This window comes from Rhodamnia argentea, chromosome 1 (assembly GCF_020921035.1).
Source record: "Rhodamnia argentea isolate NSW1041297 chromosome 1, ASM2092103v1, whole genome shotgun sequence".
Taxonomy (NCBI): Eukaryota; Viridiplantae; Streptophyta; class Magnoliopsida; order Myrtales; family Myrtaceae; genus Rhodamnia; species Rhodamnia argentea.
Genome location: NC_063150.1, coordinates 9,055,913 through 9,110,014, shown reverse-complemented (window position 1 = coordinate 9,110,014; position 54,102 = coordinate 9,055,913). Strand labels below are relative to the sequence as shown.

The 54,102-nt window shown below is 40.6% G+C and overlaps 6 protein-coding genes and 1 pseudogene across 12 annotated transcripts; 5 read left to right on the top strand and 2 right to left on the bottom strand.

The window, feature by feature from the left end:
* The first annotated feature begins 5,476 nt into the window (after positions 1–5,476).
* Positions 5,477–7,770, top strand: LOC115729166 (monoacylglycerol lipase ABHD6-like). Its single transcript, XM_030659631.2, has 5 exons — positions 5,477–5,899; positions 6,285–6,596; positions 7,057–7,146; positions 7,262–7,329; positions 7,487–7,770. Exons 1-5 carry the CDS (start codon positions 5,543–5,545, stop codon positions 7,620–7,622), a joined length of 963 nt encoding a protein of 320 aa, XP_030515491.1. The 5' UTR covers positions 5,477–5,542; the 3' UTR covers positions 7,623–7,770.
* LOC115729165 (sugar transporter ERD6-like 6) lies at positions 7,747–13,616 on the bottom strand. Its single transcript, XM_030659630.2, has 18 exons — positions 13,163–13,616; positions 12,843–12,905; positions 12,641–12,730; positions 12,276–12,335; positions 12,131–12,196; positions 11,986–12,051; positions 11,581–11,656; positions 11,162–11,226; positions 10,943–11,035; positions 10,692–10,772; positions 10,515–10,599; positions 9,272–9,318; positions 9,077–9,139; positions 8,942–9,001; positions 8,763–8,828; positions 8,617–8,676; positions 8,151–8,265; positions 7,747–8,007 (listed from the first exon to the last, which is right to left on the bottom strand). Exons 1-18 carry the CDS (start codon positions 13,370–13,372, stop codon positions 7,895–7,897), a joined length of 1,479 nt encoding a protein of 492 aa, XP_030515490.1. The 5' UTR covers positions 13,373–13,616; the 3' UTR covers positions 7,747–7,894.
* Positions 13,399–37,497, top strand: LOC115729169. Of its 2 annotated transcripts, XM_048275234.1 has the most exons (7): positions 13,399–13,403; positions 21,345–21,351; positions 27,042–27,050; positions 34,224–34,230; positions 35,758–36,075; positions 36,362–36,366; positions 37,147–37,497. In XM_048275234.1, the coding sequence occupies exons 3-5, from the start codon at positions 27,042–27,044 to the stop codon at positions 36,072–36,074; spliced, it is 333 nt and encodes a 110-aa protein (XP_048131191.1). In that variant the 5' UTR covers positions 13,399–13,403; positions 21,345–21,351; the 3' UTR covers position 36,075; positions 36,362–36,366; positions 37,147–37,497. The 2 variants fall into 2 exon arrangements, with proteins under 2 accessions (XP_048131191.1, XP_030515495.1); XM_030659635.2 differs by lacking the exon at positions 37,147–37,497 and having other exon boundaries at positions 35,758–36,767.
* Positions 21,248–22,404, top strand: LOC115729168 (DNA-3-methyladenine glycosylase 1). Its single transcript, XM_030659634.2, has one exon. It carries the CDS (start codon positions 21,292–21,294, stop codon positions 22,150–22,152), a length of 861 nt encoding a protein of 286 aa, XP_030515494.1. The 5' UTR covers positions 21,248–21,291; the 3' UTR covers positions 22,153–22,404.
* Positions 37,498–41,436: 3,939 nt separating the features above from the next.
* Positions 41,437–43,628, top strand: LOC115740085 (zinc-finger homeodomain protein 5-like). Of its 2 annotated transcripts, XM_048273009.1 has the most exons (2): positions 41,441–43,200; positions 43,234–43,628. In XM_048273009.1, exons 1-2 carry the CDS (start codon positions 42,511–42,513, stop codon positions 43,453–43,455), a joined length of 912 nt encoding a protein of 303 aa, XP_048128966.1. In that variant the 5' UTR covers positions 41,441–42,510; the 3' UTR covers positions 43,456–43,628. The 2 variants fall into 2 exon arrangements, with proteins under 2 accessions (XP_048128961.1, XP_048128966.1); XM_048273004.1 differs by having other exon boundaries at positions 41,437–43,628.
* Positions 43,629–48,471: 4,843 nt separating this feature from the next.
* Positions 48,472–50,692, bottom strand: LOC115740295 (annotated as a pseudogene).
* A 735-nt stretch (positions 50,693–51,427) lies between these two features.
* LOC115740272 (psbP domain-containing protein 1, chloroplastic) lies at positions 51,428–53,691 on the top strand. Of its 5 annotated transcripts, none has more exons than XR_007196879.1 (5): positions 51,428–51,652; positions 52,057–52,191; positions 52,303–52,389; positions 52,698–53,238; positions 53,270–53,389. XR_007196879.1 is itself a non-coding variant. In XM_030673759.2 (5 exons), the coding sequence occupies exons 1-5, from the start codon at positions 51,548–51,550 to the stop codon at positions 53,522–53,524; spliced, it is 930 nt and encodes a 309-aa protein (XP_030529619.1). In that variant the 5' UTR covers positions 51,435–51,547; the 3' UTR covers positions 53,525–53,691. The 5 variants fall into 5 exon arrangements, 4 of the variants coding, with proteins under 4 accessions (XP_030529619.1, XP_030529618.1, XP_030529617.1 ...); XM_030673759.2 differs by having other exon boundaries at positions 51,435–51,652; positions 52,303–52,351; positions 52,714–53,132; positions 53,303–53,691; XM_030673758.2 differs by having other exon boundaries at positions 51,435–51,652; positions 52,303–52,351; positions 52,705–53,132; positions 53,303–53,691.
* The last annotated feature ends 411 nt before the right edge of the window (positions 53,692–54,102 follow it).

Here is a 54,102-nt window from a genome sequence, read left to right as displayed (position 1 = left end):
GGATCGGGTCGGATCGAAGCTCAAAGTCGAGCCTTACTTGATTTACAGGCTTGCCCATCGTAACTAATGAAAAAAATTATCCAAAAAATCATGAACCTATTGTACTTTTCTCAATTCAGTCCTTAACATTTTTAATTTTTGTCAATTGAGTCTCAACTCTTTTGACATTTTAGCAATTTAGTTCATCTAGTCAATTTTGACTGGAAATTGCCAATGTAGAAACCGCGCAAATAACTTCTTGTTTTATTTTGATTTTTTCCTTTGTTTATTCTTAACGTGGCCAGCAAGGATCGCCGGGCTTCGCCTAGGCTGGCTGCCTATATATATATATATATATATATATGATACTATGCATGTGTGTGAGCATGTCACGATCTCTCTCAAACCCTCGATATTGGGTTGTATTACTTGTTGCTTGCTCTCTCGCTGGAGTCTTCGCAGGTTACCGTGGCATAAGCAACATCAATCCATGGTCACCTAGCTCCCACAATAAGCCATCGATAAACTCACATTGGTCGCGCATAACTCCTATAAATGGCTCGTCGCCACGCTACTTTCTTATTCATGTTCACGTCATATTCTCGACAAATCTTAACAATTCATCACAAGCAAAACAAATTTCCAAGTGAACACAATACGATAACTCCGTATACATTCTTGTAACTTTCGTTGTCATACCAAATTGAGTTTATCACCAAAAAAATGTAAAACTTGCACATAGCTCCTAACCTTGTGTGACCGCATTGAAAACTATTGAATTCCATGCGCAGTTGCTGACCAAACAAAAAAAAAAACATTCATTGGGTAGAAATACGTTCGGATGTTGAGGCGCCCAAACCTAACTCCGCGAAATCGATTTGAATGTGGACGTGTACGGTTTGAGAAGGTGAACAGAAAAATAGCCACCCCAGTCAACACAACAGCTTGCGTTGACCTTCCTTGGCAAAACGAAAGCAACTTCTCGACAGAAACGCGCCACGTGTCGAGAACTCGGCCATAGCAATGCCCTCCGTGTTCCAATCTCGAAATCCGAATTACGTTCATCTGATTGCTAATTAGCGCCTCTACCTAATTCCAAAACCCGCGTCAGTCTCTCTAGGCTAACTAGTTGATCAAACTATGGACAAAGATTTACTCAGATTTCAAGATTGACTGATCGATCTCGATTCGATTTGATTTTGTCTCGATTGCTCAAGAAAAATTTGTTCAGCAATGCCGGATTTACTAAGATTTCAAGATTGATTTGTTAAGTGATGCGTTGGATGGTAAGTCGGCAGACCACCGACCACGGTCTACAACTTCACCGAGTAAATCGATAGTAGTAACTCGAGCTATTTCCGAGAATTCTTTTGGTAACATTTTGAATTTTAAGCAAAGTGGGCTTGGCTGTATGAGCCACCAGCTAACCAGGCCTGCCCCCACAATGAGGATTGAGCCCCATAGTCAAATGACTTGTCTGCTTTCAGACCCCAAAAAAAAAAAAGTGGCTTGTCTGCTGACGTGGTTTTATTTTTTGGCAGGTATTTTTTTTTTTAACATCATGTGACATAGAGTTTGCCGAGCAATTGTTACAATATTTGACCCCGCAAGACATTTATCCAATAACTTAGATATTTAGATCTGTTGATAGTGATTTCGTGACGACTTATGGGTAATTGAAAATAGAGTAGGAGGTCCGTTGGAATCTCTCGAGACTCCTCATTTGCTTCCATAAGAGCGTGCTTCCTCATTGTAGTTAGCATTGATACTTGAATTTTAGGCCAAATCTGAAAATTATGCACGAGAAGAGTGTTATAATGTTTATATATTAAACTAGACCTCTTCGTCTAACGGTTTTGTAAATGTCTGGACAATTGGAAAAAAAGTCCCAAAATAAATTATATTTGTGCCAATTCAAGAACGATCCATTATTCCGACAACATTTAGGGTTCTTCGAACAATGTGATATCTCACAATAGGTAAATCTTGGAATCGCACTCTGTAGGATTTGAACCTACGACATCGGGTCGGATGACTCGAAAAGGGTTTTTAACAAATGAAAAAGAACCAGAATGAGGAAAGGAACTACCAACAAAAAATTAAGATAATGAGATATTACAAACCTTTCAATTTAATCAATTTAATCTTAAACATTTTCACAATTCACCAATTTAGTCTTTCCGATATATTTTGGTGGGATATCGCTGATAGGGGTGTGCAACCAAACCGGGTTTATTTGGAACCTGGATCGAACCACCCGAAAAATAGGTCCGGTAACCGGTTCTTGATTCTAAGTACCTAGGAAACGGACTAGTTTTGGAACCGGTTTTTAGCAACAATTAAAAAAAAAATCCTAGTCTCGCTTCCTTCACCGCCTCTGTTTTTAGTGGGTTGTAATTTCTATTGCTCATATTAGGTATTGTTACTTTTTGTGAATAGTGAGTTTTTAGTATTTGTCTTTTACTTTAAATCGTTTCATTGCTACTCATATTATTTTGTTGGAAAAAATGAAATAAAAAAATAAAAAACAAGTTCTCACGCTTGGAATAGGACAAAAAAAGAGGATAAGTTCTAAAACAGGTTCCGGGTTCCAAAAATTTAGAACCGGTTATAACATGGTCAATTTCGGGGTCTAGATCCGGAACCTATCCACCACACTCATGGTCACTCCTAATTGCCGACGTGGATGTCAATAGTGCCACATAGAACGGTTGGCGTTGACGTGCACAATTTTTATAAACTTCTTTTAAATTTTTTTTTTCTTTCTTTCTTTTCCTTCTTTAGTTCATACTCTCACAATACGCGAGGGCGTGAGTATGACGATTTGTTCAATGTTATCCACCAAAATTGCATCAATTCCGTCTCTTAACACAACAAGGTCTGTTTGAATTTTACTTTAACTTGTGATCGAAATAGGTTAGACTATTGATCAATCAAGATTATTTTACCTTAACTTTGAATGTCAAGACAAAAATTGATCCACAATGTTACTTAATAATTCGGAAAATTAAGTTTGCAATCGATTTTCGACATGACCAGCGGATAATCGAGTCTTGACTACTTAATATTATACGCATCATCGCTCGAGATGACATGGACAAGATGTATGAACACTAGATGTGCCAAAATAGGTCTAGAACCCATATTTTATGGTGGTGAGTCGTAAATGGGTTCCTTAAGTTTTAAAAGTGGGTCATAAATAGGTTACTTGAAAACTTAATAGGTCATAAATGGATTTTAAATATGTCATAAATGAGTTAACTAAGAAAATTATAATAAAATTTAGCAATATATATATAAATGTATAAGGAACAATTTTTTCTAAACTAAATTTTAATATTAAAGTACTTTAACAATATAGGCCGGATCGGGTATGGGTCATTAGATTTTTATAGTAAGAAAATGGACCAAAATAAATTAAATAGGCTAATGTGGGCCGAATCATTTTCGACCCCGATCGAAACACGATCCGGCCCAATCCACCTATTCGATATCATAACAACGAGCTCTCACGTTGTGGGAGAGAGCGAAGAAAAGGAGAACCCTGCAAATTAATCTCGTACAACCACCGAAATCAATAGCGGGGAATTAGATTTAGGAAAGTGGCCTCAGACAGCAGCTAACAACGTAGGACGCATGTGTATCCTCCCAACCACTCACTTTATAATCAGACGTGACCGGAAACTTTAGTTATACGACATAATCAAAGGGCGTCGGCATCATCAGAAACCCTAAGAGATCCACCTCCAGATTTTCTTGTCTCTGCATTTACGTTCTCTTGTTGCAGGACTTTATTGGCCGACGGTTAAAAATTGGCCACTGCTGTCCAACCAGCGTCCTGTTTCAGAATCGATGCTATAAAGGGTCGTCAAAGCCTTCAGTTCTCTGCTTCTCCTCTACCATTTTACCATCCAAGCTTAGGTCAATTTTCACACCAAACACATGGTGGTGAATTAAAATCTTTTGAATTGGGTGTTACTTGTATTCTAAAAAAAAAAAAAATCCATTTAATGAAATGCAAAATGAGCCTATTGATCTCTGAATTTTACTTTGATGATTCAATGTATTTTACAAACTATCTTTTGTCCAATATGATCCTCGAACTTTAAAAAATTCGCACGATATAGTCCTTCTATTAAGCGTATTATCACATTACGTGCACTTATCTGACATGGACTGCCACAACGGTGTTTATTGGGCTACAATAATGATGGGGATCGCTGCATTTTTTCCCAAGTTAGCAAATATCTTTCCCCTTTTCTTTCTCTTTTTTCTCTCTTTATTTCGGGGCCGAGATACTGAGATATATACATTCTAAAAGTTACGTGTAAGTCACGTGGGCATCAGCATGGCAAATCTAACGTCAAGTTAACAAAAGTTATGGTGAGGATACTTCTTAACCGTATATCAAGCTCAAGATCAAAATGAACGGACTCTTAAACACTGTATTGAACATCGAAGAAAAATTTAAGGACCGCCCATGTCGTTATCCTCCGCGTACATGAACCATCACGACCTTTACCTATCGAGAATTTCTTGTGCGGACCCAGGTCCAGCGATCTTAATCAATCATAACCATCGATATTATGTGTCTCACATGGGTTCTATGCATCAGTCTCGCAAGATCATAAACTGTGATCCGAATATCGAGGCAAGTATTTCTTAATGAATCGCAGCCGTTGATGTCATGGGTCCCACATGGGTTCTACGTATGATGGGTCTGTCATAAGCATCGGGCTGTGATCCGAAGTACGAGGCAAAGTATTTCTCCCATCTATCTATCTATCACTTTAGACGTCATCAATGATCTGACAAAGCCATGTGGCGGTTAGGGAGGGCGGGTGGGAAATGGTCCTGACCGTCGACACTTTCCCGCTGTCGCGAGTCCCTTTGGGGTCCAACGGACATTCGTCCGATTAAGAGTAGGCCGGGGCAGTTGATCCAAAACCAAACAACCTGTGGGCTTGTCCGTTCAAGCAGCAAACTTCTCTTTTGTCTTTAATATAACGTAGGAACCCACCCCACAAAAACCCCAAAAAAAAAACACTTTCTGGTAAACCATTTCTATTTCTTGTTTTTGTTCACAATCCCGACCCACCCGCACGATCTGGGACGAATCGATCCCGTGCAAGAAATCAACTCCCCGCTGTCAAATTATATCCTCGTGCGTATCCTCTCTTATTTATTTTAAAAAACTGCTATATAAAATACGCAATAATGATATGTAGATTTAAAATTGATATTGTACTGTCCAGTACTATCAAGGAAATATTTTCTTTTATTTTATTAGTTTTAATGGTTTCTGAAAAAAAAAAAAAAAGCTTCCAAAATTGTAATTTTCGCACGCAACTTCTGGATCCTGTTTCAAGTTCGACCGCCCAACAACCGAGTAAAACATTCGACGGCAACCCAACACCAAACCCCACCTTCTTCTCGGTTTAAAAATCCCTCTCTCCTCCAGCCCCCTCTCGTTACTTTAGTACTCTCCTTCTTTCTCTGGGTGTCTGTGTGTGGCAAGAACAAGGGGAGACGCGCACATCCGCGTTCGGAGAGAGGGAGAGAGATGGTGAACTTCGTAGAGATGCAGAAACCGCTCATGCATGGCCTCATGAAGAGGGCCGGGATCCTCCCCCACACGGTGGAAATCGAGCCCGGCACCGCCATGAACTTCTGGGTGCCGCGCGAGACCATCAAGAAGCCCGACAAGAAGGCTAAGGGCAAGGGCGAAACAAGAGAAACAGTCCTTGTTGGCCCCACGAAGCCCGCGGTCGTCCTCATCCACGGCTTCGCCGCCGAGGGCATCGTGACATGGCAGTTCCAGGTCGGCGCGTTGACGAAGAAGTACGCCGTTTACATCCCCGACCTCATATTCTTCGGCGAGTCGGTCACCGACAAGAGCGACCGGTCGCCGGCATTCCAGGTAGGGTTGAGCTAGCTCAGAGAAGGACCAAGATTATGCATGGTCATCATTCGGTTCAATTAAGTGCGTGGAATTCGTATTACATCCAAGATTATAGTCTATGTTAGAAGATTAGCATTTTCCTACATTTATTGTAATAAATTTCGTAGTTTACTTAGACTTCAGAGGAATCGGTCAACTTAAATGATTTCAACCTACAACAGACACTTATCTTAATGATAAAAAAGAAAGTTTTTCCTTGCACAATGTTTGTGATACAGATATCATTTGTATTACATCATTAGCCTAGCAACTCTAGTGGTTCAGTTTAGTTTGGTTTCGACACACAAAATCTGACTTTAGGTTTCCAAATAATCATTTTTTTTTTCCTCCGACCAAATTTCAGGCTGAGTGTGTGGTGAAGGGGCTGAGGAAGCTCGGCGTCAAGACATGCACAGTGGCGGGGTTTAGCTACGGCGGGATGGTCACGTTCAAGATGGCGGAGATGTTCCCGGAGATGGTCCGAGCCTTGGTGATATCGGGGTCGATACTGGCCATGACGGATTCGATCAGCGGCGAGACGCTGCAAAGGCTCGGGTTCTCTTCTTCGTCTGAGCTCCTGTTGCCAACGTCCGTTAAGGGCCTGAGGGCGCTTCAGTCGGTCGCCATGCACCGGAAGATTTGGTTCCCTGACCGGTTTCACAAGGACTACCTCGAGGTAACATTGTGGTCATTACCCTTAGCCATTATAAAGGAAACCTACATCTGAATTTCCCGATATGCCTCTGAATATAATACCTCAATAAGTCACCGGCGTAGCCACGATTTCCTTGGTCTTGACGAGACACTCTCTTTTGCCTTAGCCCCTCAGGCGAAAAATTACTGATAATGACGACAATAATAAGAGGAATTCCAATTTGGGTAATCCGTAATCATAATTTTGCATCACGGGCTTCGCATTTTCTAGGTCACGACAAACTGCGCTGTCGAACCGGGTTGGTGTAACCGGGTTACACCAACGCGATGATCCCAAAACTTCAAAAAGCATAGGAGGTTCACTTGACCCTCTTCAGAAAAAGACTTTGAAACGATACTTCTTCATCTCTACACAAAAACTGAAAACCACTGTTCTTGACCCAACTGTTTTTTTTTTTTTTTTACCAATGTGCAAACAACAGGTGATGTTTACAAACAGGAAAGAGAGAGCCGAGCTGTTGGAAGCTCTTGTCATCAGCAACAAGGACGCTTCCATTCCTAACTTCTCCCAGGTTATTTACCATTTCATCAATCATAACTCTCTGTTTCATTTGATGAATCCATGGATCTCATTCATCCATGGAACTGAAACACTGACCATCTCCAATTTGATTGTAAATTTTGCAGAGGATACATCTCCTCTGGGGTGAAAAAGATCAGATCTTTAAGCTGGAGCTGGCTCAGAACATGAAAGAGTATGTGCCCTTAAACCATACTTCTACCGAGGGAAAAAACGAACTGAAAAATTGGTGAAAAACATCATATGATCACTCCAAATCATCATACATACGCTGTCCCTGTTGGGTCAGTTAAATATTTCTCGCTGACAGTTTATCTTCAACAAAATTGCAGACAGCTAGGAGAGAATGCAACCGCGGAGGGCATCAAGAAGGCGGGACACTTGGCTCACCTTGAGAGGCCCTGCGTGTACAACCGGTGCTTGAAGCGGTTCCTTGCCTCAGTCCATCAAAGCGAAGCCGACAAATGAGATCGACTCTGCTTTTGTGCTTTCATTGTTTTTCTTGCTCTCTAGCCTCAGTCCAATGTTTGTGATGATTTGAGTGAGCGAACATTTCCTCTGAACAAAATAATGAAATGGAAGTAGAAGAGGAGTGCAAATTTGTTTCCTTTTCTCCAATTTTGATTTTGTTCATCACTAGTTTTCTTCCTCAATGACTCTGTAAGGGAAAACCGTAAAACTAAATGTACTACGACAAAGCACAGATGCCATGTGAAAGTGAAAAGCTTTTGCAAAACCGATCATCTAAACGAGGACTGAATCTCTTCCAGCGTTCTTCCCTTAGTCTCGGGGACGAAAAACGTCACGAAAGCAACCGTCAGAGCAGTCGTCACGGTAAAGATAGTGAAAGTCCCTGTTAAGAACGTGGGAAAACAACTCAGAACTAAATACACATGAATACCATCCTTTTTTTTTTTTTTTTGTCATAAAATATACATGAATACCATTCATGTACGTACGATATTGAACTACTGAATTATACCAGTTGAGACATACCTCCAGTGCTCCAATTCAACAGCAAATTTTCACTCATCGTGATTGCCCAGGAAAAGAACCAATTTGCTAATGTTGCTATGCTCCCGGCGAGACCCTTAATGTTCGGGGGAAGTATCTACAATATGCAATTTGGCCCAAGAAATCAAAAGTCTGATTAGATTGGATTACATTGATACTAAGAATTAATATATCCGCTTTTGACATCCCCCAAGAGCACCAAGAAGTTTGGTCATTTCCCCCTTCATCAACTTTTCTTTCTTCATTTCCATTCTTAATTTGCCTTTTTGTCCCCACTCCCTGGCATATTTGCTACCAATTATCACGTAAAACTATGGGGATAGATCGACAAATTAGTGAAACAATGAGAAGAGGGTGGCACGACATATTTTAGTGAAGTATCCACTTAAACCGGCAAACCATAGCTTCTACCCCTGACACAGAAAGGAAAAACCTTCGCTCAACATACCTCAGACATTATAAGCCAAGGAATTGCTCCCACCCCTAGGGAGTATGAAATTATAAGAACCTGAAAAAATCATAAGTGGATATTTTAAGACGAGCAAATTAAACAAATAGAGCTGCAAAAAAAGGGCAAAAAGAGCAAAGTCTTACCACAAGCCCAACCACTGACATTATTCCCAACATGCTATACACACGGGAATCTTCCGACACAGTATCCTGTAGATAGCAAAGAACAGTGAGTTTGTAGTGCTTTTAGTTTTCCCAGAACATAACACCACACGAGAACTCGATTAGAAAGCGCGACAAGAGAGGACTGCAATTTTACAAACCTCTAGATAGAAGGCAACTGAAACGATAAGAAGGCTAATAGCCATCCCAGAAGACGAAATCTGTAAGAAATATACTTCAGATTAGGCAGCTTTGTAGCTAGACAATGCTCGACAGGAAAGCATTATTGAACTTACAATAAGCAGCAGCCTGCGACCGGCCCTGTCCATCAGCCACACAGCTACTCCAGTGGCAACAACCTAAGTTATTAAAGAGAGACGGTCAGAGAACAATACATCATCTTTGGCATGCCATGTGAAGTTTCGAATCACATTGGTTCACATGATAGATAATCTGCATGGAAAGACTGAGATATGCACTTCATCTAATACCTGGATTGCCCCGAGGCCAACTGTTGCAGCATTGCTTGATGAAATTCCTACCAAATTCACCAAGAGTCTTAGACCAGCAAGATTTGCGTCGCAAAATAAGAAGGGAATTTAAACATTGATAATTGTTACATCATCAAGGCCCTGTCTGGCTTAAATCCTGCTCCAGGATTTAAAGCTCATGACTACTAACTACTACTCATAGCATCAGTCAGTTTCTAGATTCAGCGTACTTGTTAGCCTCTGCTTCCATATCATCTATAATGACCAGACCCTTCCCATGTATGTCAAGACCAGAAAAGGAGTACCCAGATGTGCCGACTAAAGTAGTAATCATTTGGGAATAGGTCTTAATTATAACTCACTTTCCATAGACTTTTCCCAACCAATAGTTTGCTATGAACTCTCCTACAAACCATTGATGTCATGATCTGTAATGATACGGTCTTGTGGGCCAAAACCTCAAAATGAATATTTGTATGTACCCTCAAGGTGGTGGTCGTTTGGGGGGGATCTCCCGATATAAGACTTGGGTTTTTGCATCACCTATGCAAAAACAACTCAACCTGTTTTTCGTTAGATGCTTGGAAGAATGATTTTGGATCTATGCCTACATAAAGAAACAACTCAACCATTAGCCTTCTTGCTCTCTCTGTGCTTCATTACTGAGCGTTCACTCCAGATGAAATATTTTTTGGTGCGTGGATCAAATTATATAGCAAACATCTATTTTATATCTGTGACTGGCAAATCGAGATATCTAGAGTATAAGTTCCATACATTTCAACAAAATATCCGTTCTTCTAGGTCAACAAAACGTTATTTATTGCAAGTGCTCATACTGATTGGGCAGCATACCACTTATGCCACATACTTATTCCACATGACCTAAACTATGTGAAGCTCGCTATCAATAATCGATACTTTTTTTATTTTATAGTTGTTCGTGATTTATACACATTAACCACTCGATTAACTGCATCAGAGGGCACTTAGCTGGGGTCAAAGCTTTTAAGTTCTACAACGGCATTCTGTTGTATGTTTTCTCCTTTTTGAAAAGAAAGGGCCAAAGTAGGGATATCAAAGAGTATAATATATCAATTATTTACAGGAATGGACATATTACACCATTATTTTGTCCAAAAGGTCCAATAAGATCTCTGTTTACTTAAAGGCAGTAGATTCAAATCTTTAAGCCTAGACAGGAGTGGTGAAATTTTAGAAGTCAAAGAGTCAATGTCCTAACCAGCACTCTCAAAAATCTTGGTGGAATAGAATAAGACACCATTGATGCCTGTGAGTTGCTGAAGCACAAGCAATCCAATTCCAACCTGGAGCACAATGATTTCGATATCTTATGAATAAAGCCTCAGAGATAATACACAAAATCAATGCACTTTATCAAAATCAGAGTGTAATCTACCATTAGAGGAAACCAATATCTCTTCCTCTTAAGATCAGCAAACGTGATTGTGCTTCTTTTGCTTGGCGATGCAACAGATTTCTGAAGAAAGTAGTCATCAGAAGTCCTAATGCTATAAGTGGAAATTACAAATTAATAAATGATGCTTCTGTCAAGAACATCTAATCCAATAGCAGATGAGTAGAATACTGGAATCACCAACAACTAGTTTAGGCAGCAGGAATTGGCTATATTGATGTATTATGCAGTACCTTAATTTCGTTCACTTCAAAGGAAATATCAGCATCGAAACCCCGTAAAACTTGTAAAGAGGCTTCAAATTCATCTGTCAACCCCATTTTGGCCTACAAATTTTTCCACCATCAGCAAAGGCAGTGATTTAGAAAACTCCCAAGATATGATAGGGAACTTTATGTCAGCTGAAAGACAACTCTGAACTTTGAGGACATAAACAGATGCACTATTTGTACCAGCCACCTAGGAGACTCTGGTATGAAAAATAAGCCAGGGATCAAAATCAAGCAAGGCAAAGCTCCTGCAAGAAGAAAAGGAAAAAACAAACACTATTGCTCAGTTTCACATTGCTTGGAGTTGTAATAAATTGTTAATTAACTTCTCAGGGTAAAAAAGGTTGTTCAGTTATTTGAGAAGTGACAGACTGAGAGGATTCATATGTCTTGGAAGCAGTCAAATAGAGAGCTCGTCAGTTATGGTAACCATTCAGAAGGTACTCTTAGCAAACTTAATCAATGGGAGTGTCTTCAACTATATTTGAGTATATTGAGATTTTCCTTCTAACGTTATTCAAGTTGATCAGCATACGGCCTTGCTACTCCTTAAACGAGTTAGTTATCGATTCTCAGTCTTTCCTTCCCTTATGTATGCTTACCTAAAATTGCCAGCACTCTCCAGTTGAAAAACATTCCCAACACATAAGCCAGCATAATTCCAATAGTGACCGAGAGCTGCACAACTCAAAAACTTAGAAACATTAACATACTTGGCATATTACCATTGTGATAATTTATGGATAACTGACTGGATAAGGAATAGAGACAAGAGGAAAGGTCTGTCTAGTCTCCTACATCCACAGACTGATCTGTGGCACTTGTACTGATATCCACTTTAGATCTAAAGTACCAATACATGAATATGTGAAAAAAAAAAGTGGACACTGGAGAAAGAAGCATTTGGCCAAGATAACTGAAAGCACTGCCTCGCTAAAATCATAGAATTTATAGCATCACTTCTAACGAAGACATTCAAGAAACAGTGAGAAAAGCTGACTATTAACCTGATTCACAGATCCAAGACTTCCTCTCATGTCTTGAGGTGATATCTCGGCAATATATACAGGCACCTAAAAGTGACAAATCTTGGTTCAGGCATAAAGTTCACAGGAAATCCATTGGAATCATTAAGAGCCTTATCAAGGTTACCGTATAGGATATGACGCCCACGCCAAATCCCTCCAACAACCTTCCCAGGTATAAAAATGAAGCATCCTACTAAGAGAAAACCTTAGAATGTGACAAATGTAGTACTAAAGCACAACTCCATGGGTTGGAGGGGGAAAAAGCTCACTTTCGAAAAAGAGATGATGAGCCATCCAATCACATTGGGGATTGCAGCAATCATCAGCGACTGCACTTCAACACACGAAGCAGTCTTCAGGAACTAACATATTTAGCTACAAGCAGCCAACGGAGAATGAAACAAAACTAACATAACTATCAGTTTGCATTTTTACGATTCGCTGTTATGGCATTTTCCTTGTAGATAAGATAAGAGAATCTTCTAACGAAAATGCTCAAATCTCTATCAACTTGGTGATATAGGAAAGCACTAACTCAAAGTGAATGATCACATCTACAGCAGCTCCGATAATTAAACTCTTAACTGAACTCTGCTCGCCAATGTATTTAACCATATCGAACATCCTTATTTACCCCTTTTCGGCCGATATACTCTGCAATCTGGCCGCTTGCAATCGCCCCAATCATAGCACCAACATTAGCCAAGGAACCAAACACAGAGAACTGTTACAACGAAACATACCCAATCAGTACAGTCGAAGACCAACAGTTACAGCAATTGCCAACGCAGCATGGTTCAAGAATTCAAAAGCACTAGATGAAGAACAAGTGACACCTCTGAAAGCGAGAGACTTAGGTCGCTGATGATGTCTTCCTCTGTCGGGGACGAGTACCCACACTGAGAATAAACAGAGAAACGAATATCACTCACAGCCGTTCTCAGTTATAACATTGTCACCTAGATAATTATGCAAGTGAAACGCACGCAGGCGCACACACTTCGCCAACTTTCGAAAAGTTGCGAACTTTTTTTTCCTGCGATCTCATCGTGTACACTTCCAAGAGATGGCAGAGTTAATAAACCACTTACTATCGTAATGAATGAGATTGATTCAGGCATTAACACTCGCGATTTCACCAAGAGAACGCACTCACCGTGAACCCAAACTGAATAGGGCCCAACGCGACGATGAGGACGCAGAGAATGACGGAAACGGAGCCGTCGCGAATGATCTGCGCCGACGAGCCCAAGTTCGCCGTCGTGGACTGCCGCGAGCTCATCCTGTACCAGTTCCCAGTGTTGAGCAACGGCTTCCGAATGTCTCTCCCGCTCCCGCTATCCTCGCTATCTTCCCTGTAACTCATTTTCTCTCTCCTCTCCTCCCCTCCCCTCGTCCTTCGACGACGACCGAAACTGAAGCTCCCACGAAAAGAAGACAACTTTTTGTATGGATTCTAAGCGAGGTTCCAACCTTGAGAAGTAGGTAAAAATTCAAGAGGGAAGGATTCACTTCACTGGCGATTTGAGGGTGGTGGCACCAAATCTTCTGGGGGGACAGGGATTTGAAGAGAAGGTAAAGGAGAAAGCAGTAGGAGAGTCAACGAGTGTGCTTCCTTGGCTTGGACAGGTGAACGCCATTTAAAAGAAAAAAAAACAAAAGTTGGTCCGGACGGACGACAGGTGGACTATGAAAAAGTCACGTGTCACTTACAATTTTTTTTTTTTTTTTTGGCTTTTCCTGCGGTTTACAGATTTTCATTGGTATTCATGGGAAGATGTTGCGGTTTTTGGCTGAAAGGTCGGTCGGAAAAGGTAATCTTATCCTGTTCACCGTGATTAAAACGTTTCACTAAACTAACCTTTTCGTAGTGGATTTGATGATGTGTATGCAAAGGCTGTGTTTTGGTAGTGGATTTAATGGTGGGTATACATGGCAAGAGATCTGATATAAATTGAAGACAAAAACACAGAAGTAAGTCAATCTTTAAAATACAGGACTGGAATGAACCTTATTTAAAATAAGTAAGGGTGAGCATGATTAGAGTAGACAGCTCCGGAGTTGGTTCCATGGATCCACTCTAAAACCGGATAGCCGGTCCGATCCGGTTCTCCGATGGGTCCATAAAACCGATCCCACCAAGCAAATGGAGACAATCAAGTGCGAGAGAGGGAGGCGATAAACGGCTGGAGGTACGATCATGAATCGATAGAAGTTGGGAGTCGAGGCCGTGAGTCAAGAGACGGAGACGGAGAAATCGAGATGAGAGTGAGACATTGAGAGTCCGAAACGAGAGAGAGTAGAGATCGAGATGAGAGAGAAGTTTGAAACAAGATGAACTAGTTTCAAATTAGAGATTTAAGATTTTTTAAATTTTAAAAATTATAAATAAAATAACATGAGATATATTACCGATCCGGTCCGGATGGACGGTTCCACACTTGAAATTGGGAACCGGATCAATTCTCTTAGGAACCACATGTTCCGAGCCTGTCTAGTCCTATTTCGGGCAATCCAGGTGATTCCCCGTTCTTTGTCACACCCCTACGAATAAAAACTTGAAGTATCATCATTGTTTCAAAGAATGACCTAATCAATGGCATTTTCATCATTTTACTTTTTTATTTTTATTTTTATTTTTTCCCTTCCCCTTCCTTCTAGCCAATGGCGGCTACCGACGACCTCGGGCGGTCCTCATCTGTGGTCGGCCATCACTTGAGATCGACCATTAATGATAAGGAAGGGGAAAAAAAGTAAAAAGAAATTAAGAAAAAAATAAAAGGAAAAAAGGAAAAAAAATAAAAACAGAAAATGACAAAAATGCCCTCAATCAGGCCATTCTTTGAAATAATAGAAGCACTTTAGTTCATTATTTGAGAAAATAAAAGCATTTTAAATAATTATTTGAAATTTTTCCAATTAAATTTACTTGGAAAATTAAAGTGCAAGTACCGTAAATTACATGAAATTAAAGGCGCGACGCGAGGAACGAGGGAAACTAAAGGGAGGAACATGAAACCAAAGGAAAAAAAAATTAGAAATGAGCAAGAAGAATTGATCGGATCGGGAATCGGCCGGATCTGATCAAATCGACCGATTCGAAGGAACCGCCCGCCCGGAGCGCTCGAATCGATTCTTAATTTTATTTCTCAGCTTTTTTTAAAGAAACTGTTTAAATTCTTAATTATTATGGGTACTCTTACACATTTAAAATGTGAATATGTGTCTCAATCACATATAACCAATTTCACTGGACTACCATCCAATCCGGTTGCTGGTTTCGAAAATTGGGATGAGAGGACCGGACTGGATCGAAAATCGATCACAATCGACCCCCAAAAAAAAAAAAAAAACTCGAGCGCAGTTTGAAAACACTACACGCTCAAATGGAAGCTTTAACACGAACGTCACTGTCACATAGCACGTTAGGGATCCGCCAGCTGGGACTCCAAAACTGAAAATGACATTTGAAGAGAAGTTTAGGCAGAATCGAAGCGTGGTGTTTCCTGCCTCCGTATTCTCTCCATTAATGGATTTCGAATCTTCTTTGGACGATTACTGGATTTCCATCTACAAACATTTCCAGTCCCCCCTCTCTCAAGCCTCCGTGATTTCCCCCCCGTTCCCGACATCCCAATGACCTGTTATCAAATTTTTTGAGTTGGACATTTCGACGTGATATCAAAGTCGAGTTCCATCCCAAGATTATTTTGCGCGTGTAGCCCCTATATGTCGATACAATCAGCAAAAGTGTAAAAAAAAAAATTCTAAATCTATTACATCGGTGTCAATTTATTAATAAACCTTTTGTACTAGTGACAATTGAATCTTAAACCTTTTTTGCATTAAAAAATATCCACGCTAGCGCCGGTCATGCCACGTAGGACAATCAACGTCCATGTTAGCGAAACTTCCGACTAGAATTGGCCGGACCGACTCAATAGATAAAAATGCAAAAAATTTAAAACTTAATTGACACAAATACAAAAGGTTTAGAAGTGAATTGATATCAATGTAAAAAGTTTGAGACCGAATTGACAGTAATGCAATAGGGTTAATACTTCTTTCGACACTTTTCCCTAGTATCACATGTAGTGCTCATCCCGTTCGCACATAAGAGAGGAGCTCACATTACTCTTTTTTATTTTTTTATGGCATCTCATCATGTCTTATGCAAGTGTGATGTTTCTTCGCCTAAGTGCTTGAGATTTTAGAATATGCAATTTTTTTTTTCTCACGTGACGTCATATTACAAGCCAATGCTTCTTCAGGTCGAGGCACTTCGTCTAATTTTCTCTTTGCCTCTCTCCCTCTCCCTTTTGTTGAACCGCACTTGCATCCTTGCGGATCATCTTTAGCTCCGACCATCATCTCGATCGCCAAGGATGCAAATTAGGTACGGTTCGCCAGAGCTGATCACGGGTTTGGTTGGATTCCCGCGAGGTAAGTAAAGCCCGGCCCAAAGACTTTTTGGATGGGCTTGGATCACGGCATTTAGTGAGAAAACCTGCCGGGGAGGCATGGCTAGGGCCGAGCCGAGATCAAGGATTTGTACATATGAAGATTACGGTGTGCGAGCTTGGGCAAAGATTTAAGTTCGACCTTAAGGGCCGACCTAAATATGGCTTGAGCTACCCAATGAATAAGTAACACTAACACCGACAGGTAATACGCGACATTATACGACACGTCAACATATCGTTTTTAAAAAGATAGAGCATTTCAACGTGTTGGACACGTTATATCTTAAATGTATATTTTTATATACACATGATAAATAATCATGGATATATAAAAAAATCAGCCATGAATTTCTTATTATCTATTAGGGATTCGCGATTAGATTTTTTTTTTTAGGCTGGTTGGGTATATTAATTTTGGAATGTTTGGGTATATGATTTAAGTATATATATTTTTGACAAATTTACATTTTAACCCATGATTTATTGAAAATGCTTAAAATTAACCATGTCTGTGTTGAAATAGCAGATTGAGATGCTTGACTCGTGTGTCGCTGGAGTGTCCGAAGTGTTGATTACATGTCATTCACATGTCGGAGAGTGTCGAACACGACATGAAAGCCCCCGAAAAGTATCAGTGCTTCTTAGCCCAATGATCTCCTCTACTGTTCATTCGTCCATGCCCACCATCCCCGTTGGATCGAATCTTCTCCCACTCCGATAGGCATTGGCCTTTAAGCTGGACTTGTTTTGCTCTGTATTTCCGTGGATTGTTACGCCTCTTACTTTGGTCTACAAGCTTTGGAGGATATTTGCGAAACACTCAAGTTAGAAAAAAAAAAAGGCTTTATTACTCATACGTTTTGCTTGTGATTTGTGAGAACATAGGTAAATTATACTATATCACCTTCTTTGTGTCAGTAACTTCATTTAAGAAAGGGTTAAGGATAAGAGATTAGCATGTACATGCTAAGAGGAAACAATTGAAAAAAATACATATTTGTAACAGAGGGCCCAATTAGTATTGAATGTGGGAAATTAAATAGGAAAAATTTTAAAAAAGGGTCTGAAGTGCATTCATATTCTCAAATAAGGGTTTGAAGTGGTCAAATCATCTAAAATAAAAGCACGAATGATCAAATAGTCTCACATAAGGGCCTAAAGTGGCCAAATCATCTTGGATAAGGGCTTTTGCTTAGCAAGAGAGCATGTAACTATTCCGGCCGTTGGAGAAGATGTATTTTAGTAAAATAAAATCTACGAATATTTTATTTTAATTTTTTTTAGTTTACTTATTATTTTTTCCTTTTTTTAATGGCGATGGTGGGGGGAGGAAAGAGGAAAAAAATAAAAAATAAAAAGGGAAAAGAACTAAAAAAAAGTAAATGACGAAAATGCCTCCGACTAAAGAGGTCAGAACCTTCCTCGAGATTGATACGATGACTTCATGTTTTTATTTAAAATAAGATTCATTTCGAGCTTTTATTTAAGAAAAGGGTTAATATCACGAAAAACTCCAAACTGGTACACCCGTGACAAATTTATCCCAAATTATTTTTTTGACCACAAAAAATCCCAAACCAATACACCTATAATAAATTTACCCCAAACTATTTTTTTACCCCCAAAAATTCCAAATTGGCATATCTGTGATAAATTTACCTTAAACTAAATTTTTTGACCACAAAAAACCTCAAACTGATATATTCGTGACAAATTTACTCTCCGTTAAATTAGATTAATACAACGAAAAACTCAAAATTGATACATTTGTAACAAATAGAGGATAAAAATCCCAAAATAGTACACCTATGAACTGCTACATACCATCCGACTCAACAATTTGACTCTTAAATTTGAGAAAATCTAACGGAGGATAAATATGAACTGCTACATACCATCCAACTCAACAATTTGACTCTTAAATTTGAGGAAAACTAACGGAGGGTAAATCTATCGCATGTGTACCAGTTTGGGGTAGATTTGTTACAAATGCACCGGTTTGTGTTTTTTATGATAAAAAAAATAATTTGGGGTAAATTTATTACGGATGTATCGGTTTATGATTTTTCGTGATATTAACTCTTAAGAAAATAAGGAAATTTTATGTTTTTATTTGAAATTGTTGCAAATAAATATGGTCGGAGCAAATGGAGAAAGGTGTTCATTCAAATCACATCTGACTTTTTTTGGGGTTTGGACCTTGGTAAAAAAAAAGGAAATTGTAGAGAGGAAGAGAGAGAGCTCATCGATCACATCCATGGCTGGAGCTGGAGGGGGCCAAAGAAGAAGAGGGTTTTCCATTGGATTTGCCAAAATCCCTCTTTGGAAATCCACGACGGCCTCTAAGGGTCCGCATGAAAACACTTCTCCAACCGAGAATGGCTTCTAGTAATAAGTTGGTTTTTCGGTTTTGCTTTTGAGCAGAAGTTGATTTTTCAATTTCTACTTCGGAAGTTGATTTCTAATTGAGAAATGCGTTTGATAACTGAAATAAATTTCAGCTTCTGAAATAGAAGAGGAGTTCATGACAGAAGCCATTCTGGACCAAGAGAAGTGAAAATTTTTTACTTCTCGTATGAGGCTCAAAATCCGATCGGGTAAGATTTTTCACTGCAGAATTAAAAAACACAACCAGAAGTCAAATTTTTTATCAAATGGCTTTCTACTTCGATAAGGTTTTTATCAAACGCATTTTTTTTTTGAATGAGCTTCTGGCAGAGAAATGAAAATTTTGAAGTATTTTCATGCCGGCCCTAACCTAACCCGCGTTCGCATCCGTCAGCATCAACGACTTCTCCCCCACGCTTTGACTCAAGAATCATCCCCAACCCCACCAAAGCCAACAAGACTTCTCCCACCATCCCATCTTTCCTGTTTTTCAGCACCAGATACAAATCCACACTTGTCACCGTTTTTCACAAACCAACGTGAAGAACTCGTTAAGACAGGGATCCATCGCTCGATAGATCATACTGACCGCTCGGATAAGCTAACAAATGCAAGGAAACTAGGGGTGTGATACCCCGAGCATGGTCGAGACAGAAGAGTGCTTGACCCGACCTGAACATATATCCCAAGTCATCGGGTCGGATTTCGGGTTCCGGTTCTTTCGTTTTGAATCGCAAAAGAACAAGTGAAGTGAAACGTGTTTTTTCACAAATTGCTCCCGTCGAAATTTCACGGAACTAATCCAAAGGTAGTTTAAAGAAGACAAAACAGTTGTAGTTACAATAGAGTGGATCACATACATCCGCACTACTTTTTTGGCTTTTGCACCTTAACCTGTAAAGCAGATCATTAACAAAGATGAGAAAACACAAGCTGGAAAGAGAAGGTGGAAAGGAGATGGAAAAGTTGATGAAGTGAACATAGACCAGTTCTAACTAGGAAACAACAGAGAAAATATAAAAAAAGAGAGTGAACAATAGTAAAATTAAGCATATTGCGATTAATTTATTACGTATTTGACGACACTGTATACCGAATGGATAATTAAATAAGATTGACACTCAGTAAAAGATCGGAAATATGATTCAAATTTTGTAGGATTCAATACCCAAACAAACTCCAACTTTAGCATTTGTGACAATTATATCAAGAACTTTTTTTTTGTCTCATAAAAAATCTCCAACTTTTATTTTTGTCTCAATTCTACCTCGAAATTTTATTTTTCTCCCAATTCTACCGACCTAGAACCTTAACTTTAGCATATGTCCCATATTATATCCAAAAAAAAAAAAAAATTGTCTCATAAAAAACCTTCGACTTATACTTTTATCCCAATTCTAACACTGCTAGCTTTCTGTCTATAATCATCATTAGTTCATCTTTTGTGGCATATGTCATTAATGAATTACGCTTCACCAAAGCCGACATGAAAAAATCTCAAACTTCTTTTATGTTGTTTGCTTCCCTTACATATTGCTGGAAGATACATAGTCATTCAAGACGACGCGTTTCGTATTTTCTTTTGTACTCAACAGCCCAAATAATGGCTAGACATCGAGTTATTAGGACAAATTATCTAAAATATCGTCGTCCCCGAAATTTACTATTTCTAAATTTCGACATTTCATTTGTAAGTTTGGCGAGAAAATTCGAGTCACGTAGGATTAACTAACGGTAATTAGAAATGGAAGGCTAATGGAGATAGAATTGAGATTAAAGTAAAACTTGTGATTTTTTATGAGATTAAAAAAAATGGATATAATTGAGACATATGCTAAGTTGATGATTTTTTTTTTGGTATTAGACTTGTAGAATTGTGAGAAAAGTAAAATTTGAAGATTTTTTATGAGACAAAAAAAGTTTTGGATATAATTGTCACAAATGCTAAAATTGAAGTTTTTTTTTTTTTTTTTGGTATTAGGCTAAATTTTGTATACTAACGTTAATAAAAACCAAAAAAAAAAAAAGAAAATACTATGTTGTACACTTTGATAGGAGCGCCACCATTGTCGGACCACAGTCCAATCTAGACTAAGAGATGACAAACTCATCGGGGCGATGGTCTCGCCTGCTCGGACTCATCGATGAGCTATAATTTGTTGGTCAAACGTTTCATAAAAAATTACTATTTTGTAGTGTATTTATTATATCGAAAGTTTAAATATTTTTTTCATTAAATATGGATAATTTTTCCCAACACCCTTGTTATTTTATTGCACTACTTTAGCATTTTTTTTTTTTTTTAAGAACCTTCCCTCCCTCCATTTCCTTGGACATCAAGATTGGCCATTCCTATTAGTTTGACCGAAAGACCTCTCTCCATTGATCCCATGGAGCTCACAGCAGGCTTCTCTTAAGAGTTAAGACCCAAATCATGAGAAAATCCATCAAAATCCCACCTCAATCCCAATCTGCCCCTCCGCCCACCGCCGCCGTCGCCCCCTCCAAGATCCAATTCCGACCCCGCAAGATCCGGAAGCTCATCAACCCCCCGCTCGACCCCCTAAAACCATCACCGCCTTCCCCTCTCACCATTGCTCCCCGAATCCTCAAACCCCTGTCTTCCGACGGCGAGATCGAGCTCGCCCTCTGCCACCTCCGCCGCTCCGACCCTTTGCTCTCCGCCCTCATCGACTCCCTCCAGCCTCCCACCTTCGCCTCCTCCGCCCGCCCTTTCCTCGCCCTCGCCAGAAGCATCATCTACCAGCAGCTAGCTACCAAGGCCGCCCAGACCATTTACGCGCGCTTCCTCGCGCTCTTCGCCGGCGGTGATGACGGCGTCTCGCCCGACTCGCTCCTCGCGCTCTCGCCCGAGCAGTTGCGGCAGGCTGGGGTCTCCGGCCGCAAGGCCGGGTATCTCCACGACCTCGCCGAGAATTACAGGAGCGGCGCGCTGTCCGACGAATCGATTCTCGAAATGGAAGAAGAGGCGCTCTTGAGCGCGTTGACCAGGGTCAAGGGAATCGGGGTCTGGTCTGTTCACATGTTCATGATGTTTTCGCTCCACAGGCCTGACGTTCTGCCCGTGGGTGATCTCGGAGTGAGGAAGGGCGTGCAGGCGATGCACAAGCTCAAGGCGCTGCCTAAGCCGTTGCAGATGGAGGGGCTCTGCGAGAAGTGGAGGCCGTACAGGTCCGTCGGGTCTTGGTACATGTGGAGGCTCATGGAGTCTAAGGCCGCAGCCGCAAAGGCAATGCCGGCTTCGGCACGCCGGCCTGCTTCGGCGCAGAGTTGATGAAGATTGCTTGTTAACGTTGGCCAGCATCGGTACTACTCAGCATTCTCTGCAGTTTTCTGGTTCTTGCTGTCCTATGTCGTGCCTCTGTTTCGATTGAAGATGCAGAGGTTTGACCTTTTAAAGAAAGTTGATACCTTTGTCTTGTGGGTTCCTGGTTTTGAGAAATTTGGACATTTCCTGGTCCAGGAATGTGTATCACTTTGCAGTTTGCATAAAGATAATTGAATGAGACAATTGCAGCACCAATTTGATCTTCTGTTGCGGATGTTTTTCAGACACTCTGTGATGGCAAAAGGGATTTATTTCCAAATTAATCTAGTCTTATGTAACAGTTGTGGTTTCTCAAGCCATCCCCGAGCTAAATGGACCACTAATCATGTGAGTTAATGCCCGAAAACCACATTTTATGTCTTCATTGAGAAGCTTACCGTTCAATGAATGAACTAGTACATGCTCACACATGTCGAACAGCTGTAGCAAAGCCGATTCACATTAATTTTGACTCGAGAGAGATCACCGCGGGCCCACTAGTTCTCATGAGATAAATGATTCTTATGATCAGCCTATCTAAGCTCAAGTGCAATGAGGATGCAAGCATGGAAATGGCAGGAGGAAAAAAAAAAGAGAGCAGATTTTGGGGGTCTCTCCTCGTTTTTGCCAAAAATGGAAAAAGAGCGAGTAATGAAGTTAAGACATATCAAGTAATGTAACATATTATTGTTGAGAGGGCGATATGATCGACTGAGGATATGACAACGCATTACTATGATCAACTTGGTTGGAGGCCCGATTACCATTGTTCACACAACTTAGTATATCGAATTTTCACGTTACCGAGCCTTAACATAGCGGAGAAGAACTATGCCTCTCTGTTGCATTTACATCTTCTCTCTCCCTATCTCTGCAATCTGTTCAAAGAAGAAATGAGAAACTCAGAAGTTAAAAAAGAAAATGGCAAATGTAGATTTATTTGCGCTCTTGCCTCTCTCTCTCCCTAGTTTTTTTTTTTTTTAGTTTGTGTTGAAAGAAAATTTTCATTCAATAAGCAGAATAATGCTCGAGAGGTACATAGAAGGCTTTCAAGCCTAACAAATTCTACACAACTCTAAAACGAAGCAAGTACGATAAAACATATAACAAAGCGTACTCTACGGACACATCATCGTTCCTTAAAAAACAGACCAGTAGCCGTAGATGTTCAGCAGCCAATCCCCAAATTTAATGATGAGCATACACCGAGATCTCCTGCTCCCTTTTTGAACCGCCTCACATCCTCGCGGGTCATCTTTAGCTCCGACCATCATCACAATCGCCAAGGATGTAAATGGGATTTGCTAGGTATGGTTCACTAGAGCTGATCATGGGTTTGGTTGGATGCCACGCGGCCACTAAAGCCCGGCCCAACCCGTAAGGGCCCAAATACATTTTGGATGGGCTTGGATCATGGCATTAAGGCCTGACCTGATGTGGCTTGGGCCACCCAATGATCGCCTCTACTGTTCAGCCGTCCATAGCCACCATCCCTGTAGGATTTAATCTTCTTCCACCTCGATAGGCATTAGCCCTTGAGTTGGACTTGTTTTCCTCTGCATTTCCGTAGATTGTTACGCCTCTTACTTTGGTCCACAAGCGTTTGGAGGAAATGAAAAATCAAAGCTTTTTCACTATTGAGTATGACTGACGAGCAGGGACGGTCCATATCCGAATTAGAGACGAATTTCGGGTTCAATGAAATGCGTTGTGCCAAAAACTGAAAAGATGAGATTATTTGTTGAATTAATAATCGTATAGACTTGTCAAGATCCTCAATGTAAATCTTTGATACAAAAAAAAAAAAAAATGCCGTATACCCAAGAACAGTCATTCTGTAAATTGATGCGTCAAAATCACAGTTTAATAGCTCCTGCTTGTGATTTGACAGAATGTAGATATATTTATAACATATCACCTTCTTTGTGTCCGTAACATCATTTCGTAAATAAGTGTCTTCCTAATCGTTTAATTTCTCCGAAGGGATCAGTGGTAAAATGTGGAGATTAGCACGATTATTTTTTCGACTACAAAAAACTCTAAACCGATACACCTATGACAATTTTATTCTAAAATATATTTTTATAATAAAAAATCCCAAACTGGTATATCCATGATAAAGTTACTTAAAACTAATTTTTTTTACTATAAAAAATTCTAAAATGGTACATACGTGACAAATTTACCTTTCGTTAATTTTCGTTAAGTCGGATTAATACCACAAAAAATTTCAAACCGATACATCCGTGACATGCAGATGATAAAAATCTCAAATTGATACACTCATAAATTGTCACGTGTCATCCAACTCAACAATTTGATGGTAAAATTTAACGAAAAACTAACGGATGGTAAATTTATAACAGACGCCTCGGGTAAATTTATCACATGTGTATCCGTTTGGGAGTTTTTGGAGGTAAAAAAAAAGTAGTTGGGAATAAATTTATCATATGCATATCAATTTGGTATTTTTTTATGATATTTAAAAGAAAAAAAGGTGTAGAGAGAGAGCGCACGCTCTCATATATCACATCTCTGGCTGGAGTGGCCAAAGAAGAAAAATTTCCATCGGATTGTCAGAAAATCCTTTTGAAAGGCCAGGGCCTCTACCAAAACCTCCTTTGTATCCGTCAACATCAACGTCTGCTCGCCCAATCACCCCCTCCATTTCCGCACTAGTTCAGTAGCTTGATCCCAACCAGCATTGTCCCCTGACCAAAAATCTCACCAAAAACTCTTCCTGTTTATCAGCAACAAACACAAGTCCACATTTGTCACCGTTCACTAACCAAAGTGAAGAAGAGCATGGAAAATCCCCGCGCGACAGTCGTCGTTCCATCCCAGGGGCGCATGAGATTTTGCTTACAACTCGAGAGAAAGCGTAAAAGAAGAAGAAGAAGAAGAGGAGAGAAATGCTTTGAATCCGTTGTCGATTCATTTCTTAAAGTAAAAACTGTTTGAAGGATTCGTTAAGATAGTGATCGATCCCCGAATAGGCCATATAGGCTGCTCAGGCAAGCTAGGCGATGACTTTATATTACAAATACAAGGAAACAATAAAGAAAATTTCACAGAAGAAAAATTGAGTGAATAATAGTGATACTGAGTAGACCTGCCAAAACGAGTCATAAATCCATTTGTTAACTCATATATGGTGAGTTGAGTTATTATATGGGTTAGTTATAGACCTTTCAAATGGGTGGGTGGATCGGGTCCGGTCGAAAATGGCCTAACCCATATTGATCCATTTAATACGCTTTGACTCATTTTCATGCAATACAAATTTAGCAACCCATGCCCGACCTTATCCATATTACTAAAATACTTCAATATTAAATTCGCCGGTCGGCCGATAGCAACTAGCGGACGAGGACCGGCGACCGGATTTTTAATTTGTTATGTAAAAGAAAGAAAGAAAAATAAAAAAGTACAAATTTAAAAACAAAAAAAATTGGAAAAATATAAATTATAAAAACTATTCAAGAGGCACATGAATGGGTTCACCCAACTAATTATCGAAACATATCCCTATGGTATTTTGATGATCACCAAACTATCTCTAGTTTAATGTTTACCATGACAAGTGCAAATGGTGAAATTGGTTATCATCATCAATGATCCTACATGTCAAGGACGAGAAACTATGCCTTGACGTTTAGGAGAACAAGTACCAATGATGGCATATTATGGTAGCTTGGAAGGACCAGTAGAGAGGTTATTCTTGGAAATCCTTGGTACCGACGAAGATAGAAAGATCATTGATCCTAATATCGCGTGTCAAACAGTTGGTATCGTCACTAAAGATGGTCGGCCTAGTCACGTATAATTTGCACTGGTGATAGCGCATATTAGATTGTGGAAGTGATTTATTGGGTTTGATGATGGAGAGATATGCGCTGAAGATGATTGTTCGTGGCTCGGAGTATAGCCGTTGGAGCTTGAAAAATTGAGTTTGGTATCAAGAAAGCAGCTAACAAGTTTCTGAGGCAGCTACATCGCTTATCATTTTGGGAAACCTGTTCTAGTAAGGAGAAGCAACAGCAACAACGGTTCCGATGATGGCAGAAATCCTCAACATCTCTCTAATGGCTAGTTGATCATCCTTAGAGGTTTCCAACGTACATATTGAAGAGTTTAGTGTACAAGGACCAGTGGTGTTGCCAAGAGAGAAGGATGAGAGTGAGACGAGAGGAGAAATACTGCAACTATAGTCCGTGCGAGAAATCTTCATTCATCTTGTTTTGTTTGCTTTATGTATTTGGTTTGACACTGTAATAGCAATGTAGTTAAACATGAGTGCAAGTGATTGTGTCCCGATAGTGTAATATGTCGTGTAATGGGAACAATACTAGTCAATTGTAATTTGCATTGCGGATTACTAGTGGAATTCAACCTCCATTAGGCTTTTAGTTCCGAGAGGGGACGTGGGCTTAATCTTAAGCCAAACCACTATATACTGCCCTGTGATCTTCACTGTCTTATCTTTCATATATGTACATCATCATACGAGCTGCATATGTTGAGTCACCATCTTGAGTGCAAATTGTTTGATGTTCCGCAAAAGTTTTTAAAGAATTATCTCTCAACCTATTTGGCCCCCCTTCAAGGTTGTGTTGTTATCCCCATCACTAAGAACGTTTATAAACCAAATGGGTTGTAAGCCCATTTACAACCCACATATAATTAAGTTTACAACTTAGACCCATTAACAACTAATTTATGAAAACTTGACTACCCCATAGTTGACCAATCTCATTGAATATGGGTTAAAATATGAATTTTCAACTCATTTGGACACATCTAGTTAGTTATATTCAACTAATAGGTGTGTCGCGACCCTCCTCGGACGAGGGCTAATGGGTCGCCCATCCGGCCCGATTGCGTGTGGACCTTCGGACGCGGGCCTCTCCCAAGGCCCATTACCCAAATCGCGGCGGGGGATAACGTGATCGACCTTCGGTGCGGTCTAGTGGCATGTGCTACGTGTGCATGCCAAGGAGTCGCCACCAATCGTTTCGTGGAAGGTACGATTGGAAACCCTATCGAATAGTCGGGAGTTTCTATTCGATTCTGCGAGAACCAGAGAAGTGGGTTCGGGGACTTAGTTACGCCAACTATCAGAGTTGACGCCCTTTCGGTACCTAAGTTGATTGAATTTTCTAATCTCGGATTTCATGCATATGAGTGGGGTACGGATCCTAAATCTAGGAGTTCATGCGGATGGGAGTGACTATCCTACCAATCACAATCAATTAAAAGTAAATGCTCAAATCAAGGAATCCATAACGTGCGGATAAATCGCATCAAATCAGCGTGGCATTCCTAGTATAGCCCTATCAGCTTAGGGAAGGGACATTCAAAGCATAAGAGGGGATCGGGAGTGATTTGGAAGTGATTTGCCCATGAGGGGCAAAATCGTAATTTTGAGGAAATTTGAGGTCGATTTGCCAAAAAGGGCAAAACCGTCATTTCGGAAGATATTCGGAGTGAGAAACGTTAGAAATAGGATTGGCCACCTAAACTGACCCATTTCCTAATTTCCGACATTTTTTGGAAGTCCACAGGGAATTTTTTTTGGAGACAAATTACCCCTAAAGGGTAAAATTGTCATTTTGGGAAAGATCGGGAGGAGAAATCTCAAAAATAGGATTGGCCAGTTGATTGTGGCCATTCCTCAATTTTTGAGAATTTCTGGAATTTTTAAGGAATTTTCTACAATTTTTTCCTATTTTTTTGGATTTTCTATGATTTTTCCAATTTTTTCTTGGATTTTAAAAATCATTTTTCGAAATTTTATTATTATTATTATTTTTTTTTTTATTGGACCGGGTCAACCCGGTCAACCCGGTCCGGGCCCGCGCCCGGATCGGCATTTCCCGAAACGGCGCCGCTCGAACATTCGCGCTCGAATTTTTGAAAATTCCCGCCTAAAAAAAGAAATGTGTGTCTCAGATCGCGCCACGTGGCGCTCTCCGGACGCTCCGATCGGACATTAAGATCGATGGCTCAGGGTTCGCCACGTGGCGAAATTATAGCTCTTTGATCAGAGATCGAATCTACGGTCAGAAATGGGCCACGTGGCTAATCCACGGCCCTCAGATGTAGAGATTAAATCTATGGTCAGGATAATGACACGTGGCTAATCCACGGTCGTTGGATTGTTAGATCAGATCTACGGTCGGGATCTGACGACGTGGCTAGTCCACGACCGTCAGATCAAAAGTATTATTTTTTATTCGAAAATTGATTTTTTATTTATTTTTTTGAAAAAAGAATTTTTGATCCTACGATCGGAAACGTGACGCGTGGCCAAACCTGGGCCACCCGATCACAAAACATTTTTTTTTTATTTTTCAAAAATGGAATATTTTTGAAAAATGATTTTTATTTTCGGAAAATCCGAGATCTCGACACGTGGCCTATTTTGGGCCGTCGGATCAAGGTTTTTTTGTTTTTTCTGTTATAACCGCCCGCGCTGACGTGTCCGCCACATCAGCGCCACGTCAGCGCCACATCAGCGCATTGACCCGCTGACCGCCACGTCAACTTCATCTCCTACCTCTAGACTCCGACGGGATGGACGGCCGACGGCTTCCCGGCACGATCCAACGGTGAAATCTCGCCCGATTTGGGCGATCTAGGTATCGACGGAATCGTATCGACGTCATCTACAACATATCCGAAAATCAGCGCGATCTAACGGTGGGAACTATCCTAAAAGAGGCCAAACAGGTCCGGCCAGATCTGCAAATTCCGGCGAGCTCTAGATTTCAAGTTCTCAGTCATTCAGGCGTGATTTTCAACATATCAAAAGCATCCAGGAGGTAGGAAAGACTTACCTGAGCATCTTGAATATTCGGCGATTGGTCGTTTAACGACCACAGACTCGGGATTCCGGCGAAGTTCGGGAAGTTTCCGATCTCGCCATTTTGGCGTGCATCGATGCAAGAAAAGAGGAAGGATAGGCTTAGATTCAGTCTTAGGCACGATTAAAGTCATAAAAAAACATGGATAGCGTACTCGGCGTCGCACGACCGAAGTTTAAGAGTCGAAACCGAGACCAAAGACCTTTTATCGAACACGTAAGGTGCGGATTCGAAAACTCGCTAAAATCATTTCGTCGAAGATCAATGAGAGATATCCAGCCAAATCGACGATCAAATCATATTATGTGTATCACTTTTATGATCGAGAACTATTGGTTTTGGTCCGATTCAATAGAGGATTGGATCGGACCAAAATGCACAGTCAAATGAAAACAGAGCAGATCAATGGCTGAGAAGACAGACCTTTTCGGGCGTCACGATGGCAACCGTGGCACCTGTGGATATTTGACGACAATCTGGGAATTGCGAGGAACTCAAGCAAGACTAGAATGATGCTCGCACACGTCGGTCTCCTCCTTGAGCAGTGGCGGTAGGCAGGATTGCCATGGTGGCTTATGGATTGCGAACCAGCTCCGATCAGCCTGGACTCTCTCTCTCTCTCTCTCTCTCTCTGCTCCTCCTTGTTCTGTTAGATCCCTTCACTCTTCTTCACTCTCCCTTTCTAATCTCCCTTTTTTCTTTTTTTTTTCTCTCCCTTTTGCGAGCCCCCCCTCTCTTTGTTCTGTTATGCTCCTCCTTTTGTCACCGAACGAAGACCTCCCCTCCCAATTCTGTTCGCCTTCGATCTCTTAGTTCTGGTATGGCGCACCAAGTCTGTTGGACATGCCAGCTCATACCGCACGTGTTCCGGGCATACTCCATGGTGAGTCGGTGCCGAAAAAGAATGGGTAAAGGGACAATCTCCGGATCCAAGTCTGGGTTGCGCATTCGGGACTTTGATTTGCATTTTCTTTTTTGCTCGTGATTCTGCACATAAGGAGCAGGAGAAAACGAAGACCAGAATTGGTCTTTGGTGAAGCCAGGTCAACGGGTTGACTGGGTCGGATCTCTCTGACCCAGTTGACCCATGCTGCATAAAATCGTCTAATCGGGCCATTTCTTGGCAAATTTCCGCAAAATTAACACTAAAATTGAATTCTAAAGCATGTGTTTCATCTAAGAATGATACATTAGAGTCAAATTGGTTTAGATTCATGTAAAAACCCCAAATCTCAAGTTTAGCCCGAATGCAAAATGTGTTCAATTAGGGTTCTTAACGATCGATACGTGTCAATCTGACCTTACCAATGTGTTTAGAACACTGAAAAACTGGTGGGTCAACATTCATTTCTGCATAGGTTCGCCTTTAAAACGACCAATTTGACCCTAATTGAAAATCGACGACTAAATCGGAAACGCAAGGAAGCACAATTTGCAATCTGCTCAAAAATTGAAATTGATTAGACTAAAATGCAATTAAAGGTGTAGGAATCAAATGTCATAACTGACTCAAAGTAAGAAAAGCAATAGAAAGACCTCAAATGATTTTTTTGGCTCAATTTAGGTCCACATTTGCAAAGACTCATGTGACCCCAAGTTGAATTTTTCAATTTTTAAATGGTCAAAATGAAGAGGGAATTAAAGTAAAAATATTGGATATTTTCCTATATTTTTCAGACCGAAAATAATATTTTTTGTGAATTTTGGGTATTTTTCTAATATACCAAAAATATCAAAAATTGTGAAAAATACCGAAAATTATTTTTTGTTCAAAATGGATCCTTAAGCTTGGCCAAGGCTTCCAAAATTGATTTTTCAATTTTATGAATTTTTATGGATTTTTGAAAATTTTTCTAAAGAAAAACCGATTAAAAATCGGGTGTCAACAAGGTCATAGATGGGTTTAAACATATTATGAGCGTCAAGTGTAGGGGTGTGCAAAAGAACCGAAAATCGACCGGACCGCCTAGAACCGAACCGGATGGGCCTAGAATTGGTTCGATTCGCAATTCCAAGTTTAGAACCGCCTACCTATCCACTCGGGCCGGATGGCAATATATAATATATCTAAAAAAAGGAAAAATCCTAAATCCCTAATCTTCAATCTACTCCATAAATTACATTATAGCCTCCGTCTTCGAAGGGATGAAAGAATCATGCACATCCTTCAGTGCTAGTACCATTAAAACAATCACTCTAGACTCCCGAGCACACTTTCACATGATCGGTAATATTTTTATTTTGTTTACTAAATCACATGAAATTTTTACCCATATATAACATATACTTATTTCACATGACCAATGATTGCAAAATGGGCCTCGACTCCCATCAATTCATAGCCATGCCTTCGGCCATTCATCACCTCCCTCTCTTGCTATTGGTTGCCTCCATTTGCTATAAGTTCGAATCCCTAATATTCAACCTACTCACAAAATTCCTAATTTTCAATCTCCACTTGGTCGGTGAAGCTTGGTGGGATCGGTTCCATGGACCCACCCGGGGGTGCGGTTTTCGGGTGGATCCATGAATCAATGGGCGATTCCCGATTTCAATTTTCAAAACTAATCCTTAGTGGGCGCTTTCTGGTTCTAGGGTGGAAACCGTTCACTTGGACCTTACTCACCCTTAGTTAGATGTGTCATAAATGAGTTGTAAATAGGTCATAAATGGGTTTATAACTTGTTTAGACTCAACCCAAATAAATTACTCTTCTCCATTCTCTCTCGCCCTCATTCTATCTCGCATTTGCTCACTCCGTACTCTGATCTCTGTTTGGGTATGAATTTTCCTAGATTGAATTAGATATGGAAGTGTTTTAGAAATATGGGTTGTGTTATATATGTGTTAGGTATGGATCGTGTTGGATATGGATCACTAGATTTGCATCATATTAGACTAAACGAGTTAAACGTGTCTATTTGGGTTGAAACATCTATGACCCGACCCAAACTCGGCCGAACGACTCACCCATTTAACGAGTCTAATATTAAGTATGTAGCGATTAATTTATAATATTGATGTATTTAACGACATGGTAAACTGCAAATGGACAAATAAATGAGCATTGGCACTCAGTAAAAGATCAGAAATATGACTCGATACTTTATGTACTTTTTAGTAATCAAATTTAGCGCACTTAGTGTTGCGGACCACAGTGCAATCATGATTAGGAGATGACAAACTCATCGGTGCGATGGTCTTGCCTGTTCGAACTTCTCAATGAGCTATAATTTGTTGGTCAAACATTCCATAACAATTTTATTATTTTCTAGCGTATTATCTTGTATTGAAAGTTTAAATATTTTTTCATTAATTATGGCTAATTGTTCCCAACACCATTATTATTTTATTGAAGTACTTTGATATCTTTTGTCTTAAAGAATCTTCCCTCCCTCCATTTCCTTGGACAGCAAGAGAGGCTATTACTATGAATTTGACCAAGAGACCTCACCCCATCCCATGGGATGTGAGCTTCTCTTAAGACCCCAATCATGAGAAAATCCGTCAAAATCCCACCTCAACCCCAATCTCCCCCTCCGCCCTCCGCTGCCGCCTCCAAGATCCCATTCCGGCCTCGCAAGATTCGAAAGCTCGTCAACAACCGCTAGACCCCCCAAAACCACCACTTATATAGCACCGACATCGATACGCGACATATAACATGACATGACTCGCCGTCACGTCATTTTAAAAAAATAGAGAATTTCGACAGGTTAGAAAAGTATATCTCAATCGGTTCGAGATCAAAGCAATTTCAAAAATTGCTCTCAATTAGATCAATACCGGCCAAGCAATTTTTATACTCTTGGCAAGAGTAGCGAGAGTTTCCAAAGTTGACAAGTACTTTCATCTTTCTTTGTACATGAGATTTTATCTTTCCATGTATAAAAAGCATAGCTCCGGAAAGTTATTGTATTACAGTTATTCTAGCTATTGTCTTTTGATATAGCATTATCTATCTTGTACTTTAAATGTTCGTAAGAAAAAAAAAAGTAAAGATTATCTTGTCCAATTTTTACAGGGATACATTATACATTAATGACATATTTTTTTTAGCTACATGATAAATTATTATTTTTACAATTATTTCAATCAAATCAATTTAATTCAAATCCACACATAAATAAATAATAAAAGAAAAGTCTAGAGTGAATTTAAACTAACAACATTAATCCACAAAGGCTGACGTGCGAGAGCCGTGCAAGAGTCGAGAGGGCGAGAGAAGCTAATGCCGTGCAAGAGCCGTGCAAGAATTGAGAGGGGGAAAGAGGCCGAGAGGAGAGACGTCATGCAAGAGGGGACGACGATTGGGTTTTGTGGAATTAGGGCGATCGGGTGGAGGCTTTTAGGTTTTGATAGATTTTCAGTTTTCCAATTTTATCCCTAAAATATTAAAAATTTTCAAAATTGAAACCAATCGTGTCGGAATTCTCGATTTGCGTGTCGTTATGTGTCCGGTAGAGTTGACCACATGTCGGAAGTTCAACACTCGTTAACCACATTTAGGAGCCGGAGAGAGTATAGAGAGAGATGATAAAAATAGAAAAAGAGTGAGCAATGAAGTTGATACATATGAAGTAATGTAACAGACTATTGTTGTAAGTGCGTTGCGATCGATCGATGATTCGACACTGTACTACTATGATCAGCTTGGTTGGAGGCCCAATTGCAATCGATCACACGAGTCAGTATATGTATTTTCTTTTTTCTCCTGCCATTTCCATGCATGCATCGTCATTGCACTTAAAGCTTAGATAGGCTGACGATAAGAATTTTTTATCTCATGAAAACTAGCGGGTCTGCGGTGATCTCTCTCAAATCAAATTAATATGAGTCGGCTCTTTTTACAGCTATTGGACCTGTGTGAGCATGTACAAGTTCATTTATAGAACATTAAGCTTCTCAATAATGACATAAATGTGGTTCCCGGGCATTAATTCACATGATTAGTGGTCCATTTAGCTCGGGGATGGCTTAAGAAACCACAACTGTTGTATAAACCGGATATTTGGACATAAATCCCTTTTGCCATCACAAAGTGCCTGAAACATTTGATTAGGACTATGGGGAATGACATATAGAAGCGAATTTGGTCACTTCTTGTCACATCATCAACATTCAAAGTTAGAAAATCAAATTGGTGCTGCAATTGTCTCATGCATTTATCTTATGCACACTGCAAAGTGATACACATTCCTGGATCAAGAAATGTTCAAATTTCTCAAAACCAAGAGACCCACAGCCACAAGACAAAGGTATCAACTGGTTTTTTTTTTCTTGCCAGGTGAGACTCTGCATCTTCGCAGCCTTTATAGATTAAGACCACCAATTCCAAAGGCATCTAATGTAAACATACACGAGAACCAATCGAAACAAAGGCAAGACATAGGACAGCAACAACCAGACAACTAATTTTCATCGACTCTGCACCGAAGCAGGCAGCGAAGCCGGCATTGCCTTTGCGGCTGCGGCCTCAGACTCCATGAGCCTCCACATGTACCAAGACCCCGACAGAAACCTTAAACGAAAAATGAATCATCCGATTGATCTTGAAGAATTATTGAGAAAATCGTCAAAAAAGCCCTAAAACTATTGTATTTTTGCCAATTCAATCCTAAATCTTTTGCATTTGTGCCAATTCAGTCTATCCGATTAATTTTGGAGAGCCGGTGTTGACGTGGCATTGCCTAATTTTTTTAATAATATTTAATTTTTTTTCAATTTTTTTCTCTTTTATTATTATTATTTTTTTTGTGCTCTTCTTTCTCAGGACATGGTTTCCTCCCCGCCATGGCTGGAGCAGAGGACCAGCATGCCACCGGCACCAGCATCGGCACCACCGGACAAGGCCAAGCTCACCCGGCCATGGCATCGCATTGCCGATTCGTTCCTCCGTTTTGAATCCGTCGAATCTTGTCTCGTTACCAAGCTAGCCACCGATCGCGCTCTCTATTGCTCCCGCCGGTTGCTCTCTGCCACCATGGCCGGGCGATGGTGACGTTTGGCCTCGCCAGACTCGAGCGAAGCCGGAGCTCGCCCAACCATGGAGTGGCTTGGCCTCGCCCGGTGGTCCCGATTGCCGGTGTCCAAGCTGGCCCTCTCCACCGGCTATGGCGTGAGGAAGAAGGAGACTAATAAATAAATAAATAACCAAAAAAATTTAAAAAACCAAAGATATATTAAAGTATTATTAAAAACTACTCCAACAGTGTCACGCCGGCGCTAGTCAGTCAAAATTCAACAAATGGATAAATTGGTACAAATACAAAATGTTTAGGACTGAATTAGTAAAATTAAAAAGTTTAGGACCGAAATGGTAAAAGTGCGAGAGGTTTAAGACCTTTTTGACAATTTTCCCAAGAATTATTACGTATAGTTCTACATCTATGTACTGCAAAGCTACGGTTATAAATCAATTCAATACGTGCTATTTGATGGATCTAGCACTTGATTTAAGGTATTATAGGATTTCTAGTTTCCAATTACATGTTGCCAAAACATGGAGCAAAACGGGGCGAATATTATCCGTTTTCGTTGTCGGAGTCCGGTCCGACCCGGTCCTTTAAGATTTTTCAGCTGAAACTCGGAAGCCCAACTCAGACCGTCGCAGACAGTCATTTCATTCGCTGTCACCGCCGCCGCCGGTATCGCCCCCAATTTACTACACTCTTCTCTGACCTCCATTTGCCCTCTCCCATGGCGCTCCCGAGCTCGGCGTCTTCTTCGCCCGCCCGAAACCCTAGGAGAGAACTGGGACTCCTCGCCAACGCGAGGAAGCATAAGCACAGCTTCATACAGTTCGCTGCCATGACCGGGATCCTCCTCCTGAGCCTCCGGTCGCTGGGCCAGAAGTACCGCATCCACGACCTCCTCGAGGACACCTCCGCCCTCAGAGAGGAGCGGGAGTCGCTCGCCGATCGCATGAGCAACATCAAACGCGACCTGAGGCGCGAGGCTTCGCTGGACTCCACCGGGCTGTTGGCCTCGCGGCTTCGGCTCCTCTTTGGAGACGAGGAATGACTCGGTGAGTGAGGGATGTTAATTCCGTAGGGTGATTTGGGTTGCTTGCTCTTGTTGCTAGGGTTTGAATTGCTCTGTGAAAAATGGGGATGCATTTGTCTGATAATTTTCGGCTTTGAGATGGAGTTGCTATTGGAATTAGGAGTGTTTAGAAGGCTGCCTTCGGCTGAGTTGGGTTGTGTACTGGTGGGAAATTGTTTGGTTTGCTGGTCTTTGCTTGGGTTGTTTTGGCTCTTGGTTTTCAACATGCCTCATTTTTGTTTCCCATTTGATGTGCTTTGTGGTTGATTAATTGCAACACCAATTTGATCTTCTTGTGAGAGATAGATGACATTGTAGAATGCAGTCTGTAGTCACGCTGCGAATGTTGATGTAGAAAGAACTGACCAAAGTGCTTAAGCCTTCCTCATGGTCCTGGTCCAAGGGCAGTTTGTCAGTGTTCCAATCAGATGTTTTAGACAATTTGTGATGGAAAAAGGGATTTTCGGAAGCGCACAAATCACCATGATTTGTAGTACCCTAATGGTTTATTATAGCTATACCTTTTATTTAGATTTAGGAGTTTCTTTTATGTTCCGGTTGAAAACGAGAGAATGCTATAGTGAGAGGGCGTTCTGCAGTTATCGACATCTTGTCAATCCTCCAACAACCAAGCTTTTTGTTTAATTTTGAAACACGCGGCGGTGTTTTAAAGCTTACTCGAGGAAGTTGTCTTTCTTTAGCATAAGGAAATTTACTCATGCGGGTGAAATGGTTTGTGGGAAAAAGAATGGTGGTTTTGCCTTTTCATGAACTGTTCCAATGTTGTGATGTTCATCGTTTGCAATTTGTTGTTCCGCTGAAGGTTTAGTATTTGCAGTTGCATCTCTATTGCTCCCAAATAGAAGTTTGGTTGGATTGCTATGGCTGTTTCACAACTTCATCAGGTTTTTTTCATTACCGTTTTGATTCTCATCGTAACTCATGCAAAATTCGACTGGTCAGTAGTTGAATATTAGGAATCCCGACTTCTGAAAAATTAGGCATAGAAACATCACGAGTCAGGCTTGAAGCTTTTTATTTGGTTTTCCTGCAGGTCTCATTCGGCACGCTTTGCATTTCATAGGAAGAGGTATCAGCAGCAACTAAGTTTTTGTGGTTCTTTTAGCTCACAAACTGCAACAGGTCGAGATGGTTTCTTTCTCATTTGCAGAGTACCCAATGAGGTGTTTATTTTGAAAAATACATGTGGATGATGGATCTGTCTTGGAGATATGATAATGACTTTTGGAAATATCCAGCACACGTAGAGAATCATCAGCAAGCGAACTGCAGCTAGTGTTGATGATGGAACTGGGAGTTGGTACCTCAAATAACCGATATGAGTGTTTTAATTGGCCATTTTCAAGAAAGGAGATGGTAAAAATCTTCATTTTGGGGGAGACAAAGAACTAAGAAAGGCCAAAAGAACATGTTTAGTGTAGTCTTACTTGATTTGCATAATATCATAGCTGGTTTCTATTTTTCTGGCCGGGACCGCCTATGATACTGGTTATGCCGATGTAGTAGCCGTTTTTGTGTTGCTGTGACCGTGAGGGCTCGTCTGCGGACAGTTCCACAATCCTTTCCCACGAAGGTTGGACATTGCATTCCGGTTGGTTCTCAGATTGGTTTGGTCTCAATCTCATGCTCATCTAGTGATTAGTCAATCATCATATAGCCATTATCCAATGGCCCTTCGGATGTTGGAAGAGCTAACAGGAATCTCTTGGTTGGGCCTAAATGATTTTTGTAACACGGATTTTCTGGCCCAATGGAGCTGCTCGGCACATTCTTGAATTTCTTTGAGGGTGATTCCCCATGTTGGTCTTTACTTCCTTAGAGGCATTACTTCTCGATGAATCTCGGTCTTTAGACCTATAACTAGAACAGGGAAGAGGGAAATTCGTAGTGATTTGTTCAAATGATGAAATGGAGCACGAGCTTCTAATACGGTCTTCTCAATCCACTTTTTGGATTCAACACACCGACCCCTTCCTTCTTTGTAAGACGCGAGTGTAACTTTGTTTTCCTCCGTTGGACGGCCAGCAGCCTTATGCCTCCTCTTTCATTCGATACGATGCGGATTGAGCCCCATTCATTCTCGAGTTGTGCATCGCCGATCTCCATCCATTCACCGGAGATATAGATGCACCCAACCAGCGGGTGTCGTAGCGAATTCCGGTTTTGACGTGCTGGGCTCTATATGCTTCTCTCGGTTGTCATCTTATCTCTCCGAGCACGTGCAGCTGATACATAAAATACCTCCATAGCCGTCGCCCCTCATCCTCCGGGAGAGAACTTGTTGACATTTTAGGTGCTATTGGAGCATATGCGATCGTCCAATGTGCTAATGAATCATAAAAAACAAAATGCCGATTGTTTGGAATCTTAATTTCCACAAAAGATGGTGGGATCTAGCCACATGTGCTAATGAAATCTAACTACTTCACGATCGATGCACCCGCGGCTAAGCGTAACATCACTTGTGGAAACTGTTCTTCAACAGAGTTGGAAGTGAAGAAGAAAATCATTTCCCTCGAATGCTCTGCCAAAACTTCACTCGCAAGGACTGACTGGGTGGGTGGCCACTGAGATCTTATCCCCGATCTTGCTTTGTCCTCTCCATCGTACGGTGGTCTCCGACCATCGTCCGCCGTGTGTTTATTTCGAAAAAGGATTTCACTATAAAAAAAAGTCCAAAATAATTTTTCAACAAAATCTTTTCTTATTTTTATTTTTAGGCTAGATAGTTCGTTATCCTAACATAAACTTACATATTTTTTTTTTTGGGCCGTAAAAGGTTTTCTGTTGGCTGATTATTTTCAGTAAATCAAACGCGTGAGCTTAGGAAATTAACTTGTGAAAAAGTCTTTTACTCGAACAAACATCCTCTGTTTGATTCTAATTTAACTTTCTCCAAACGAACTTGGAATCGTCAAATTAAGATATTCAAGGGAATTATTTGTCTTATATATGTCGATGTTTATACGCACACGATGATCGAGCTTAAAGCATATTCTACTTGAGAAGATAAGTCCGATTCTTATTTTAATAAATTGGAGAATACAAAAGAATTACGATTTCGTGCCAAATAGTCGAGGGAAAACTCTATAAAAAAAGATAAACCTGAATATTTCAAGCATCATTTACATTGCTATTGTGGAAAATTAAACCATTGACCAGTACGTGATGCACTAGTCACATTGCTGACATGTAAAATAAATAATCCACTGTTTGATAAAAGTGATAGTGTGCCTCTAGTAAACTTTCCACTATCAGCCCACCAAGTATGGTCAAATGAGTGGGAAAATTACAAAAAAAAAAAAAAATCTAAATCTATTGTAATTGTGTCAATTTAATTTTGGACTTTTTGTATTTATATTAATTCAATCCATTTGGCTCACCGATGCTAACGTGACATCGCCAACGTTGACATGAAATTTCTTTAGTAACATATATTTTTATTTTTTTTGTTATTTTTTTTTCCTTATTTTTTCTTTTATTTCCCTTCCCCCTACTCTTTGAGGGCTTCGTGGGCAAGGCCGAGCGACACTAGGCGAAGGCCATTGTGGCCTTGGGCAAGGTCGGGCGAGCTCCAGCGAACTTGCTGGCCATAGCTCACCAGCTAGTAACGGGAAGGGGGAAAATGGGAAAAAAAAAATAAAAATAGAAAAAATATTAAAATGTTATTAAAATTTTACCATGTTAGTACCTACTGGTCAAATGGATCGAACCGGCATAAATGCAAAAGGTTTATGATTGGATTGGTAAAAAAAAAAAGATTTAAGATTGAATTGACACAATCGCAATAGATATAGGATTTTTTTTGATAATTTTCCCTCAAAACGAGTACATGATGAGAAATTTGATCTTGGTGGATACATGCTCGAACCATGGAAAACTTGTTCGGTGGTCCACTACATTTATCCACCCGCGATGTACGAATCCATCCATAAAAAGAAACGCGAGAGTAACAATATTCTAGTAATGTCTAACTTTTTACCCCAATAAAAAATTTCCCAATTTTTTTTTCTTAAGTTGGCCCTTTTTTGTGGCCGACATCTCTCTAACTTTTTTTTTTAGTACACACCTCAGAATAGTCCCCCTTTGTAATGGATCCACTTGCATGTATCGAGCCCCTATCTTCGAGCATGATGTGCTTTACTTGACCAAACATTAAACCATGACTAACTTGCACGTTTTCTGTATTTTTACACACGAAAGGAAACGACATAACAAAGGTACAAAAAAACACAAGCACGTCAAGAACTTGGTTAGTCTTGGGCCACGTATCCCCCAATCCTCCCGTGCATTGCCTCGAGCTTTGAAGAGACCTTCTCGTCCCCTATTTCATATAAATAATCAAACTTTTTTGTCCTTTAATTAAACCGGTCCATTGCCTCGGAAAATACTTCCCACCTGCCCAGCATGACTCGCTTTTAGATGACTTAATATATTCACTTGGGAACGTGGAAGTTGCTCCTGTAATCGGATAGTCATAGTCTATATCAAGATTCAAGACCACCCCCCTATGTTCAAAACCTGATTAAATGTTAAAGAAATGGATTAGGTTATAAGAAGAACATTGCATGTATTTGGAAAAGTGGCGTGTTTCCTTTTTTGGTCGTGTGAAGGAAGAGATCTCTCGGAGAGGGAAAAAGAAACCCACATGCACATGACAGTATGACACTACTCTAATCCTAATGATAATAAATGCCTTTTTTTGTGTGTGTGTGTGGGGAGAATGGCTAGCTCAAATCTTTTAATTTAATAAATATCATAACTTAAGCCTAAGATTTAATGTCGATTTCCGGCCAATCTTCACAGCTTACGTATTTCAAGAAATTATGAGATGGGTATCGAGGGACAAGAGACTTTTCGGTGCCATGAGAACGTAATATTTATTATTTTGATTTAATTGATTATCTCGTGAACGATCTCGTCGTTTCGAAAAGAAAGTGCGCATATGACTCGATAAGTGATGGTCTCAACGGATAACGTGTCAAATTTATTCTCGAATTCTTTCTATGAAAAGGAGATTGTGAGAAATGTGCTGGATCTTAAAACAAATCTTCTTCTCAAAATAAAGTTTTCTTGCCAAATTCTTGTGAAAAGATGTTCCTTCCTATCAATTACAAAGTGCTGGATGAGAAACTTAGACATGTTAATCTATACGTACGTGAGTTTAGACTTTAGTAAAAGAAAGTCAAAAGGCGTGGAAATTGCACAGAGAATCTGACGAGCGAGATAAAGGACGCGACCACTGTGTCCGGGTCTATTCACTTTTAAGTTTTGTCCTTTTCTATCTGAGCCTAGGAAACAAAAATCACGAACACCAAAAAAAAAAAAAAAGAATCATGGCTTCATGGACACCATTATTCAGTCCTTACAATATACCCTCATGGGTAGCCTGGCCTTTCTAATCCGGTCTCTTTCCTCCACATCTCTCTCCAAAACTCGCAGAAAAGAGGTGTTTAAGCTGTGTTTTGAGGGGGGTTTGCAGTCCCTGCAAAGATTAATTCTCGGCAAATAGACCAAATCTCTACCCCAAACCAGATACTGCTTCTCTCTCCTCTCTCTCTCTGTCTCTCTCTTCCCAGGTTATGAATTTTCATTTGGGTTTGCAGAGAAGACAAGAATCCAAAGAAGGAAGATGGGGCCAACCTCCTTGCTGCGGGCTTTGAAAGAGATGGGTTTGACATGACATGGGCATTTACCCAATTCTCGCAACGGGAAATTCTTCCTCTTTTTCCAGCAGTTGATGATGCTGATGCTCTCTTCCCAACGGAAAGAGATTCCGTGTTTTTGTTTCTGGTGGTGTTTCTGGGGCCTCGTGGCGTGTCGGCAGCAACACGACGGAGTCTTTCTTTTCCCAGTTCATTTCTGATGGTTTTCAGAGTTTAAGACGGAAGACCTCCGGCTAATCATTTTGCTTAATGTTGATTATTCTTTGGCTTCGTCAGCAACAACCCTTGGCTTCAAACCCACAGGTAACTCAAAGTGATTAGCTCCAAGTTTCAAGAAAGCCATTTTCGTTTTGTTGGAACCCAAAAGAAGGAAAAAAAAAAAAAAAGAGAGGGAGGGAGAAAGACTGCTGTTAATCAGGTTTCGATATGCATGTCTAATCAGATTAGTAATCAGGGCTCAATCTCTCTTGGGGAGACTCAACCGCAGTGAAAATGGCAAGATGGGTGGGTGGGTTCAGCACCCAGAGAAACGTCCAAATCAACATGGAAAAAACGCACAGAGAATGAAAAATTTCAACTTAAATAGTGATTGTCCCTTTGGTCTAAGTCTCCTCTTTTGATAGGATGTCTTAGATTAGGGTTGAGATAATTAGGGTTACTGATAAACTCCAGATACTGAAGGGGGGAAAAGAACCTATTTGGGAGATAAAAGAAAATCAGGTCCCAAAATGGAGCCAAGAAGGGAAGAAGATCAGGCAAAAATCTCCATTTCTTTGTTGTATGATGACCCAAATCCACCCAATGGAGAGAGAAAGATAGACCATGGCCAGAAGGCCCAAAACCATGTCATCTTGCCTCAAACCCTAGATCAACCAAAACCCAGAATTGATCATCCACTTCAACCATCAATTCCTCCCCCCAATTCAATTCTAGCTTCAGCTGAATTCCCCAAAATCACGACCTTGACCCCAGCGACGCCTCTGCCGGCGGCTAATTTCCGACACCGCGAGTGCCTTAAGAACCACGCGATAAGCGTCGGTGGCCACGTCGTGGATGGGTGTGGTGAGTTCATGCCGGACGGGGACGAGGGCGCGCCAGAGTTCTTCAGATGCGCTGCCTGCGGGTGCCACCGCAACTTCCACCGGAAGGAGATCGTCGTCTGCAGTGGCACCGAGCCTCGCCACATGGCCAGTTTCCAGTATAATCATGGAAACGGAAACGGCCTCAATTATGGTCAAATCAGGCATGCGGTCAACTCAATCCCCCAGCAAACCCTCCTCCACCAAAGCCGCCACCATGGGGTTTTCTCACCGGAGCCGGCTCGGCCGGTGATGGTGATGTTCGGTGGGGGCGGCGAGGTGGAGAGCTCGAGCGAGGATCTCGGGGCGATCCAGCGCGGCGGCGGAGGCGACGGAGGAGGGTGGCGACAAGAAGAGACGGTGGTGGTGCAGTCGCGGCAATCATCAAAGAAGAGGTTCAGGACGAAATTCAGTGAAGAGCAGAAGGAGAGGATGATGGGGTTTGCCGAGAAGTTGGGGTGGAAGATGCAGAAGGGGGATGAAGACGAGGTGGTGAAGTTCTGTGAAGAGGTGGGTGTGAAGAGACAGGCGTTCAAAGTGTGGATACACAATAACAAGCGAGCCATCAGGAGGAAGCAACCTTTGCTAACATGAGAGACAAAGATAGAGACGGAGAGAGAGAGAGAATGTTCTTCTTATGGGCATTTTGGTTTTAATTCGTGGAGGGTTGGGGGTTTTTATAATCACAGGATGAAATAAGTTTGTGGAAAGTGTGTGATTTTCATTTCATTTCAAGCTTTTACAAGGGAAATAATGAGAAGTTCATGGCATTATAGCATTGGCCTATTTTTAAAGAAATTTGATTTTGCAGTAGCACTTCTGAAATGTGTTTAGATCTGGCGCGCAATCACAACGAAGTAAAGCGTAAAAATGAGAAAAAGAAATCGAGACACAATGTTTTATCCCGATTCACCTTAAATTAGGGCTACATTTAGTAGAAGATTTCATTATAATTAACACATCGCTGTTCTCGTTACATTCATTCAATTACAAGAGAAAAAGATATTATATATAAGTAGTTATTTATAGGTCCAAACATAAACTGCTAATAAAAAAATGTAGAACGGCACCCTCGAATCCTCGTCCGTCCACTCAATGAGGAGCGGGATCCGTGCTTTTCTATCGATGAAGAATATGAACCAAACTCCAAATTGAATGAAATATGTCGAACAACTACTGTGTCTAAGATAATGACTAGGGTTTAGATGAAATATGTTGGATTATTAGAAAAAACGGTAAAAAAATGGTTTTTTTTTTTTTGGGGGGCATCATTGAATTGCTTGATAATGTTTTAGAGATAATAACATAAATAGTCTCCGAACTTTGACCTAATTTGTATTATAGTTTTTGCACTTTAAATTTGTTCAATATGATCCTTGAACTTTTAGTTTGTTCAATGTGGTCCTTAGACTTTTGCTACATGTTTATTATAGTCCCCGAACTATATGAAAATATTCAATGTAGTCATTCCATTAATTTAAGATTAGGGACAATAATGAATATTTTCATATAGTCCAGAGACTAAATTGAATATTTTCAAAAAATTCAGGGACTACATTGAACAAGTCAAAATTTTAGGGACCAAATTGTACATTGGATTAAAGTTCAAGGACTACATTAAATAAATTAAAAGTTTAAGGACCATATTACACATTGAGTCACAGTTCAAGGATTATTTATGTCATTTTTCCTAATGTTTTATAATGGAAGTCGACTTTTGCATAATGCATTAAGTCTTAAGAAGGGAGCCTTTTCTTTTGTAAATACAAACTTAGAGAGTTTTTCGGAGGAAAAGTAAAAGTTTACTGGAAAATCACTGACAATGACTATGATTTTTACACATTAAATGCATCGAATATTGATGAGAGGAGTCTTTTCTTTTTCGCATGAAAATTTTTTAAGATGTTTTTTTCTTTTCACGAAAAAGCGAAAGTCTAGCACAAAATCTCTTGGTAATAAGTACTAAAATTCACATATTAAATGAGAAAATTTATTTAACAAAAAAAGAGAAAATTTTTCTAAAATATTAACGTAGGCATGTCGCAAATACTGAGTAATATGTAAAGTAAAAAGTGGTAAAACCAACTTCACGAGAATGACAACAACCTGATCATTTTGCAATATAATACACCATGCACGTTGGTTGAGAAAAGTATTACAAAAAAAAAATTTCTAAGCCTGCTGCATTGGTGCCGATTTAATTTTAAAACATTTCAATTGGACAATTTTTATACTAAACATTTTGCATTTGAATCAATTGAGCACATTTGGCTAATTTTAGCCAGAAATCGCCGACATGAACGTCGACCAACCTACGTGGCGTAACGTGGATATTTTTTTAATAATTTTTTTGAATTGAATTTTGAATTTTTTTTTCTTACTTTTTTTTTTCCTTTCGTTTTTACCGGCAAGAGTTGCCAACTAACCCTCGCCCAGAGCCAGCGGGGCTGCAAAGGCACTAAGCAAGGGCCTTCGTAGCCTCAATGCCCTCGCCGACCAAAATCGACCGGAAAAATAAGAAAGAAATAACTAAAAATTCATTTAAGAAATTATAAAAAATATTCATGACCACTCAACCGCGCCATGTAGGTAGGCCAATGTCCACGTCAGCGATTTCTAGTTAAAATTTACAGGATGGACACGATTGGCACAAATGTAAAATGGTTAGGACAAAAATGGTCAATTAAAAGATTTAGAATTGAATTGGCACAAATATAATAGATTTATGAATTTTTTGGTTACTTTTCTCCTACCTTAATTAGACATTTCAAATATCGTACAGAAATGAAACACGCACGTGCATCCTTTTCTACTCGCACACTCAGGAAAATCACATGATACCTGCGCAAGAATTTAACCAATGAATTTCAGGGATTCAAAATCAGAGACTAAACAGTTCCCATTGGACCCGCCAGCTTATATCGCCTCCCCCTCTGATTAGATCTTTTCCGAAAGTTAAGAATTCAAAATCATTAGAAACAACGTTTTTGAAAATTGTCCTCGACCAAATATACAGTGATTGATTCAGTTTTAAAATTCTCAATTTTGTGAATTTAATTTTAAATTTTTTAGCGATTTTGTGATTTAATCCCTCCGGCCAACTTCGGTCGATAATTGCTAATGTGGTGGTCTTGTCGGTGATGACTGTCTTATGTGGCATGGCTAATATGGATTATAGCACGACTAATATGGATTTTTTTGCTTTATTTTATTTTCTGAATTTTACTCTTATTAATTTCTATTTTTTTTTTATTTCCTCGTCGGTGGCTGGCCAATGGTGAGGGTTGCGATGCCCACGTTGGATATGGGCGTATGGTGTTGTGTTCCTCACCCCTTGCCGGTGGTGGCCGAGGTCTCGGTAAACCCGCTAGCCTGATATCCAATGAAGGGAAAAAAAACACACAAGAATAAAAGAAAATGAAAAAGAAGAAAAATTCATAAAACAAAGGAAAAATTTCAAATAAAAGCCTGAAGTGTCTTGATTTTCTTAAATAAGGGTCTGAAATGAACTTTCTTTCAAATAAAAGCTTGAAGAGCTCAAATTATTTCAAAGAAGGGCTTAGTCAAAAGGCATTTTTGATTTTTTTTCTATTTTTTTCTTTTCATTTTCCTTTTCTTTTTCCTCCACCTCCCTTGCCCCAGCCATCGCTAGCCTCTGGTGAGGGCCGCCCTTGCCTAGGCCAGGTCGGGTGACCCTCGCTGGGCTGGCATAGGGGAGGGCCGCCCTCACCGAAACCCTCGTCTGAATTGGAGCGAAGGCCAAGAGTCTCAGATTTTGAACCCTCAGAACGATCAGCCAGCTTGGGAGCTCGTAGTCTCAGATGTTGAACCCCGACTCCTCCAGCAAAATGTGCACATCTGTCCAGAGAAGGCAATATATTGTCTTCCTCAAAGTTGCTTCTCGTCGCAAATTAGTTAAAATGCACTGGAGAACGAGCTTTTCTGTTGCTTCCCCTCGTAGGCTTGTCTTTGCTCGTGTGAATGGGGAGGAAAACGAAATCTTGTGAGATAGGAGGAATACGCATCACCCCGTTCATAATTTGACAAAAACGTCCGATCATAACAAGTATTGAGCATTGAGGGACTAAACCAGTGTGTACAACTTGATAATTTTGATGAACATTGCCCTGCTCGTGACTGAAAAATACTGATAACAAGCAACGAGTGGCTTGGGGACGACTGCCGTGGACAAACCCCCCTCAGTCTGTCATTGATTGCGTGATACTTCCAATAGAGAATGAAAAAACACGAACGGGACAGCGGAAGAGAAAACCAAGAGCCGCAGTTTCCCAGGAGAACCCAAGCCTCTGCCCTAATTCAGGGCGAGCCAGCCTGGCGATGGGCGGGGCGGGGCGGGGCGGGGGAGGGGAGAGGAAAAATATAAAAAGGTAAAAAGACAAGGTAAAGAGAAAAACATAAAAAAATGAAAAAAATCCGAAAATATAAAGGATGAAAATACCCTTCGATTAGGCCCTTCTTTGAAATGATTTGAGCACTTCAGACTCATATTTGAAACAAGATTTACTTCAGGCCCTTATTTGAGAAAATTAGAGTACTTTAGGCCCTTATTTGGAATTTTCCCGAAAAGAAATTACAAATCCCTTTCAAAGCCGGCTGTGCCATGTAGGACAACCGGCAATAGCTAGACCATCACATTAGAGATTTTCAGGCAAAATTGACAGGATAGATTACACTAGAAATTTTTGGAAAAGTTCAGTACTAAATTGATAAATTAAAAAAGTTTAAAACTAAATTGGCCGCCAGACATTAAGTTTAGGACTTTTTGGATGATTTTCTCTTAGAGTTTATGGCCAATCCTTCCCTAGGTCGGGATGAGCTACACTAACAAGGCTGTGTTAGTCAACCGATGTGCAAGTTTAAAGCAGTATAATTTTCATTTAGAGGGTGATTTCAATCTTCGTGCGATCTGTATCAACGTGCAAAATCAATCAGCTGTGCCACACAATCAGCGTGAAAGTTCACATATTAGTAGGAGTTTTTCTAACCAAAAGCACATAATATTTCCAGCAGAACAATGACATATTTTGTTTTTTCTATCAATAGCATTGCTTGACCCTAGGATGAGTTCATTGGTTGACATCCTGCAGAAGGCCGACCATGTCCATAGCATCCTGATCTGTTCTTCCAGCCATATCAAAATCTTTACCAGCCATAACTGGATGTTAGGTTCTCTACTGATGCTACTAGACTCCTCAACTTTAGAATACACAGACACTGGACGGTGTAAGCTTGAGGGAAGATTTTATTGAGAAAGATTACACCAGCTGAGTAGAAGTGTCCATAGAAGCAGTTTGCCATGAGGTGTGCCACAGTATGCAAGATCGAAAGACCGCTCATAGTCATCTCACTTGAGAACTAAACAGTTGGGGCTTGAATTGTCCAGCTTATTTTTGGACTAATTCATTGTCAGGATACAAGTTGAGTTCACTATGCAATTTAGCTAAAGGAGATAAAATATGGGTAGACCTGAAGCATTGCTAAAATTGAAGCTTCGATCAACTGAAATCACCTCAACAGAATAATGCCAAATATATCTGTTTTGGCCATCTTTTGCTGTTTGCAAATTTCAAAACTGTATCGTTGATGGATGTCTCAAGTCTGTGATTCTCAGGCTGTACTATTTTTTTCCTACTGTCCGCACTATCTTCTTTATTTCCTTTCTTTTGCCTGTCTTTACTATCTAGGTCAGGCGCATATCCTGCTTTTTTCCACGTCCCAAATTGGCAATTCAAGAATTTCATCCACCCTAGAAACCATTTTATATCCAGCAACGAGACTAAAAATCTGGCTTCCAACCTCAATCCAACTACTCCCAGTCTCTTTCTTGCTACCCATTCCTTTCATTAACTTCCTAACTCGTGCAAACTCCCCCCATATACCTTCAGCTGCATAAGTGTTTGATAGGGTCAAGCAGGTCCCGGCCAACCTTTGTATTGAGTCTAGAACCCTCCGAGCTACCAATTTTCCCAACTTCTTAAGTCCGTGTGCTCTACAAGCTCCAAGAAGGGCGACCCACACAGACTTATCAGGTCTAAATGGCACAATCTCTATCAGTTGGTAAGCCTCCTCCACTATCTCCGCATGGCCAAGCAAATCCACCACATCCATAAATCTCCTGGCTTGGGGCAACATCATATTCACCCATTAATTCGAAGTGCCTCAACCCTTCATTTACAAGACCCGCATGGCTGCAAGCACTCAGAACTGCCATAAATACAATTTTCTCCGGTCTTACTCCTGATCTGACCATGTCATCGAACAGTTTAATGGCCTCTCTTCCGTGTCCATAAGCCCCAATCCAACCATCATAGATGTCCAAGAGAGCAAGTTCCTGTGAGACACAGAATTGAACATTCTGTACGAATCACATACGCTTCCACACTTGGCATACGTATCAATAAGTGCATTAGTAAGCCCAATGCTACCATCAAGTCCACTCCGAATGATCACTCCATGAATCTGTTGTCCACAATTCATAAGTACTAAATTATCACTGGCCGCGATAACACTTGTAAATGTGAAGCAGTTCGGTTGAAACCCTCGGGACTCCATTTTAGAGTACATAAGAAGGGCCTCGCAGGAATCTGATTTTTCATATCCAGCTATCAAGGTGTTCCACATGATTACATCTGTCTTGCGCATTTCATGGAAACATTGACTTGCCTCAGACAAGCAACAACACCTGCAGCACATGTCTAATATGGAATTTATGACAGGAAGGTTGGAGTCAAACCTGTGTTTGATAATTGATGCATGGAGTTGCAGGCCAAAAATCTGTGACCCAATTGAGGCACAAGCTCTAACTGCAATTGAGAAGCTACATGGGTTCAGTTCAGCACCTTCCTGATTTCACATAAAGCGCATATATATTGTGAAAATCTACTTCATGTTGAGACCAATTAATAGGAAAAAGCACTGTAGCCACCCTATATGACCACATTCTGCTTGAAACTATCAAACTAACCTCATCTAAAGCAAAGTGAATGCGAGGTGGTAGTTGAATTCATGACAAGTACGTACCAATAACATTTGGCGAAACATGTTAAGCCCACTATAGCCATCACCTAGGTGGGTAAACCCAGTGATCAACATAGTCCAAGTTACCTCATTCTTTGCATAAATATGGCAAAAAACCATGCAGACATTGTCCCATGCTAACGCAGCACGTAGCGTACAAGTCAAGAAGCGCATTTTCAACATACATGGAAAACATCCGACCGAAGCTTGATTGCCCAGCCGTGAACTTGCATTCCATGGGAAAGACTTCTCATAGCGTTACAAGCATTCAAGACATTCGATAAAGTAAACTAATTTGGCTCCTTCTCATTCCGAACCATCTCAGAGAGCACAGCCCATGCTTCGGTGTGGTAACCACAAGAAGTGTAGCCAATCATGGCCGTCCAGGCAACAAAATCTCTGTGAGGCATTTCGTCGAACAAGACGCGAGCTTCATTCACTGATCCACTCTCGACGCAAGCCTTGATCAAATCCGTGGATAAAACTGATGGGTCCTTCGGCAAGAATGGTGGGTTTGGTTCGGTAATGCAATTTCGGACCCGCTTAACTGAGTTCAGCACTAATCATCAGTATAGGCCGGTAATGGGGGGTTTATAGTAGTTTCTGGGCACACATGGATCGTGCCGTACCCGCTCATGGCCGTCCAAGCACAATATCGCTTCATCGGTTGACCATCGAAACAATCGCAGATCACAAATGCAGTTAAGGGGAAACTTCGGGACCGGGGGCAGTTGCTTTGCACGGTCTAGATATTGGAATCACCTAATATCAGAAGCAAGGAAAAATTTCTATTTGGACTCTTAAGAGTGTGTATTTGTTTATTGAATTGTAAGCCTACACAAAAGGCATTTTGAGCAATTCATACTTTCGTGTTCGTGTATTTCGTATCCTCTTCTCATCCAAAAGTTCAGAATTCAAGAGGAAGAAAATGCCTTTAAAGAGTAGTCATCGTCTCGATCTTGAATGTCAATGCGCGTAGTTTGAGACTATTGAGCTAATTCAAATAACATGAAATTCTACCAAACAATCATACAATTGAGCTATCCAACTTAGGAAAGATCTAGCTTATGGCCAATCGTGTAATGGTGGAGAAGCTCCGAATCCTTGTACCTAATCTCATGAACACAATAAGACAGTTCGCCTATGCGATTGAGATATAATTGCTATGCACATGTTGAAGCTACCAGAGTTCCAAATTTTTAAGACAACAAACGGCATAAGACGGCAATAAAAGTAAAACCTATAAATTAGTAACGTCATAAAATTGTACTCGAATTGCAAAACTCAATAGGCGCATGACATCGTGCTGTGATTCATTTGAGGTTAACAATGACTTTCTTCTCCATTCATACCAATCGTGATCTTTAAATGGTTATCATTTTAGGATTTAGTTTGGTAAGACACAGACATTATTGTTCAAGGACACCGGAAAATTTCTAATAGTTCCCAAATTAGCAACAGGAGCATACAGCAGGCTTTCAAGGGCACCCAAAGCGAATCAACAAAAGTGAAAAACAAGAGCAAAGTGAAGAAGAAGAGGAAGAATGTGCGGCTGGGGAGGGTCGTTGCCTTATCCCAACTGGACAGCAATCAGAGAAAGCCATTGAAGATAGAAGAAGCAGAGGGAGGGGCATAGCGAGGGTGAGTCATGGCGAAGATGACGGCAGTGCAGCATCAACACCGCCCACCTTCTTCCCTCTCTCTCCTCCCTTCTTCTTTCTCTGACTTCAATGGCACCAGACTCTGCATTCAGGTCCTCTCTCTCTCTCTCTCTCCCAGTAGTTCAATCAAGAATTCTTGAAAAGTTGGCATTCTTCTTTACTGGGTGTTTGCTCAAATTAACCTTGATCTTGGTTTTAGGCTGTGTTCACTAACGAATTTCTTGCATATATTTTGTTACGGACAAGAAGATGGCATGTCATTTTACTATCTTTCCATCAATTAGAGTGTAGATTAACCTGCCGGGGTTGTTTCCTATCCCATAATTCATGATCTTTTCTTATGCAAAGACAGTGACAAACTCTGCAAGAACAGAGTCATATAGCCTTATTCGCTTGGTTCAAACGTTTATCAGTTGTTCCAAAGAACTCTGTGTGATAAATGGATAATTTGTTTCATGAGCCGTACAAGTAGCTGATTATTATAGGTTGTTTAAAGTATAAGAGGAAGGTGTGGCAGCCGAAAGGAGCGCTGCGTGTCACCGCATCGAGCATCAAGGAGATCCTAATAATGGGAGGCAACCGTTTCATCACTGTGTTTTTGTCAAGACTGCTCGTCAAGGTTGGTCATCAGGTATTGGTTACGTACACCCCATCTTCAGATCTTTCCCTCATTTCCTGATGTCAATCTTCGATGGTGCCTCATCGATACAGTGCAATCATGCCTATCTTGCTATTTTGGCAGGTTACTTTGTTCACCGGAGTAGAAGCACCCATCATTCAACAATTGCCTGGTGAGTCGGACAAAGATCATGCTGATTTTTCTTCTAAGGTAACTGCATTGGGCATAGCTAAGTTACGCACATAATTTATTCGATGAAATTTCGCGACAGGATGATTTGTGATGAGCCTTTTCTCATCTGATGGTTAACTTTGGAGAAGATCCTGCATTTGAAAGGAGAGAGAAAGAACTGTGAATTTGTTAAATCAAGTCTTCATGCCAAATAATTTGATGTTGTTTATGACTTTACATACAAAAGTTCATTCGTCACATTTGTCAGATGCCATGCATCCTACTTGCAAGTTGACTAAAACTTGAAGCATATACTTTGATTTGAAAATTTTCTAATGCATAGTCAGGCTAAAGCTTTTGCAGTTCCAAGGAGGAGTGTGATGGCCTTGATCTTATCAAGTTGTATCCTCTCACGAGTTGGTTGGGGTGACATTGCATTTGCACAGCAGTCCGTCGGGTTCAGAGAGTACATCGATACATTTGATGGTTACTCGTTCAATTATCCTCAGAATTGGGTTCAAGTCCGAGGTGCTGGGGCTGACATATTCTTCAGAGACCCTTATGTCCTAGATGAAAATCTCTCGGTGGAGTTTTCATCTCCTTCATCATCCAGTTACAAGAGTGTTGAAGACTTGGGTCCGCCGGAAGAAGCTGGAAAGAAAGTACTCAAGCAGTACTTGACAGAATTCATGTCAACCAGACTTGGAGTCAGGCGTGAGTCCAACATCATTTCCACTTCTTCGAGAATTGCAGATGACGGTAAAATGTACTATCAAGTAGAGGTAAGTCTATTTTGCTGCTATTCAATACCCTTTGTTTCGAAATAGGAAATACATCCGCCATGCGCAGTTTTCTGTCCCTCTCTGAGCGCTGGTTTCTGGTTTCAATATAAGTAGTTGAAAGCGTTTCTGGCTTCAATATAAGTAGTTGAAAGCGTCACCTTTCGTTTCAGGTGAACATGAAGTCGTATGCCAACAATAATGAACTGGCGGTTATGCCCCAAGATCGAGTGGTTCGTTTGGAATGGGATCGAAGGTACCTTTCAGTTCTTGGAGTTGAAAACAATAGGCTGTATGAGTTGAGACTACAAACACCGGAAAATGTCTTTTTGGAAGAAGAGAACGATCTTCGTCAGGTCATGGATTCTTTCAGAGTAAACACGGTGGCCACTTAATTCAACTTAGTTGAATCGATATGTCGAAATGTAACATCCAGGTTGTCTTTTTTTGGCTTGAGGCTCTGTTTTCTCCTTCCGCAAAACAATTTTGCTTCTGCAGTCACAGTTTGACCCCTGGATTTCTCGAGTCAACTGGCAGTGGTATTGCAAAGTTTTGCCCTGAAGTTGGTCTTTGATGCTCAGTTTTGCTCTGTTTACGAAGAAACAGACCATAGTCAGAGGGGACCTGGCAAAAAGAATCCGCTATGTAATGATCATGTAACATACCGAAAGGAAAAAGACTCTTCTGAACCTGAATCGCTCAGCAGAATCAAGAACCTACATAATTGATTTCCAGTAAAGCTGTGTCGGGATCATTGAAGAACGACAAAAAGGCGTTCCTTCCCCAATCCCCCAATTCCTTTGTGTAGGACTGCCTCTGAGATAGAGCCTCGCAGCGAATTGGAGTACATCATGCCCTCACTTCCTAACTCGCTGCTCGAGGTAGAGCTCAGAAACCTTTGCAAGGACAGCTACAGAGGTCCGATGTTCCCGTCAATGACGGGGCTTCGTCTTTAGAAATCCGTCCAATTGGC

Excerpts from the sequence above, each read along its gene's own strand:
- LOC115729166 (XM_030659631.2), top strand. The coding sequence starts at position 5,543 with ATGGTGAACTTCGTAGAGATGCAGAAACCGCTCATGCATGGCCTCATG. Across the intron at positions 7,147-7,261 it reads CCATTCCTAACTTCTCCCAG|AGGATACATCTCCTCTGGGG; the intron begins GTTATTTACCAT and ends TAAATTTTGCAG. Across the intron at positions 7,330-7,486 it reads CTGGCTCAGAACATGAAAGA|ACAGCTAGGAGAGAATGCAA; the intron begins GTATGTGCCCTT and ends ACAAAATTGCAG.
- LOC115729165 (XM_030659630.2), bottom strand. The coding sequence starts at position 13,372 with ATGAGTTACAGGGAAGATAGCGAGGATAGCGGGAGCGGGAGAGACATT. Across the intron at positions 12,731-12,842 it reads TAAGTCTCTCGCTTTCAGAG|TTCTCTGTGTTTGGTTCCTT; the intron begins GTGTCACTTGTT and ends TCGTTGTAACAG. Across the intron at positions 9,140-9,271 it reads TTGGCCTCGGGGCAATCCAG|GTTGTTGCCACTGGAGTAGC; the intron begins GTATTAGATGAA and ends TTAATAACTTAG.
- LOC115729168 (XM_030659634.2), top strand. The coding sequence starts at position 21,292 with ATGAGAAAATCCATCAAAATCCCACCTCAATCCCAATCTGCCCCTCCG.
- LOC115740085 (XM_048273004.1), top strand. The coding sequence starts at position 42,511 with ATGGAGCCAAGAAGGGAAGAAGATCAGGCAAAAATCTCCATTTCTTTG.
- LOC115740272 (XM_030673757.2), top strand. The coding sequence starts at position 51,548 with ATGGCGAAGATGACGGCAGTGCAGCATCAACACCGCCCACCTTCTTCC. Across the intron at positions 51,653-52,056 it reads GCACCAGACTCTGCATTCAG|TATAAGAGGAAGGTGTGGCA; the intron begins GTCCTCTCTCTC and ends GGTTGTTTAAAG. Across the intron at positions 52,390-52,697 it reads ATGCTGATTTTTCTTCTAAG|GCTAAAGCTTTTGCAGTTCC; the intron begins GTAACTGCATTG and ends ATGCATAGTCAG.